The 72089-nt window shown below is 41.4% G+C and overlaps 1 protein-coding gene and 1 long non-coding RNA gene across 2 annotated transcripts; both read right to left on the bottom strand.

The window, feature by feature from the left end:
* Positions 1-16417: 16417 nt before the first annotated feature.
* GJA8 (gap junction protein alpha 8) lies at positions 16418-18413 on the bottom strand. Its single transcript, XM_089691874.1, has one exon. The coding sequence runs from the start codon at positions 18411-18413 to the stop codon at positions 16626-16628; it is 1788 nt and encodes a 595-aa protein (XP_089548000.1). The 3' UTR covers positions 16418-16625.
* Positions 18414-47581: 29168 nt separating this feature from the next.
* LOC149450458 (uncharacterized) lies at positions 47582-52914 on the bottom strand. Its single transcript, XR_016315242.1, has 2 exons — positions 52801-52914; positions 47582-47897 (listed from the first exon to the last, which is right to left on the bottom strand). It is a non-coding gene; the product is annotated as an uncharacterized LOC149450458 (long non-coding RNA).
* Positions 52915-72089: the final 19175 nt, after the last annotated feature.

Genomic DNA, 72089 nt, shown 5'->3' with positions numbered 1-72089 from the left:
CTCCTCTCCTCTTCTTTTCTCCATCACGGTCTGTACTTGGACCTCTCTTATCCCCTATCTGCACCTCCTCCCTGTGTCAGTTTATAGCCTCCCATGGCTTCCAGTACCATTTCTACTCTGATGACACCCAAATCTATCTCTCTACCACTCTGTTCACTCCATCAGCCTCCTCACACATTACTAATTTACTAACTAGCATATCAATATGCTAGTTAGTAAATATCAATAAGGTTGTCACACCCTATCTCAAACTCAATTCATCCAAAACCGAGGTCATATTTCCTCCCCCACGTGCCCCATCCCCTGACTTCTCTGTCAAGATCGAAGGCACAGCTATGAACCCGTCCCTGTGTGCCAAGTTACTAGGTGTTATCCTGGACTCTGAACTATCCTTTCAGGCCCAAATCTAAATCATTGTCCAAAGCTTGCTGCCTCAACCTTTGCAACATCTCCAAAATACGCCCCTTTCTAACCAATAACACCACAAAGCTTCTAATTCACTCCCTGGTTATCTCTCACCTCGACTACTGCAACTCCCTCCTCATTAGCTTAACTTTACATAGGCTATCCCCCCTCCAGTCCATCATGAACGCTGCTGCCAGGCTCATCCGCCTTACCATCCGTTCAGTGTCTGCTACCCCTCTCTTCCAATCCTTCCACTGGTCCCCACTTAGTGTCCTCCACCCCTCTCTTTCAATCCTTCCACTGGCCTGCACTCAGTGTCCTCCACCCCTCTCTTCCAATCCTTCCACAGGCCTGCACTTAGTGTCCTCCACCCCTCTCTTCCAATCCTTCCACTGGCCTCCACGCAGTGTCCTCCACCCCTCTCTTCCAATCCTTCCACTGGCCTCCACTTAGTGTCCTCCACCCCTCTCTTCCAATCCTTCCACTGGCCTCCACGCAGTGTCCTCCACACCTCTCTTCCAATCCTTCCACTGGCCTCCATGCAGTGTCCTTCACACCTCTCTTCCAATCCTTCCACTGGCCTCCACTTAGTGTCCTCCACCCCTCTCTTCCAATCCTTCCACTGGCCACCACTCAGTGTCCTCCACCCCTCTCTTCCAATCCTTCCACTGGCCACCACTCAGTGTCCTCCACCCCTCTCTTCCAATCCTTCCACTGGCCACCACTCAGTGTCCTCCACACCTCTCTTCCAATCCTTCCACTGGCCACCACTCAGTGTCCTCCACCCCTCTCTTCCAATCCTTCCACTGGCTTCCGCTCACCCAACAAGTTAAAATCAAAATACTAACAACAACTTACAAAGCCATCCACAACTCTGCCCCCAGCTACATCACTAATCTAGTCTTAAAATGCCAACCAAATTGTTCTCTTCATTCCTCCCAAGACCTCATGCTCTCTAGCTCACTTATCACCTCCTTCCATGCTCATCTCCCGGGCTTCTCCCTAGCCTCTCCCATCCTCTGGAACGCTCTACCCCAATTTGTCCGACTATCTCCAACTCTGTCCAATATGGCCACTCGGAGGCGTTCTGTACACAGTTGGTGTACAACATGTCTCCAGAAATATAATTTTATGCTTGTGTGAAGAACTTTGCCTTAATAAAAGTCACATTTTAGTCATCCTCTGTAAATTTCGGGTGAGATAATTCCTAAAGTTTAATCACTATTAAAAAGGACGCCGATCCTGCAACTTTTTTCATCAGAACACAAGAAGTGCACCAGCTAAATAAAATGAGTTTACCTCTGGTGGTTTCCAATTATTCTATTTATTTCTTATTTGATATGAACAATCAACTGCACAATATTAGCCTGATAAATTTTTGTCTATCATGCCAAAGTTTGTTTACCAAGCTTGTTTCTGAGATTATGCATATTTTGAATCATTCCACATTTATTACGAACTGTGATGTAATTTGCATATTTTACAATCTGATTCCTCATTGGTTCTTCCTTGCAAATTTGGGGTTCACTCTTGCTGCAGTAGTTGCCCGTATGATTTTTATATATTTTTTCTAGTGTATATATAATTACTAATTTAATGAATGTCCTGAAGAACTTAAACAGTTGTTTTTGTGGCTTCAATCCATGGCAAAATGGCGTCCGTACGATGCGCATGTGCACTTCATGCGATTCGGCAAAATGGCGCTATCGTAGTGCACATGCGCCATTTCTCCTATATAAGGAATCGGTGTTTGTCATGGCGGTGTTGGTCTCAACTCTGAGGATGTGCGTGGCACGAAAAGCTTTAGGAGGAGTCAACACGCCGTGACGTCACGCCGCCGGAGCCTCCTGAAGGTCCGGCGGCCATCTTTACCCTTGGTCAGTGCTGCGTTCACTCTGCAACACTGTTATCCTTTTTAACCTTTTTAAAAATTCGTCATGGAATAAAAAGTATATACTTTACTACACTATGGGCACTTTTTTGTGGCTCCTTAATGGAGCTATTAAATTATAGAGCATTCTCATCAGGGGCGGACTGACAAATCATGGGGCCCCGGGCAATAGGGGATCATGGGGCCCCTGTGTACTTGCCCAAACTCAAAAAAGCCTATGAAAAAGGTACCAGGGGCATCTCATGGGGCCCCCTACTGACCCCGGGCCCTCAGGCAGTGCCCGAGTTTCCAAATGGTCAGTCCGCCCCTGCTTCTCATGATCCTGACTCATCCAAGAACCCAGTGGAGGGAATCCCTGTAACACAGGCTGCAGACCCATCCATCCTTAAAGGGGACCTCTGGATGAGCAGACCTTTTATCCAGCCCAAGAAATTTTTGCTGTGCTGTTCCATACCTGGAAGGAAGTTTACCATACGCCTGGCATATCCCGCTCCCATAAGTGGCCCGAGGTAGATTTATTTATATGCGCATATGCAATGCGCATCTGGTGAGTGTGCAATTTTACTATTACTTCCAAGCACAAGCATCTGAGTTCTGCTGCAGCTGGGATCTTATATTAATATCAACATTTAATATCTATGAACTTTTATCCGTCACTTTTATTTACTAACTTTTATTAGCGCTGCACTTCTTATTTACTGAATAAAATGAATTGGTCACTCCATTCAGAATCAGTATCCAAAGACAAAAAAGCGGAACAAACAGTGTTTTCATCAAACATGTAGGAATCCGCAACAACCAGGCGCGGACTGACCAATTGGAAACTAGGGCACTGCCCGAGGGCCTGGGGTCAGTAGGGGGCTCCATGAGATGCCCCTGGTACCTTTTTCATAGGCTTTTTTTAGTTTGGGCAAGAACACAGGGGCCCCATGATCCCCTATTGCCCGGGGGCCCCATGAGTTGTCAGTCCGCCCCTGGCAACAACATTTGTTAAAATCCTTGCAAAGTACTTTGATCACCCAGAGGGGATTGCTTTTTTTCTCAGCAAACGTGGAGTCGCTCTTGAAGTTTCACTTTATCTAAAATGCCTCTTTATCAGAAAGTTTCAGTAACATTTTTCTGACATTTTTAAAATGATATGGGCCCAAAGCTGGCTTATCTATAATTTGCTGCTGCTCTCTTACTATGCTTTATATGCCCCAAATGTGTCTCTGGTCAGAGCTCCTGTAAAAACATTGCAGTTTAGTCCCTCTGATACGCTGACCAAAGCAAATGTTTCCATTGTTCATGAAGCGCCCAGTGGGTATGCATTAAAATCCTAGAGACAGTCAGACTACAAAAGCACCCTAATGTATAATTGGACTTATGAAAGGCTCAGAGCTATGCGCTCTTTTCTCTTCCCAGTGAATAGTTTGCTCTAAAAATTCACATACAGGATAAAGCTTTAATCTACTGGATTGATATGTGGCAAAGACTGACTTATTCAATTAAAAAACAAAACAAAGAAAAAAAATGTAAAAAAAAAGTAAAGAAAAAAATCCTTTTTTTTCGTTTTATCTCTAATTTTTTTTATATTAGAGTCATCTAATAAAAAAGTTGGGTATAACTTGCTCATCCAGTGCCTAATAAAATGTTTTTTCTTAGCTCTACTTGCCCCCTCCACGTTCATATATATTTTATTATTGTAAGTGTAATAAAATATTGTAAGTGTAATAAAATATACATACTTTTGAAACACTCTACTTGCCCCCTCCACATTCATCGCTCATCAAACTTCTACTCATCACTGCCCACTCCCAGGATGAATGACAGCCAGCTTCATTCAAACATTTTAATGCAAATATATAAGTATTAGCAACAAAAGAAACTGAAAGACTTCTAAATCTAACATTTGCAGAAAAAAAAAACAACTGCAATAAAAATATAAATTCTCACCATTTTCGCTAAATAAAAAATGAAACAGAATCTATCCAAAAGTTTCATTTTTTATTTTACTGCAAATATATAAGTATCTTTTTTTAATAACAAAAATAATAAATGTCCTATTTATTTTGCTGGAATATGGTGATGATTACTGTTGTAATAATTATCTTTTTTTTAATTTTAGATTTATTTTATTATTGTAAGTGTAATAAAATATACATACTTTTGAAACACTCTACTTGCCCCCTCCACATTCATCGCTCATCAAACTGCTACTCTTTGCTGCCCACTCCCAGGATGAATGACAGCCAGCTTAATTCCAACATTTTAATGCAAATATAGAAGTATTAGCAACAAAAGAAACTGAAGGACTTCTAAATCTAAAATGTGCAGAAAAAAAAACAACTGCAATAAAAATATAAATTCTCACCATTTTAGCTAAAAAAAATGAAACAGAATCTATCCAAAACTTTCATTTTTTATTTTACTGTAAATATATAAGTATCTTTTTTTAATAACAAAAAAAATAGATGTCCTATTTATTTTGCTGGAATATGGTGATGATTACTGTTGTAATAATTATCTTTTTTTTAACTTTAGATTTATTTTATTATTGTAAGTGTAATAAAATATACATACTTTTGAAACACTCTACTTGCCCCCTCCACATTTATCGCTCATCAAACTGCTACTCATCACTGCCCACTCCCAGGACGAATGACAGCCAGCATCATTCATACATTTTAATGCAAATATAGAAGTATTAGCAACAAAAGAAACTGAAAGACTTCTAAATCTAAAATTTGCAAAAAAAAAAAAACAACTGCAATAAAAATATAAATTCTCACCATTTTAGCTAAAAAAAATGAAACAGAATCTATCCAAAAGTTTCATTTTTTTATTTTACTGCAAATATATAAGTATCTTTTTTTAATAACAAAAAAAATAGATGTCCTATTTATTTTGACAGAATATGGTGATGATTACTGTTGAAATAATTATCTTTTATTAAATTTTAGATTTATTTTATTATTGTAAGTGTAATAAAATATATATACTTTTGAAACACTCTACTTGCCCCCTCCACATTCATCGCTCATCAAACTGCTACTCATCACTGCCCACTCCCAGGATGAATGACAGCCAGCTTCATTCAACAATTTTAATGCAAATATATAAGTATTAGCAAAAAAAAAAACTAATACTGCTTGGACCTTGAAGAGGACACTTCCCGAAAGCTTGTCCTCAAAATTGTATGTTAGTGCAAATAAAAAAAGTATCACGGACAGTACTGAATTGTTTCTGTCGCAAATGCACTAATACGGCTACAATCACCTCAAGCAACAAAAAAACTGAAAGACTTATAAATACAAAAATACCAAAAAAAACCAACTGAAATACAAATATTAATTTCCCACCATTTTAGCTAAAAAAAATAAAAAGAATCTATCCAAAAGTTTCATTTTTTATTTTACTGCAAATATATAAGCATCTTTTTTTAATTAAAAAAAAAAATAGATATCCTATTTATTTTGAGGGAATATGGTGATGATTACTGTTGAAATAATTATCTTTTATTTAATTTTAAATTTATTTTATTATTGTACAGTAAGTGTAATAAAATATACATACTTTTGAAACACTCTACTTGCCCCCTCCACATTCATCGCTCATCAAACTGCTACTCATCACTGCCCACTCCCAGGATGAATGACAGCCAGCTTCATTCAAACATTTTAATGCAAATATATAAGTATTAGCAACAAAAAAACTAATACTGCTTGGACCTTGAAGAGGACACTCCCCGAAAGCTTGTCCTCAAAATTGTATGTTAGTGCAAATAAAAAAAGTATCACGGACAGTACTGAATTGTTTCTGTCGCAAATGCACTAATACGGCTACAATCACCTCAAGCAACAAAAAAACTGAAAGACTTATAAATAAAAAAATACCAAAAAAACCAACTGCAATAAAAATATAAATTCTCATCATTTTAGCTAAAAAAAATAAAAAGAATCTATCCAAAAAGTTTAATTTTTTATTTTAATGCAAATATAAAAGTATCTTTTATAATTAAAAAAAAATAGATGTCCTATTTATTTTGATGGAATATGGTGATGATTACTGTTGAAATAATTATCTTTTATATTTATTTTATTATTAGAAGTGTAATAAAATATACATACTTTTAAAACACTTATTCAAATATAAAACAGTAAGCCTAAGACCTATCAAAAAGACACAAAGACACATTAGAATATGAAATAAAATTTAAAAAATAATAAAAAAGAACATGACTGATTACAGACAGCAGAAATAGATATATAATTTATATAATATATAAATATATAATTTGTAAAGGCTCACGAACATTCATCGCTCATCAAACTGCTACTCATCACTGTCCACTCCCAGGATGAATGACAGCCAGCTTCATTCAGCCATTTCCTAGGAGTCCAGACTGTCATTGAGACAACCCTTGGGGGGCGCCATCATGAAAGATGGGCTCACAGCACTGCTGCAGCCAATGGCACATTATTATATAAGGGCTGTTTTGTGATGCAGTAAGGACCTCCCACTGCTGATGTTGGGCAAGAAGAGGAAGGACCTGTGATGTCACTACACCAGCCAAAGATAGGTGGATTTAAGGTATGTATTTAGGACATTTAAAAAAAAATGCTGGAGAGGGGATTTTTAGGAACGGGAGTGGGGAATTGGGGGGGGGCAGGAGGCTAGAGATAGAGATGTGCATTAGGCATCTCATTTTTCCTATGTGAAGATGACAATATTTTTAGTATTATCAGTTTCCTTAAATTCTGAATGTTTTGGAGGACCACTCTACATTAGTTTATTACCATTGCAAATATACTAAATTGATTTAATGTACAGGTTCACCTTTATACAAGATATAATAAATGCTATTTTTTTTGCAGGTAAAAAAATGTACATCTATTATTTTTTGTAGGTAAAAAAAATGTGCATTTATTATTTTTTGTAGGTAAAAAAGATGTGCATTTATTATTTTTTGTAGGTAAAAAAATGTACATTTATTATTTTTTGTAGGTTAAAAAAATGTGCATTTATTATTTTTTGTAGGTAAAAAAATGTGCATTTATTATTTTTTGTAGCTAAAAAATTTGCATTTATTATTTTTTGTAGCTAAAAAAATGTGCATTTATTATTTTTTGTAGGTAAAAAAATGTGCATTTATTATTTTGTTGCAGGAGCCTGTAAGGCATTATACCAGCCATCGGCAGATGGCTGGTGCAATGCAGGTCTCCTGCAAATCTGTCAGTATGCAGTATCTGCTTGTCAATTCAATGAACTACCATGACCAGGGGCGGACTGACCATTTGGAAACCCGGGCACTGCCTGAGGGCTCGGGGTCAGTAGGGGGCCCCATGAGATGCCCCTGGTACCTTTTTCGTAGGCTTTTTTGAGTTTGGGCAAGGACACAGGGGCCCCATGAACTCCTATTGCCCGGGGGCCCCATGAGTTGTCAGTCCGCCCCTGACCATGATGCTTCACAACACCGTGGTAGTTCATTGAGAACTACAAGCCACAGTTGCTCCGGCTGTTGGTACTTGTAGTTTTTCATTCACAGAATACTGTGAATGAGTGCGCAGCCAAGTTTTTTCAAAGTTTGACAGCTAGCTAGGGGGGAGAAGATCCTCCACTAGCTGTCAAAGTGAAGGAAGGGAGCAGGGGCCAGTCTGATCATGGCATCTTACATGTGACAGCCTGAAGAACACTCTTCTCTATGCTCTGCTCTATCCTAACTGGAATAAAATGTTTTGGCTGGAATTAGGCTTCCCACATAGAAGAAAAATATATTTGAAATGCTACAATTTTGTCCGTATTCAATATATCTCAAAATATATGTATGTGTGAGTGTGTATATGTGTGTATGTATGTATGTATATATGTGTGCATGTATGTATATATGTATGTATATGTATATATACACATACTGCATGTTGATATGAGTTTTTAATTACAAAATATCTGAAAAATATTTTTAAAAATACTTTTCAAATATACTGTATGTCTTTAAAAATACAAATACAAATATATGTATAAAATATAAAATATTTAAAATGACTTTTTTATATGTTAAAATAAATCTGAAGAATATATTTAAAAAATATATATTTTTCTAAATATCTATTTTTTTTAAATATGTTCTTCAGATTTCTTTTAACATATAAAAAAGACATTTTGACATATAGTTTTACATATATTTTTAAATGCATTCCAAAAATGTAGATTTGTATTTTTAAAGACATACAGTATAATTGAAAAGTATTTTTCATATATTTTGTAATAAAAACGCATTTCAACATGAGGTGTGTGTGTCTGTATATGTATGTATGTATGTATGTATATATGTGTGTGTGTGTATATGTGTGTGTGTGTATGTACATATATGTATGTATGTATATATATATATATATATATATATATATATATATATACACACACACACGTATACATACATACCTGCATATACACACACGCCTCATGTTGAAATGCATTTTTTGTGCGTTGTAAATGCATTTTTGGAATGCATTTACAAATATATGTAAAACTATATGTCAAAATTACTTTTTTATATGTAAAAATAAATCTGAAGAATATATTTTAAAAAAATATTTAGAAAAATATTTTTTTTAAATATATTCGGCAGATTTTTTTTTTAACATATAAAAAAGTCATTTTAAATATTTTATATTTTTAAATATATTTGTAACTGCACTTCAAAAATGTAGATTTGTATTTTTAAAGACATACAGTATATTTTAAAAGTATTTTTAAAAATATTTTTCATATATTTTATAATAAAAACGCATATCAACATGCTGTGTGTGTGTGTGTATATATGTGTGTGTATATATATATATATATATATATATAATACGGTCAAAATTGTAGCATTTCAAATAACCAGATTACCAGACAACCAGATTACGTTTAACCATAAAATAAGAAAAAATTAAATATATTAAAAGAACATCTTGCATCCTCAAACCCTTGATAAGGTGAAGGCAAATATTCAAATAGCAACTAGCATTTTCTAAAAGAGCAATGGCCACCTCAATGTTCTCAGTTTAGCTCCTCTGATGAAGATCATCTATGCTTAAACCAGACCTTGCACCAAAATGTAAGGTCCAAATATGTGTCCGCCTCCACCTCCTGTTAACAAAACACTATATAATGGAAATTTAATTTTAAAAAATTGAAAAAAAATGCATTAAAAATACTCACCATTTTCTCGGGTTCTGGCCATTTTTTGACGAAGATGTCACTGGGCCTCACATAGGGATCTTGAGAAAGCATAGGATCCCAATTCTCACGCGAGGTCCCAACTGCTCTGTACAGAGGCATGTTCTCGTGGTATTTGAGATCCTCAACTTTCCCAGGATCCTGCAAGAAGAGCCACTGACGTCACTTCACCTAGATGAGCCCACCTGAAGCCTGAGAGTAAGGTAAGTATTTTTTAGGATTTTGACCTAAAGTTTTTTCTTTTTCATAATATTTAATTTTGACAGCAGGATGTAGGGGACACCCACATAAGTAGACCTTGCATTTTATTTTTTTACGTCTGCTTTAAACACACATCTAGCCTTATATAGTTTTTTGAACTGTGTTGGAAATAAATATAATTTATTTTTTGTGTATTTTATTGGTTTGCTTTCTAGAAGCTGCGTTGTTGTTTTTTTTAAATAGCACCTTTGAATATCATGGTACTGAACTGTCCATGTCCTGTAGATGCAGTTTTAGGTGAGAAAAATTAAAAATGAAATAGTATATACTTAACCACATGCCGCCCAGCCACTGTAGAAATCCGTTGGCAGGGCGGCACGGCTAGGCAAAACCACGTTTTAAAACGTGTGCACGAGGCGCCCCGCCGCCCTACCTGTCCCGCCGCTCACGGCCGCGGATGTCAGTCGCCGGGTCACAGCCGGTCGTTACCGGCTATGTCCCGGCGATTAGCGGCAATCGCTGACAGAGAGCACAGCTGCAGTAGCTCTGCTCTCTGTCAGTTCCCTGACAGCTCCTGACACGCTGATCGGGACAGAAGAGTTTATCTGTCCGGATCAGTGTGTCTCCGTGCAGTACACACCCCCGCCCCCTGGTAAAACACTCCCCCTCACACAGTTAACCCTTTCAGTGAATAATAAAGTTAACCCCTTCCTCCCCAGTGCCATTAGTACAGTGTCAGTGTTTTTTTTTTGCACTGATCACTGTATTGGTGTCACTGGGGATGTCAGTGACCCTAGTCAGTTCCCCCCCAGTGTCAGAATGTCCGCCGTAGTCCTGCAGTCCCGCCATAAGTCGCTGATTGCCGCCATAAGTCGCTGATCGCCGCCATTATTAGTATAAAAAAAAACTAAAAATCTCAGTATCTTTCCCGCCATTTGTAAACGCTATAACTTTCACGTAAACCAATTAATTTTCACGTATTGGGGTTTTTTTTAGCAAAGACATGTCGCAGAATACATTTTGGCAGAAATTTATGACTAAATATGGTTTTTACATTTTTTTTTACTGGACATGTTTTATAGCAAAAAGTCCAAAATATTGTTTTTTTTCCTCAAAATTGTCAGCCTTTTTTTTTATAGCGCAAAAAATAAAAAACGCACATGCGATCAAATACCACCGAAAGAAAGCTCAATTTGTGGGAAAAAAAAGGATGTAAATTTCATTTATGTACCGTATTGCATGACCACGCAATTGTCCGATAAACTAGCGCAGCGCTGTATAGCAGAAAAATGGCGTAAATTGCAGTATCTATACCATAGTTTGTAGACGCTATAACTTCCACACAAAGCAATCAATATACACTTATTGGGATTTTGTTTACCAAAAACATGGAGCAGAATACATTTTGGCCTAAATTTATAACTAACTTTGAGTTTACTATATATTTTTTATAGCTGAAAGTAAAAAATATCGTTTTTCTTCAAAATTTTTGGTCTTTTTTTGTTTATAGCGTGAAAAATAAAAAGCGCACAGGTGATCAAATACCACCGAAAGAAAGCTCTATTTGTGTGAAACAAAGGACGTAAATTTCTTTTGGGTGCAGCATTGCATGACCGTGCAATTATTAGTTGAATTAGTGCAGCGCCGAGTAGCAAAAAGAGGCCTGGTCATTAAGGGGGGTAAATCCTCAGGTGGGCAAGTGGTTAGAGCAAGTTACTTGCAAGGCCATACATGGCAAAATCTGTATAAAGAGAAGCATAAGGAAAAACTTGAAAAATGAAATAAAAAAAAATCATGAAGCATGTACAGTTAGTAATTTACATGATAATACAGTAATATTTCTGCACAAGACCCAAACAGCAGTATGGGGAAGTCTTTAAATGACGCGTCTTTCAATCTACCAGTAGTTATTTAATGTTCACCTAATAAAGTGCAGCGCTGCGCTTTATTTATTTGGTTATATTTTAAGGTTTACTGCGATTACCTTTTAGTGTTTCAGCTGCTGATATAAGAGCGCTCGCTTTTATATATTATACCGATTTAATGTTCACCTGCCCAGCATAGAGACACCTTACTTTTTTATCATATCAACAGCTTAAACATTTTTACCTTGTTGCCATTTTGCAGTATTACAACAAAAAAAAACCTGAAAGAGTTATAAAATTTGCAAACAAAAACCAACAGCAATAAAAATATAAATTCTCACCATTTTAGCTAAAAAGAAATTAAAAAGAATCTATCCAAAAGTTAAATTTTTTATTTTAATGCAAATATATAAATATTTTTTTTAATTAAAAAAATAGACGTCCTGTTTATTTTAACTGAATATGGTGATGATTACTGTTGAAATAATTATCTTTTATATAATTGTTTTTAATTTATTTTATTAATGGAAGTGTAATAAAATATACATACGTTTGAAACACTTATTCAAATATAGAACAGTAAGCCTAAGACCTATCAAAAAGGCATAAAGACACATTAGGTTATGAAATAAAATAAAATAAAAAAAAAACACAACTGATTACAGACAGCAGAAATAGAGTACTATATAATTTGTAAAGGCTCACGAACAATATTCTAAAACTCAAACATAGAACAGTAAGCCAAGACCTATCAAAAAGGCATAAAGACACAGGATATAAAAAAAGGCTCACAAACAATATTCTAAAACTCAAACATAATAGTAAGCCTAAGACTTATCTTAAAGGCATAAAGACACAGGATATAAAAAAAAAGTTAAAAAAATTAACATGACTGATTAAAGACAGCAACTCAAACATAGAACAGTAAGCCTAAGACCTATCAAAAAGACATAAAAACACAGGATATAAAAAAAAAAAGGCTCACAAACAATATTCTACAACTCAAACATAGAACAGTAAGCCAAGACCTATCAAAAAGGCATAAAGACACAGGATATAAAAAAAGGCTCACAAACAATATTCTAAAACTCAAATATAGAACAGTAAGCCTAAGACCTATCAAAAAGGCATAAAGACACAGGATATAAAAAAAGGCTCACAAACAATATTCTAAAACTCAAATATAGAACAGTAAGCCTAAGACCTATCAAAAAGGCATAAAGACACAGGATATAAAAAAAGGCTCATAAACAATATTCTAAAACTCAAACATAACAGTAAGCCTAAGACTTATCTTAAAGGCATAAAGACACAGGATATAAAAAAAAAGTTAAAAAAATTAACATGACTGATTAAAGACAGCAACTCAAACATAGAACAGTAAGCCTAAGACCTATCAAAAAGACATAAAAACACAGGATATAAAAAAAAAAAGGCTCACAAACAATATTCTACAACTCAAACATAGAACAGTAAGCCTAAGACCTATCAAAAAGGCATAAAGACACAGGATATAAAAAAAGGCTCACAAACAATATTCTAAAACTCAAATATAGAACAGTAAGCCTAAGACCTATCAAAAAGGCATAAAGACACAGGATATAAAAAAAGGCTCATAAACAATATTCTAAAACTCAAACATAACAGTAAGCCTAAGACTTATCTTAAAGGCATAAAGACACAGGATATAAAAAAAAAGTTAAAAAAATTAACATGACTGATTAAAGACAGCAACTCAAACATAGAACAGTAAGCCTAAGACCTATCAAAAAGGCATAAAGACACAGGATATAAAAAAAAGGCTCACAAACAATATTCTAAAACTCAAACATAGAACAGTAAGTCTAAGACCTATCAAAAAGGCAAAAAGACACAGGATATAAAAAAAAGGCTCACAAACAATATTCTAAAACTCAAACATAACAGTAAGCCTAAGACTTATCTTAAAGGCATAAAGATATATAAAAAAAAAGTTAAAAAAATTAACATGACTGATTAAAGACAGCAACTCAAACATAGAACAGTAAGCCTAAGACCTATCAAAAAGGCATAAAGACACAGGACATAAAAAAAAAGGCTCACAAACAATATTCTACAACTCAAATATAGAACAGTAAGCCTAAGACCTATCAAAAAGGCATAAAGACACAGGATATAAAAAAAAGGCTCACAAACAATATTCTACAACTCAAACATAGAACAGTAAGCCTAAGACCTATCAAAATGGCATAAAAACACAGGATATAAAAAAAAAGGCTCACAAACAATATTCGAAAACTCAAACATAGAACAGTAAGCCTAAGACTTATCTAAAAGGCATAAAGACACAGGATATAAAAAAAAAGTAAAAAAAATTAACATGACTGATTAAAGACAGCAACTCAAACATAGAACAGTAAGCCTAAGACCTATCAAAAAAGCATAAAAACACAGGATACAAAAAAAAAAAGCTCACAAACAATATTCTACAACTCAAACATAGAACAGTAAGCCTAAGACCTATCAAAAAGGCATAAAGACAGAGGATATAAAAAAAAGGCTCACAAACAATATTCTAAAACTCAAACATAGAACAGTAAGCCTAAGACCTATCAAAAAGGCATAAAAACACAGGATATAAAAAAAAAAGTTAAAAAAATTAACATGACTGATTAAAGACAGCAGAAATAGAGAACTATATTAATATGGTTCATCAACAATATTCTAAATCTTTTTTTTCTAAATAAAATTGTATTCTGTAGAATAAAGTAGGTTTAAAAGAGTAATATAAAAACTGCAATGAAGCAGACTAATATAAAACATATTTTTTTAATTTGCTAATTTAAAATGTTAGCAAAATCTAGTGCTTTGAAATTGACTAATCAGCAATCAAAATGTGTAAAAAATGCATTTATCTTAAATAAAAAAAAAAAAAAGATGGCAGTTTCTAAAGGGATTCACTCTTCCCAGCTAAGGATTTTAATTATTTAATTTAAATGTAATAAATACAAATACGTTGTTGCAAAAATAAGTGACAATATGGACTAGTGAAACAAATAATAGTAATTATATATAAATTGGAAAGGGTATGTGAATATTGTACTGAATAAATATAAAAGTCTAAAATTAAATAAAATGTCCAATTTACTCACCTAAGGAAAAAGCTCACAGCCATTCACAGGAAAGGATGAGATATTTCACCAGTAGAGGAATTGAGACAATAGAAAACAAAGAATTTTTCATTGATTAGACAGTGGTTATAAATTATTATATGTAACAAGATCTCTATTGTAGAGTGAAAGTACCAAGAATTTTCATCCCGAACTACAGCTGATTATATGGTCAACACTAGGCTTTTCAAATATTTATATTAGCAGGGCCCTACCAGCCGGTAGGATTCTACCCTGTCATCCATCCTCATCATTTCCCTAAATTTGTACTGCAGTTTTTTCAGCCTATGCCATGTAGTACTCAATGTATTTCCACCTAGTTGTTAAACCTAGGCAAACATAGACTGGGAACTGAACTTGGTGACCTAACAAGACCTCTAATATAGAGCTAGAGTCTTATTTTCAACTTATTGTAAGAAAATAAAGTCATATGCAGCAATTTCAGGATGGTGTGTTGGGACCATTCTAATTATTCCTTCCCAGTGAGGCTCATATAGCAATAATTATTTTTTTTTACCTTGTTGTCTACAGAAGAAAGTACAGACAAAGCAAAGTTTAAAAGAAGGGATACCACTTGTTAGGTTCTAATGGTATATTTTGACATTTTTAAATAAAACTTTTCTGTCCAATAGTGGATGTTTATTTTATTATTAAAAGTAAGAGAAAAAATTTGAAATATTTGCTTTAAATGTCCCAGTTTTCTACATTTGGATATCAAACAGCTTTATTTCTTTCGATCTCTTTCTTTCACTTAAATAACCTACTTCCCCATTTTTTCCTCAAATAAGTTTTACCATCAGACTTATTTTTTTTTTTTTAATACTTTTCATTTACCAGGTTGGGAAAAAACATGCCTGGGGCAAAATATTGTCAAATAAATGTATATATTAAATACAAAGGAAAATGACAAAGGAAAAGTAAATAGAAATAGTTTCAGAGTTAAGCTGTATCCATTTCTTGTAATTCCCTGACTGCTGTGCAGAAAAAAGTAAAATTAAATTTTGCTGAGATTTCTTTCAAGATGGAAAATATTGAATGCATCTGCCTCTACCTTTTCTATTTGTTTTCTTCCTTTTTGTGCTGCATAACATTGACATTGAACACAACTGGAAGTTACATCAGGAATCCGGTGGAAAGTTACAGCCACTGAGAAGAAAAAAATGTTGTGGTGACTATAAAATTATGAAAAAAACACAGTGAACCATCTAATAACAGAAGACCTTCGGGGGTGAAAAATTAGCATTTTAAAATGAAGGGGAATGGGATTGCATATTTTGGGAAGCATGAAAGTTCTTAATAAGCAGTTTTATGGTTTAGCAAATATATATATTTTTTAACTTTTAGTTTAAGTTACATTTCTGCAGTTTTTTTTATTTCAATTTTGTTACCTTTTCTTCCTGTGCTTTAATCCAGGTTCCTGTTTAATTCCTGAGGTAAATGTCATGTTTCTGTTGGCTCGGTAGACCTTCAGCCTAGTATATACCTGACTGGCAATATTTGACTATTTTAAATGAAAGTTTTTTGTTTATTATTGTCACTGCCAAAAAAGCAATGCAAATACCCTGACATTATAGTACCAGAAAAGAAAAACTAATTTGGAATAATAAAATATTTTAAAAAAATAATAAAAAGGGATAGCATGATTGTCTAATCCTACAAAATGCATCAGTTAAAACTAATGCTATTTGTTTGCCTTATTCTGAAATACAGGTTTTGCATCCTTAAAAACAGACATGTCTTTGCAAGGGTTTAAAAAACACCTCAAATATGGTCACCTGGGAAGCACTTTTCTCGAAAACCTTCTGCATGTTCCTCTAAAACATCCTTTGGTAACTGAATATCCAAATCACTTAGACTGTTTTCTGTACTGAGACCCTTCCTTTGCTCCTTTTTATTATCACTTTCTCTTCATACCATTAAATCATCTGATCGGGCCCTGCTGCTTGCTTTACTTAATCTACTGAGGGACCGGGAATCTGGAATTAATTCAAAACTCAATAAAGGCAACTCAAGGCCTGTAGGTTCTGGTTCAAAAACTTCTTCTGGTTCTGGAGGCACAGGTTGAGGAAACCCATGATCTGATGGGGCGGGATCAGAACCAATGTGGTCTGAGAGAGCTCTCGAGGGAGTACTCTCGTTTTCTGAAGGTGAGGTAACAGTTTCTTGGGGGCTTTCTACAGGAGCATCATCTAAATGGACATTAGAAGCTGCTCGAGAAGGCTCAGGAGCTGCATGTTCAGATGGAGCATGCTCTGATGCTGCTTGTGAGGGAGCTCGGTCTGAGAGAGCATGCTCAGAAATAGCTTGAGATGGAGCTCTCTCAGAAGGGGCATGTTCAGAATTTGTCCGAGAAGGAGCTCGCTCTAAGGGTGCATGCTCAGATGCTGCCCGAGAGGGAACTCGCTCAGAAGCGGCATGCTCAGAACCAGCATGGGAGATGGCTCTCTCTGAGGGTGCTCTTTCAGAGAGTGCATTGTTAGAAGGTACTCTTGCAAAGGATGCACGTTCAGAAGGAGAATGCTCTGAAACTGCATGGTCAGAAACTGCACGTGATGGTGCTCTTTCAGAAAGGGCACGCTCAGAGGGAACACGGTCAGAGAGGGCACGCACCGAAGGAGCCCTCACTGATGAAGCTCGCTCAGATGGAGTTTGTTCTAAGGTCTCAGCCACTTGCACTTTCACCACCTCTTGCTCTTCAGCTTGGCTGTAGGAGGGCAGAGTTTCATCATATGCCTTTGAGATGTCTTCCAGGAGTCCTGTGCTGCTTTTTTCATAGCTGTTAAATTGTGTAGGAAGTGGACTAGCTTCTAATCCCACTTCAGTCATTGGGTAGAAATGGGAGACAACCTTTTCTTCCTCCAACAATTTGTAACCCTTAGACTTTGGCATGGAAGAGATGGCTATGGAGTGCAGGGGCTTCTGTGAAACTTCTCCCAGCTGTTGGGGTTGATGATCTGCCGACCTTCGGAATGCAAGACGGATCTTTTTCCATCCCAAGTGGCTGATCTCTACCACATTTAGAAAAAGCGACACTGCTGCCACAGCCAACATGAACATTATGAACACAGTCTTTTCTGTAGGCCTGGAGACAAAACAATCTACTGTGTTCGGGCAAGGCCAACGGCTGCAACGGTACAGTGGGAGGATCCGGAAACCATACAGGAAATATTGGCCAACCACAAAGCCCACCTCAAAAAGTGTCTTGAAAATAATATGACAAATGTAGGTTCTTAAGAGGGTTCCTTCTAGTCGAAACTTCTTAGTACCCTTAGTACTTGTTTCCTTATTGGTTCGAATGCTCCCTTGATCAGGAGCCAGCGGCAGCCTCTCTTCATTCATTTCCTGCTGCCTACTCATTTCTGCCTCTTCTCGCTCCTTTCTTTTCTCTTCCATCCGCACGTGGTGTACAGCATGCCCCACATACACCAGGGATGGTGTGGAGACAAAGATGATCTGCAGGACCCACAATCTGATGTGGGACAGAGGAAAGGCCTCATCATAGCAGACATTCTCGCAACCAGGCTGCTGGGTGTTGCATACGAAATCAGACTGTTCATCTCCCCACACAAACTCGGCAGCTGTTCCCAAAATGAGGATCCGGAAAATAAACAGGACGGTGAGCCAAACTCTACCGATTACAGTGGAGTGTTCATTCACCTCCTCCAAAATGTTCCCCAAAAAGCTCCAGTCTCCCATTGTCTACAAGCTGCAAATAAATATACAGAGAAGAAAAAATAATTAGTTCTTCCATTAGGAACCATGAGATACTTTCTAAAATTGTAACACTAAACACAAGTATGGTATTTATCTTGTTTTACCAGTTAATGTGTGAAAATGAATATTTTGCAACATATTCCCTATTATATTTACAAAGATCTACTCAACAGCTGCCAATCTCTTGAAGGGTAACCTTTCAAAACCATGGGAGAAATGTGCTTGTATATTGTAAGTAATAACCCACTTTTCATATTTCAAACAATAAATAATTTCTTCAAGTAAACAGAAGATGAAAATAACCAACCAAGATGTACCAACATGAGTTATCATTAAGCAATACTTTTATCCCTTCTGTAGTATCTGTGTCTATATGGTCTGCAGATATCTGGATACTACAATGAACAGCTTATTAACATCAACAATACATTTGCAAAACAAACGTTTAATTATTTTTTTCCTCAAAACATATTATTAAAATGTTTAAATTAAAATGAGCAGTTTTCTTAAAATATACGCTTCATAAAACGTTAAACAATGGTTTAACAAATAGCAGTTTTAAATGATTGTTAAAAATATAAAATTAATAGTATTATTAATTTTACAAATCTCTCCACACAAAAATATAAATGAAATTGCATATATAAAAAAAAACACCAACCAACCAACCAAAAAAAACCCAAACTAGATCAGGATATATTTTTATAACTTGTGTACATTTCTCAATCATAAACTAAGCTCTTTCGAAATAATTGTTTTATTAAAAGAAAACAGTCAATCCATTTAATTAGAGTAACATAAAGTATCTAACACGCTAAATTAATCAGATAAAAGTATCTGTGTGACATATAATCTGAATCCTTTCCATTAAATCCTGAAAAACAAAATGTTGGTCCGTCTTCATAGAAAACAATATAGCAAACTAAAAATCCTAAAAGTTAGTAGGAAAAGACAGAGATGAGAAAAGCTAGGTAAACGGTATATAGTGGGCAACTTGCCACAGTGACAGCTCCACGGGAAGAATACGTTCCCTCTCTTGGCACTCTGCTATCAAAAGTGAACTTATGTTTCTGTCCTTTCCTACCTAAAGTCCCAAACTTATCGCACGACTGAGCAGATGTGACTCAATTGACCCTGATGGGAGGGTTTTAGTGTTCGCCAATATTTAAGCTCCCAGCTAGACAGCCTTTATGAGAGAATGACAATTGGTTACATTAGGAACAATAGGCAAGACCGGGGTACAGACAGCACTGAAGTAGAAATATATGGATTATAAAGTGGGCAGAAAATGTGTGCCTAGGTATATATTTTACAGTGGTATAGCTTGATCATATACAAGGTGTTCAAAAAAAATGTTTACAACTTCAGTTCTCTATATAATACTTTCTACCACACCATAGATTACTACACGAGGTTATTTAGTCAATGCAGCTCATAAAGGTTTAAATACAAAGTGTTGACAAGTTTTCTAATTTTTTTTTAATTACCACCTCTACTGTCTTCTATTTTTGTGTGTGTGTTCTTTGTACTTGGAATTGGTATTTTACTGAATTTTCATCCCATTTACTAAACTAGTTCAAAGTTCTCGTGCGAGTCAAAATTCACTTTAAAAAGTGAAAATGCTCTTTTCCTTAGTAAATCAACCCTACTGCTGAATGGTTTATTGAAACAAAATCAAAAGGCAAATCCAAATTCCTTATCGTTGACCTTATCTTCAACCATAAGGAACATCTTTTATACCAAGTTTAAGAGATATTCCTTATGTAATATCTTTTTTTTTTTTAGCAAGCTCTATGGTTGGTCTTGATGGAGGCGATCCCTTATAATGATTTCTAAACCATTGTTGGACTTGCAGATTTATTTCTGTTATAATAAAGCATTCAGCACACAGTGCTTTGTGAATGAAGGGTGGAATTATCTGGGAAAAAAGTTTAGACGCCATGAGGTTGATTTACTAAAGGCAAATACGCTGTTCACTTTGGAAAGTTGCACATTGCAAGCGAAGTTGTCGTACTGCTTAGTGAATGAGGTGAAACTCTGTTGACTTCCATTGTCTCATTGGGGTTTATTTACTAAAGCTGGAGAGTCCAAAATCAGACTCCCTTCTGCATAGAAACCAATCAGCTTCTAACCTCAGCTTGTTCAATGAAGCTTTGGCAATGAAACCTGGAAGCTGATTGGTTTCTATGCAGAAGGGAGTCTGATTTTGGAATCTCCAGCTTTAGTAAATAAACCCCATTATGTCCAAGCAAATTGCTGTTTTTTAATTTTCATTGCAAGTGATTTGGTATTTTTTGTACAGTGAAACTTCACTACATTCACTCCACTCTGAGACAAATTCTCTTGCAGAGTATAACTTCCCTTGCAAAGTGAACAGGCTATTTACCTTTAGTAAATCAACCTCCATATTGTAAAGTGCTGCACAAACTGTTGGCGCTATATAAATCCTGTATAATAATAATAATATATAGATATGATTCACAATTTTAGGGGTAAAGTGCTACCAATTGTGTAATGTTTATATGCTGTATGCCAGTTAATACCTTCCAACCTGCAATCTGTTTATCAATGTTTCACATTGCAATGCCTCATACTTGGGGTTATGTTAAAAAAAACTCCCTGCTCACTGAGGACAGCTGGGATCCCCACTGAGAATCGGGAACCAATCAGAGTGGTTCTCGATTATGTGATCACTTTGTCACCTGTGACAGTGATCACATGAAGGCTTGAGATGTCATTGATAAAAATAAAAGCCTTTAGCTTGCAGATGAACAATGCCACCCTCTGGCTACAGTGTTCATCTATAGTTCCATACTTTTTAATAGTGTAACTGTCAGATACAGTTGCATTATTGAAAATTTAAATATATGTGCGTTTTTGTTCTTGTGAATTTGTATTCCTATATTAGAAATAGATCAGGGTATTTTGTGACCAAATAAAAACCTTATATGTCCTTAGAAAAATGAAAAAGAAAATAATTTAGGTATGAAAAATAGTCATACAGCAAGGTAACTGAAGCAGGCTGATGCTGTTAAATGTGGCCTTGGCATTTAAAATGGGTTAACCCATAATCAAACAATAGAAAAGACCCCCCCCCCAAAAACATTTTTTATGGCTATAAGTTTAAAAAATGTGCCACAGTTATTAATAATTACCATAAGGCATATTTTATTAATCACTGCTAAATGTTTACACTACATCACAAAACCCTGCAGATAATGAGTTTATTCATAAAGAATGGGCATACCTATGTAAAAAATATGTAAAAAATACCATTCCCCCTATCCTCAGCAATACCATATATACCATATATACTGTATGTTAATGATTAAATGGCTACATTAATCTTCCAGTTAGAAGTTACTAATGCATCCCTTCTTTTTCAAGCATCATTTACCATATATATATATATATATATACTGTATATAGTGTGTATAGAAAAGAATCTCTTTAACATAATCACATTTTGTTGCTTCGCAGCCTGAAATGAAGACAGACACAGTTTTGTTTTATCCAGCTGTATTTACTTATAACATCCAAGTAAAATATATCACACCAACATGTCAGAAAAAAAATTCAAAAACAGAATAATTTGAGTTGGGAAAAAGGATCATCCCCCCTTTGTGTAAATATTTTATTTTGTTGAACCAACATTTGCTTTATTTCCAGCCTTTCGTCTGTTGGGATATGTCTCAGCTAACTTTGCACATCTAGACTTTGCAATATTTGCCCGTTCTTCTTTGCAGGACTGCTCAAGTTCAGTTAAATTTGATGGTTTGTGGACAGAAGTGTTCAAGTTATTCCACAGATTTTCAATGGGGTTTAAGTCTGGCCTCTGACTAGGCCATGCAAGGACATTCACCTTTTTCTCCTCCAACCACTTTGTGCTCATTGTTGCTGTGTGCTTGGAGTCATTGTCATATTGGAAGGTAAACTTTCTTCCCATTGACAACTTTCTGGCAGAGGGCAGCAGATTTTCCTCAAGCGTTTGATGGTATTTGGCCCCATCCAGTTTTCCTTCTATCCTGACAAGTGATCCAGTCCCTGTTGCAGAAAACCCTTCATAACAGGATATTCCATCCTTCATGCTGTATTGTAGGAATGGTGGTATTTGGACGGTGAGCTGCACTGGATTTATTGTTCACATATTGTTTAGCTTTGAGGCCAAATCATTCAATTTTAGCCTCGTCTGACCAGAAATACTTTTTCCATGTGGCCTCAGAAACTTGAAGGTGCATTTTGGCAAAGCTCAGTCATGACTTCATGTGGCCCTTCTTGAGGAGCGGCTTTTTTCTTGCAACCCTTCCGTACAAGCCACATTTGTGGAGGATTTGTGATATTGTTGTCACGTGCACACAATGACCACTCTGTCACAAATTCCTGCAACTGCTTCAGAATTGCTGTAGGCCTTTTTGTAGCCTCTCTGATCAGTTTCCTCCTGGATCTTTTATCCAATTTGGAGCAACGTCCTGATCCAGGGAGGGTCTGTGTTGTATCAAATACTTTTCATTTCTTAATAATAGACTTCACTCTGCTTCTAGGCATTGATAAAGCCATTGCCATTTTTTTGGATCCATCTCCTGACTTGTGCCTGTCCACAACTTTATTCCAGAGATCTTTTGATGCCTTGCCAGACATAGTTGACTGGTTGCTTCAGCTGCACGATCAGGGACTGAAATGCTGCAGGAAAGCTCTTTTCAGGCTGAGCTAATCAAAATGACCACAGCTGATCACAGCTGAAAGTCAAATGGCTTTGTGTGTCATTGAGAAGGTAATTAGCTACACCTGATTGAGTTTTAAGTCATTTTTAATATGAGGGTGATCCTTTTTTTTAACTCAGTGATTCTGTTTTTGAATTTTTCTGACATGTTGGTGTTATATCTTTCACTTGGATGTTATATGTTGTGCTGAGTACATACAGCTGGATAAAACAAAAACTGTGTCTGTCTTCATTTCAGGCTGCAAAGCAACAAAATGTTATTATTATAAAGGGGGTTATTCTTTTCTATACCCATTATATACAGTATATATATATATATATATATAGTCATGGCCAAAAATATCCTGTTGCAATTACAAATATTTAGGCATTCTCAAGTTTACTTCTTTTGTTTGTATCGGTATGACACAAAAATATGGAAAAACTAAGCCAAATTGGACACATTCCACACAAAACTCTAAAAATGGACTGGACAGAATTATTGGCACACTCAATTTAATATTTGGTAACACCCCCTTGGAAAAAATACCTGAAATCAATGGCTTCCTGTGACCATCAATGAGTTTCTTACACCTCTCTACTGGAATTTTGGAGCACTCTTATTTCGGCAACTGCTCCAGGTCTCTCAGATTGGAAGGGTTCCTTTTTCCCATCTGCTGTTTTGCGATCTCTCCACAGGTGCTCTGTGGAATTGAGATCTGGACTCACTGCTGGCCAGTTCAGTACACTCCAGCGCTTTGTCTGAAACCATTAAAACTCACTAATGATTTACTAACTGCTAAAAAAAATGGCCACTACTCCATACTCTTACTACTTGACCTCTCTGCAGCTTTTGATACTGTTGACCATCCCCTCCTCCTCAAAAACACTCCACTCTCTTGGCCTCCGAGACTCTGCTCTCTCCTGGTTCTCCTCCTAACTATCGAACTACCTATAACTCTGTCTCCTCCTCTCTACTCCCTCTTTCTGTAGGGGTCCCTCAAGGGACCTCCTCGCTTGGTCACTTGATAAACTCCCATGGCTTTAAGTACCATCTCTATGCTGATGACACACAAATCTATCTTTCTACTCCTCACCTCACCCCTTCATTCTCCTCTCGCATTACTAACCTACTAAGTGACATATCAGCATAGATGTCACTTCACTTCCTCAAACTAAATCTTTCTAGAACAGAGCTCATACTATTCCCTCCAGCCCGTGCCCCCTCCCCTGACTTCTCCATCAAGATCAATTATTATTATTATACAGTGTTTATATAGTGCCAAAAAGTTTGCTCAGCACTTTAAAATATAGTGAGGGACAGTACATGAGACAATTCAGTAACAAAACAATATAAGAGGGGTTCGAGGGCCCTGCTCTTTCGAGCTTACAATCTAGGAGGGAGGGGATAGTGGTACAGGAGGAAGTGGTTGTGGGGGATGGAGTGATAGGAGGAGTGGAGATCAGCTGTTAGGTGAGGGTGGAGTAGGCTTCCCTGAAGGGATGGGTTTTCAGGGTGCGCCAATAATACAACCATCAGTCTCTCCCCTCATACCAGGGTACTAGGTGTAATCCTGTATAATAATAATTTCTGGGTGCTTTTTGACATCTGCTTTGGGTCATTCTCCTGCTGTAAGACCCATGACCTCTGACGGAGACCCAACTTTCTGACACTGGGCCCCACACTGCACCCCAGAATTCTTTGATATTTTTTAGATTGCATAATGCCATGCACACGGTCAAGACATCAAGTGCCTGAAGCAGCAAAGCAACCCCAAAACATCAGTGACCCTCCACCATTGTTGACTGGAGGGACTGCATTCTTTTATTAAAAGGCCTCATTGCTTTTCCTGAAAACAGTAAAATGATGGGCTTTACCAAAAAGCTGTAATTTTGTTTCATCTGTCCACAGCACATTCTCCCAAAAGGATTTTGGCATTGGGGTCCTTCTGGGTCTCCCTTTCATTGAGATGGTGACACATAGTGTGAGCTGACACAGTTGTACCCTGTTCCTGAAGGTCTGCTTGAATTTGTCTGGAAGTTGTTCAAGGTTCTTTATCCATCACTCCGACAATCCTTCGTTGCAATCTTTGATCAAGATTTTTCTTTCATCCACATCCATGGAGATTAGCTACAGTACCATGGGCTGTAAACTTCTGGACAATGTTGCGCACAATGGACACATGAACATTAAGATATGTTCATTGATACAGGTGAGTTTAATTACAAACTACAGGAGCATCAAAAACATGGAATCAATTATTTCTTACAAGTTTGAGAAGGTACCAATAATTTTGTCCAGTCCATTTTAAGGGGGTTTTGCATGGAATGTGTCAGATTTGGCTTTTTGGTTTTCCACTTTCTTATGTCGTACCAATACAAACAAAAGAAACATGACTATGCCCAGGGGCGGACTGACAACTCATGGGGCCCCCGGGCAATAGGGGATCATGGGGGCCCTGTGTCCTTGCCCAAACTCAAAAAATCCTATGAAAAAGGTACCATGGGCATCTCATGGGGCCCCTTACTGACCCCAGGCCCTCGGGCAGTGGCCGAGTTTCCAAATGGTCAGTCCGCCCCTGACTATGCCTAAACATACATTTGTAATTGCAACAAGTTTCTGGGCAAAGGGGTGCATTATCTAACAGAAATGCGGGGTGCCAATATTTTCAATTCTAAATTTCTGTGAAAATCAGATTTTGATGATAATTTATCATTTTGCTTTTGGAGTAAGTAGGAAGGTGAAATTAAAGAGGAACTTTAGTTTTTTTTACAAATACTGCAGCTGCTGACTTTTAAAAATCAGATACATCAGTTCAGCACATGAATGTAGGAGGATGTAGAAGGATAAATGATTTTTATCAGATATCTGAAAAATGTACTTAGCTTTATAAAGGAAAACTTATACAGCCACCACATCTAAGCACTAGTAATCTGCAATATATTCCATTTTTGTTCTTGGGTTTGGATGTACTTTAACTTTACAGCAGAGAATTATTACTGTTCAACTCTGTGTGTTCCTAGTTTTCAGGCTTGATGTCGAAAATTGGGCACAAAAAGAAAGATGAGTGTTGACAATGGACAGCGTTCTTCACAATTCCATGATCCACGTATCATCATTTTGGCATCACTCCTTCAGTCTCTAAAATAATGCTTTCTATTTGCTTTAGTGTGAAATGTGTGCAAACCAGAAATATGTATTTTTTCTATCAAAATACTATAATTATTTGGTTTAGTTATGTTATGTGACATGGGCATTTCATCATACTTCTACCGCTGCCCAGCTGTCCTTTGTCCCGGCTGCTTTAGGCTGATTGTGTTAGTAATAGATTTTGCTGAGCCAGCTTATAGAGAGCTTTAGAAAAGACTGTTCCTAGCTGGTTAACATGTTTTATTGGAATGTTAGAGCAACTGATCAGAACAATAGTCATGGGCAGAAATCAAAGAAAATAGAAATAGATCAATATGAGAGAGAGAGAGAGAGAGAGAGAGAGAGAGAGAGAGAGAGAGAGAGAGAGAGATTGATTACGAACCTTAGATGGATTAAGATGAGCTAAACAAAATAGAGAGAGAGAAAAATGATAGATAGATATATAGATAGATAGATAGATAGATAGAATACATATAGATAGATAGATAGATATAGATAGATAGATAGATAGATAGATAGATAGATAGATAGATAGATAAAATCTGTATGGAAATGGTGAATTTCAGTTGCCAATTTGGCAGAGCAAATAAATAGATAGACAGACAAATAGAAGATACAAGGCAATTATAATTTTGCTCAATACTCAACAGTGCTACAGATAATAACACTTCCAGATAAGGAAATCTTATTCCATGTCACACAAATTTGCTATCATTTGATTATTTTATACTGCTCATGGGCAGAGAACAGAGGGAAAGAATAGATAGATAGATAGATAGATAGATAGATAGATAGATAGACTATATTGCCAAAAGTATTGGGCCGCCTGCCTTTCCACGCACATGAACTTTAATGGCCTCCCAGTCTTAGTCTGTAGGGTTCAATATTGAGTTGGCCCCGCCCTTTGCAGCTATAACAGCTTCAACTCTTCTGGGAAGGCCATCCACAAGGTTTAGGAGGGTGTCTATGGGAAGGTTTGACCATTCTTCCAGAAGGACATCTGTGAGGTCAGGCACGAGACGAGATGAAGGTGTTCTATGGGATTGAGGTCAGGACTCTGTGCAGGACAATCAAGTTCCTCCACCCCAAACTCGCTCCTCCATGTCTTTATGCACCTTGCTTTGTGCACTGGTGGGCAGTCATGTTGGAACAGGAAGGGGCCATCCCCAAACTCTTCCCTTCAAAGTTGGGAGCATGAATTTGTCCAAATTGTTTTGGTATGCTGACGCCTTAAGAGTTCCCTTCACTGGAACTAGGGGGCCAAGCCTCTTCAGAAAGTAAAGCGTTACCAAAGGCAGAATTTTTTTTAAAAATGAAAATAACAAACATTTTATACTCACCTTTTCTGTGCACCAGTATTGCACAGAGTGGCCCCGATCCTCCTCTTCTCTGGTCCCCCACCAGCACTCCTGGCTCCTCCTCTTCTTTGCGTGTCCCCATATCAAGCCATTTACTATGGGGACAAGCGCTGAGTGCTCAATTCCGATCTGTGTGTCTACAGAGCTGCACTCCATAGACACACACGGAGGGACTTAGCCCCGCCTCTAACTTCCTCTTTACCACACTTGATTGACAGCAGCAAGAGCCAATGGCTCCTGCTGCTGTTTGAGTCCCTGTGTGAAAAGGAAATGAGGGGAGAAGAGATGCACCCGTGCACAGCGCTGATCTCTTCTCCCCTCTCTTCCCCTAGTCACAGGGAGGGGGGAGCACAGGGAAACTAAAAATGTTTTTTTACCCTATTGCAAGCAATGCATTAGGGTAAAAATGTTTTTTGTTTACTATCACTTTAAAGCAAGGATAGACTAGAAAGATAGTTAAAAGATAGATACTATAGATTAGAAAGATAGATAGATAGATAGATAGATAGATAGATAGATAGATAGATAGATAGAATACATATAGATAGATAGATAGATAGATAGATAGAATACATATAGATAGATAGATAGATAGATAGATAGATAGAATACATATAGATAGATAGATAGATAGATAGATAGATAGATAGATAGATAGAAAGATAGTTGATAGATAGATAGATAGATAGATAGATAGATAGATAGATAGATAGAATACATATAGATAGATAGATAGATAGATAGAATACATATAGATAGATAGATAGATAGAATACATATAGATAGATAGATAGATAGATAGATAGATAGATAGATAGATAGATAGATAGATAGATAGGGAATCTTGAAACCGCACTATTAACTTTGTAATAAATGTTGGATTGACTTTATTTTTTTATATTTCCTCTTTAAGGCAAGATCAAAGTCTAAATTAACTTTCTGTGATGGTTCTACCCATGATGTAGAGCGGAAAAATTATAGAACAATAGATTAGATATCTTTTGGTAAGATTTAGATCTGAGACAGAATACATGAAAATATATGCAAAACAAGAGAAAAATGTGTGAGAGAGATAATAGATAGATAGATAGCTAGAATACATGTAGATAGATAGATAGATAGATAGATAGATAGATAGATAGAATACATATAGATAGATAGATAGATAGATAGATAGATAGATAGATAGATAGAATACAGATAGAATACATATAGATAGATAGAATACATATAGATAGATAGATAGATGGATAGATAGATAGATAGAATACAGATAGATAGATAGATAGATAGATAGATAGATAGATAGAATATAGATAGAATACATATAGATAGATAGATAGAATACATATAGATAGATAGATAGAATACAGATAGAATACATATAGATAGATAGATAGAATACAGATAGAATACATATAGATAGATAGATAGATAGATAGATAGATAGATAGATAGATAGAATACATATAAATAGAATCTACTTGGAGAAATCAAATTTCAATTGGCAGTTCGGCAAAGTAGATAGATTGATACACACAAATAGGAGACAAAACTGTCCACGTAATATATGGTTTAACACTTACCTTAATTTAACAATAGCTGGGGCTGTCGTGCTCCGGAGGCCTTAGTGTGCTCATGTCTTTCTTAACTGGGAGGGTCTGTTCAGCTAGTTGGCAGAGAAGTGATCACCCTGCACTGTCTGTTTTTCATTAATCAGCTGATTCTTGTTGGTGTATGTTTTGCAATACAGTTTATACAATTTACCCATCAACACCTGCAGAAGAATAATCGAAACGTGTCGGGTGTCTCCAATGGTGTGTGGATTCACTGAATAGAGCCATACCAGATGATGTTACAACTGTGTTCCCCAAACTGGGATAAATGGGGATCCATGTGAAATGCACAAATACTTCTGTGTAGTATCAGCCAGGGGCGGACTGACAACTCATGGGGCCCCCGGGCAATAGGGGATCATGGGGCTCCTGTGTCCTTGCACAAACTCAAAAAAGCCTATGAAAAAGGTACCAGGGGCATCTCATGGGGCCCCCTACTGACCCCGAGCCCTCGGGCAGTGCCCGAGTTTCCAAATGGTCAGTCCGCCCTTGGTATCAGCCAACACTTTTAATTGGTCACTAATAAAAGAGACATCATTTTTATCATTAATATTGTATCATGTTCCCTAAAAAGTCCCATGGGAATAATCTAAGAAGATTATTCAAGCATCCAAGTATGTTTTATTTATTTCAGGTACTTATATAGCGCTGTCAATTTACACAGTGCTTTACATATATATTATACATTCACATCAGTCCCTAACCCTCAAGGGGCATACAATCTAAGGTCCCTAATTTACATACATACACATACTAGGGCCAATTTAGACAGGAGCCAATTAACCTACCAGCATGTCTTTGGAGTGTGGGAGGAAACCAGAGTGGGCAGAGGGAGAACATGCAAACTCCAGGCAGGTGGTGCCATGGTTGGGATTTGAACCAATGGCCCTAGTGCTGCCAGGTGGAAGTGCTAACCATTTAGCCACTGTGCTGCACACAGTCTGCAAATGCCATAAAGAATGCTTGTTATACTAACTGTGGAACTTAAGGGGTTAATCCTCTGTATTGTGTAAAAAGGCTATTTGATCCTGTCTTCTCTGATCCTCCCCTTCTTCTACTGTCCCCAATCATCTGCTGATAGTACAGAGCCTTGGGGGCAAGCTGCACATGCTCAGTTTGATGTGTACTGCTAGAGAGTTTTTTCTTTTTCAGTGTCAGTAGGGGTTTTTAGTTAAGGTCGTAGAGGGTGTCCAAATTGGGGGGAGAGAAAAATGCTTAGGTCTTTAAGGGCTGTGTGCTTCAACAAAAAGGAAAACTTCTATTGGAGATCTTCTATATGGAGACACATTAAGAGCTTCAGTTTTATCAGTATTAATCCTAAAATAACTGTGTTTGGCAAATCATGAGAATTTCTGTAATAAAATGCGGAAAGCAACCTTATAGTTTGTAATATACAGTAACAGATTATCAGCAGATGAGTTTACTTTGTATTTCCAGTGATTCTGGAGTACTCCCTTTAGGGGGTTTATGTGGATTGATATTGCCAGGTGTTTCATAGTCAGTATATATAGAGACGGAACAGCTTTGTTGTACCCCACTTTGTATGAGATTGGGGGCTGAAAGTATGCCTATGCTATCCTACTAACAGCCGACACTAGCTAATACAACTGACAGAAGCAGCGTTGTGATTAATTCCAAAACTGAATTTATTTCTGTGAATAGTTCTGTAAAACTGCAATACAATCATATAAATTGAAATTACAATATGTGTGTATACATGTCTCTCACAAATGCTTACAATGAACACATTTCTTGCAAACAGCTACCTACCATGCCACCTAGCTATATGGCTTTAAAGTGTTACTAAACCCACAACAGTAAATCAGTCTGTATACGCAGTAGAGCATGCTTGTTATACTCACTGTGGAACCTAAGGGGTTAATCCTCTGCATTGTGTAAAAAGGCTGTTTGATCCTGTCTTCTCTGTCCCTCCTCTTGTTGAAATGATACAGTATATAGTATATATTCACTCTTGTTGAAATTATATCAGTATGTATCACCTGATACAGAGTGAATCCGTAGTCACATGCACATGCTCAGTTTGGTGTGTATTGCTAGAAAGGATTTTTTTCTTGGGAGAGTGCATGTGATCAGACAGGGCCAATCAGCACTGTCCGGACAGAGCGTCTGGACTTTCACATCCTCCTAGAGCAGAAACAAAACTCATCCTACAAGCTTTAACCAGTGCTCTGCTGAAGTCACAAGACTGCTCTAACTGCTGTGTACATTGTGTAAATAGGCTGTCTGATCCTGTCTTCTCTTATCCTTCTTTTCTTCTACTGCCCCAATCCATCTGCTGATAGTACAGAGCTCAAGAAGTCACTCTGCACATGATCAGTTTTGTGTGTATTGTTATAAAGTTATTTCATTTTCTTTGGGAGGGTGCATGTGATCAGCACAGGGCCAATCAGCACTGTCCAGACAGAGGGTCAGGGGTTATGCAGCTTCATAAGACAGTGAGATTAGAATAAAAACACCTCCTACAAGCTTTAACCAGTGCTCTGCTGGACACTGATAGAAGTCACAAGACTGCTCTAACTGCTGATGGGAAAAGGTATTTAGCAGTTTATATTTACTAAAATAATTGCACTTCCATGTACTGTGTACTGTGGGAGACCAGATATAGTGAATGCAGGGTCCGAGGAGACCGGATATAGTGAATGCAGGGTCCGGGGAGACCAGATATAGTGAATGCAGGGTTTGGGGAGATCAGATAGAGTGAATGCAGGGTCCGGGGAGACCGCATAGAGTGAATGCAGGGTGCTGGGTTTAGTATCATTTTAAGAAACACAATGAAAGACCTTACAGGCATCTGTGTATCAAAAGGAGAATGGAGGAAATCTTCACTGGTGTTCTGCTAGAAGCTGAAATGGCTGCAGTGGTTTATGGAAATCTTTATTCTTAACAAACATGACACACTTCCTGTTCTTTTTGAAAGGGAATAATAAAAACAGGTGCATTTGCAGTGAATACCCACCAAATGGCTCCCTACTCAACACAATGATCATTTACCATATACAGAAAAATGCCATTATTTTAACTCTGGCTGAGAGGGGCTTGGTATAGCACCAGGATTTTAGTCCTGAGACAAAGGGAAGTCTATTTGGGCAAGGGTTTCAGAAATAAATTTCCATTTGAGACAATATCTACTGAAAGGTGTCACAGGGGTAGTTGTGTTTTTATTTTGTTTTCTCTTAAAGAAGCTGGGCCCTTTTCTACTCTCACTGACCATAGTCTGAAACCATAGTTTGAAGGACAATAAACTGGCCCTTTGATTGGAAAGTTTGGAGACCCCTGCTCTAATGGTATGGGCTAGTAATCTTTTGTTCCTAAACTCACGTATAGATCTCAATCTTGTGGTGCCTCTCAGATAATCATAGGTTTGGTCTCAGAGTTTGTGGAGTTCCATGCAATTGTTTAAAAGATCCTGGTAAACTAGGAATCAGGGCAGAATGTTTACTGGGACTCCAGAATTTGGATGTCTGTGAGTAGATTCATTCAGGATGATTTAGCTTTTGCTAGATGGGCGCCATTTTGTATACGTGTGCTCAGGGGCGGACTGACAACTCATGGGGCCCCCGGGCAATAGGGGATCATGGGGCCCCTGTGTCCTTGCCCAAACTCAAAAAAGCCTATGAAAAAGGTACCAGGGGCATCTCATGGGGCCCCCTACTGACCAGTGCCCGAGTTTCCAAATGGTCAGTCCGCCCCTGCGTGTGCTATGCAGGGCACAGGGAACACTGGACACTGGAAGTTCAGGCAATCCCTAACTAAGGCTAAACCTACTACCACCCCATTCTAAGGATAGTCTGTCTAACCCTTTAAAGGAAAGATCTGTATACATACCTGTCCAGTCTGGTCAGCTTCTATGTACAGCAGAGATCGCCGGCAAGAGCTGGCAATGCCTAGGAGATGAGGTCACCCATAGGCTTACTATGGGGCATCTGTTGTCGGCTGCCCCTCCTCTACAGCTGATCCTGGGACCAGACCAGAGAAGCTTCAGAATAGGTAAGTATACAGATCTTTTTTTTTTTTTTTTTTACAGGGTTAGATAGAATAGCCTTAGGCTGGCCATACACTATACAATTTTCTGTCCAATTTCTGCCCAATTTCCTTTAGATTTATCTTTAACTATGTAGTGCAAAGGCCTGCCTAATTGGATACAATTGAAAGTGTTATTTTGGTTTAACCTCATATTATATGGTTTTTGGTAAATCTAAAGCAAAAATCTCAAGAAAATTGTATAATGTATGGTCAGCCTTAGGCTCCATGTACACTGCAGCTGATAAACTCACGTTTAGGAGCTTTTCTGCATTTTTTTCAGCAGCCCCTGAACTCTTCCTAATGTTTTCTATGTTTCCATGTACACTATGTCGTTTACAGGCTGTTGAGTTTACAGTCATTTTTTTGAACGCAGAAAACTTGCGTTCAGGAGTAGATTTTATCAGTGGTTCAAACGCCAAGTGCATGTAAATGTGCGTAAACGTGGTTAGCAGCATTTATAAGCGTTTGCATTTGGACATTTTTTTAAAATCTTCCATTTCCAGATGCTGTCCAGAACCTTTTTTCATCATGAAAAATGCATGCAATTTTCCCGGTACTCAAATGGACCCGGTACACCATACTTGAAAGAAAATATGTTAGACATTGCTGCAATAATTTCTGCACAGAAATGAGCCGGAACACATCCAAACACCACAAAAAAAAAAGACAGCTAATCTCAATAAATACTGCTCTCTCTGCTTCTGCTGTCTCTATTTCTCTCAAAAGGTCTGAAATAGTTAATTTTTTACTATTTTTCAGTGCATTCTGGGCATTTTGGAAGGTCTCCTGAGGTTATCTTTAACCGCATGCCGCCCAGCCACTGTACATATACGGCGGCAGGGCGGCACTCGCAGGCAAAACCACGTTTTAAAACGTGTGTTTTGTAAACAAATAGGGGGCGCGAGCGAGGTGCGCCCTATCTGTCCCGCCGATCACCGCCGCAGATGTGAGTCACCGGGTCACAGCCGTTCCTTAGCGGCTGTTTCCCGGCGATCGGCGGCAAACAGTGACAGACAGCACAGCTGCAGTAGCTGTGCTGTCTGTCACTTCCCTGTCAGCTCGAGGATGAGCTGATTGAGAAAGAACAGTTTCTTTTTCTCGATCAGCCTTGTCCCGTCCAGTACAGGCCCCCGCCCCCTAGTAAAACACTCCCCTCACTCCTATAACCCTTCACTGCAAAATAAAGTTAACCCCTTCCTCCCCATTGCCATTAGTACAGCGTCAGTGTTTTTTTTTTGCACTGATCACTGTATTAGTGTTTTTGGGGATGTCAGTGACCCCAAGTCAGTACCCCCCAATGTCAGAATGTCCCCCGCAGTCCCGCCATAAGTTGCTGGTCGCTGCCATAAGTCCCTGATCGCCGCCATAATTCGCTGATCGCCGCCATTATTAGTATAAAAAAAACCCTAAAAATCCCAGTATCTTTCCCGCCATTTGTAAACGCTATAACTTTCACGTAAACCAATTAATTTACACGTGTTGGGTTTTTTTTTTAGCAAAGACATGTCGCAGAATGCATTTTGGCAGAAATTTATGACTAAATTAGATTTTTGCATTTTTTTTTTACTGGACATGTTTTATAGCAAAAAGTCCAAAATATTGTTTTTTTTTCCTCAAAATGGTCAGCCTTTTTTTTTATAGCACAAAAAATAAAAACCGCACAGGCGATCAAATACCACCAAAAGAAAGCTCAATTTGTGGGGAAAAAGAGGATGTAAATTTCATTTATGTACCGTATTGCATGACCGCGCAATTGTCCGTTAAACTAGCGCAGCGCTGTTTAGCAGAAAAATGGCGTAAATTGCAGTATTTATACCATAGTTTGTAGACGCTATAACTTCCACACAAAGCAATCAATATACACTTATTGGGATTTTTTTTTTTTTTTGGCCTAAATTTATAACCAACTTTGAGTTTACTATATATTTTTTATAGCTGAAAATAAAAAATATTGTTTTTCTTCAAAATGTTTGGCCTTTTTTTGTTTATAGCGTGAAATATAAAAAGCGCACAGGTGATCAAATTACACCGAGAGAAAGCTGTATTTGTGTGAAAAAAAGGACAAAATTTCGTTTGGGTGCAGCATTGCATGACCGCGCAATAATCAGTTGAATTAGTGCAGCGCCGAGTAGCAAAAAGAGGCCTGGTCATTAAGGGGGGGGTAAATCCTCTGGAGCTCAAGTGGTTAAAAAACACTTCTAAACGCAAACGCTCATAAAAGCGCATGAACGCGCATAAACTCGGTATGCAAACGCAGCTAAACAGACGTTTTTTTCCAGCAGTCAGTTTCCATCAGAAGTGTCCCGTGTACATGGAGCCTTAGAAAGGAGGTGGGATTAGGTGTAGCCTTAGTTAGGTTTTGCCTGAACTTCCACGTTAAGCCTTGAAGTAGAGACTCATTGAGCTTCCAGGTGGAAGAGTGTTTAGAGCGGTCCGGTGATATCATCTTAAAAAAAAAGACCAAATCTGTGTACCAGGTAAGAAGTGAATGAGAGAGGAATAGATAGTCAATCCTACTGTAAGCGAAGAAGACCATGGAAGGATCTAACATTAGGTTACAATCACCTCCCACAACTGTGTTATCCTCCATATCAGTGTTTCTCAACCTTTTTTCAGTCAAGGCACCCTTTAAAATTACTGACAGTCCCGAGGCACCCTTTAAAACTATGGACAGTCTTGAGGCACCCCATTCTAAAATGTGAAACTATTCTAATAGTTTTATATAACGCAGCAACATCCACACATGGAGGACACCCAACATTAGAGGTGATTTATTCTTCCAAAGAAAATACACTTTTGTACACTGGTACTGACTAGTATTCCAGTGTTTCTCTTTTTTCTCCATCACTGAGCTAATGTGACCCCAACACTGATGGAGAGGGGCAGGGGAGGGTCAAACTAGGATGATATAACAACTAAATACCTCAATGTCTTAAGCACCACACACAAAAGTCAATTTTCTTCTTTCAAATAAATATCTTTCTTATTCCATGAAGTTTCCAGTGACCATAAACCTCAAAGAAAAACAAACTCACAATAGTGTTATATCCTTTAACATATAATAATATGTGCCACACACTGTGCAACATGCAAAAAAACTGCTAAGTGAAAAAAAAAAAAAAGTATTACTTTCATTACTTTTTTTTTTTTTTTTTTTTTTACTTAGCAGTTTTTTTGCATGTTGCACAGTGTGTGGCACATATTATTATATGTTAAAGGATATAACACTATTGTGAGTTTGTTTTTCTTTGAGGTTTATGGTCACTGGAAACTTCATGGAATAAGAAAGATATTTATTTGAAAGAAGAAAATTGACTTTTGTGTGTGGTGCTTAAGACATTGAGGTATTTAGTTGTTATATTGGACACTTGTATGTTTTTTGTATTTGAAAAATAAAAGTCTTTTTGATATATTTTGATTAACTTTCAAGGGTGGAAGTGAATTACTTTTCTTTAAGATTGGGATTTATGTAGTGGTGCTGATTGATAAATACAAACTAGGATGATGTCATTGGTTGTCAGGATGCCGGCGGCTAGAAGGTCGTAATGGTGCACAATGAAAACCTGTGGCTTTGTGTAACTAAAAGGCAGGTTTGTTCCACCTGCAGGCTTGTATACAAGTTTTGGGCAATTATTAGACATTTTGCCAAGGCACCCCTGAAGAAACCTCAGGGCACCCCAAGGTGCCTGGGCACCCTGGTTGAGAAAGGCTGCTCCATAAAATGTGGGACTGCCAATTTCTGGCCTTGGTTTGATAAGTAAAAGTATGCTAAGGTGCTAGGGTGAAAGTATTGTTTTTTTGTACAGTGTAGAAAAAAAATTCTCATCTGAATCCCTCAGTTTGAAATTTACATTAATCGGGAGGAGAAATGAAATCCAATCGCAACACCTTTAGTTTCTTCGCAGGATTCCTATTAATGTACCAGGTACTCTAATATCTAGTAGGTAGGGTGAATGCTGAGGACATCCAAAGGTGGGTTCTTGTAAGCATGCTATTTGAACCTTATGCTTATGCATATTATGAAGTAATTGGGATCTCTCGTTAAACCCTTAGATGTTTAGAATTCTTGAAGTCACTGATACCATCATTTCAAGCAAGGAATAAGCAGATGATGGTGGATGAACCCCAGTGGCCAGACCAACTTCAGTGGTGGAGGGGACAAAAAAATGAGTAGGAGGGACAGACTAGAAAAAGCGGGTGGCTATTTTGGGGGACAAAGACCCCCGAACACCAGAAATTCAATCTGGCTGCTGGGAATAAAGCCAATTTGATGACAGTGCCTGAAATCACATCAAGGGAGTTCCATCTTTTGGGAATTGAGGATAGTGATTCTATGGAGGTCCCTTGTGAATTGGGTTATAGGCTATTGATCATTGGCCTGCTGGCAAGTGCATGGTGGTGGAGGACCTTGCACTGTGGATTGAGCACACTGGGAAGATTATTGGACATCTTTATAGGCCTTTTCTTCCTTTTTTTCTAAGATAATTTTTTATGGACTTTGATTCTGCATAATCACTGGCCCTTTATGCGCACTATCAAATTGTTTATTTATATGTGTTTATTTATTCAAATATCCACTTTTGTGTTTATGGACACTTTGTGCATTATGCAGATATTTTTAGGGTCATTGTCACACATATATATATTTTTTTTTCTTTTGTATATTTGTTTATGCGCTGCACAGGGGCGGACTGACCATTTGGAAACTCAGGCACTGCCCAAGGGCCCGGGGTCAGTAGGGGGCCCCATGAGATGCCCCTGGTACCTTTATCATAGGCTTTTTTGAGTTTGGGCAAGGACACAGGGGCCCCATGATCCCCTATTGCCCGGGGGCCCCATGAGTTGTCAGTCCGCCCCTGGCGCTGCACTATTTTATACTATATATAGCATTGTGTTCAGTTCCCAATGAATAGGAGAGAAATGTCCCACTATGACCAGCCACCACTCCTCCATTCACTTAGCTTAGTGAATGAGGTGAAGTTGTGCTGATGTCAATATCCTGTCATATGCACTTTGTTTAACACCTTCTTGACTGTGCTATAGCTGAATGGCGGCTACAGTCGTCCAGTTTTGTTCTATGACGTCCTCTAGGAACGTGCCCTTCGCATGTCCCCAGCAGCGCGCACCTGGCACTCTTAGTGTCATTTGGACACAGCTGATCACATGACATGGTAAAAGGCCAATCATAGCGGCCTTTTTCCACATGATCAGCTGTGTCCAGGCCAGGGGTGGACTGACAACTTATGGGGCCCCTGGGCAATAAGGGATCATGGGGCCCCTGTGTCCTTACCCACACTCAAAGCACACCCAAAAAAAACCCTATAAAAGGTACCAGGGGCATTTTATGGGGCCCCCAACTGACCCTGGGCCCTCGGGCAGTGCCCGAGTGCTCGAATGGTCAGTCCGCCCCTGGTCCAGTCACAGCTGATCACCATGTACAGTTGCAAGAAAAAGTATGTGAACCCCTTGGGATTACGTGGAGTTTTGCATGAATTGGGCATAAAATGTGCTCTGAACGTCATCTAAGTCACACCAATAGAAGAACACAGTCTGCTGAACATAATACTACACAAACATTAGATGTTGCCATGGTTTAATTGCACATAACATGTAAACATTCACAGTGCAGGGAGGAAAAAGTATGTGAACCTTTGGACTTAATAACTGGTTGACCCTCCTTTGGCAGCAATAACCTCAACCAAACGTTTCCTGTAGTTGCAGATCAGACTTGCACAATGATCTGGAGTAATTTTGGACCACTCCTCTTCACAAAACTGTTTCAGTGTAGCAATATTCTTGGGATGTCTGGTGTGAATCGCTCTCTTAAGGTCATGCCACAGCATTTCAATTGGGTTGAGGTCAGATCTCTGACAGGGCCACTCCAGAAGGCGTATTCTGTGCTGTTGCAGCCATTGTTTTGTTGAATTACTTGTATGCTTTGGGTCATTGTCCTGTTGCATCACCCATCCTCTGCGGAGCTTCAGTTGGCAGACAGATGGTCGTACGTTTTCCTGCAAAATGTCTTAATAAACTCTGGAATTCATTTTCCCATCAATGACAACAATCCGTCCAGGCCTTGAGGCAGCAAAGCAGCCCCAAACCATGATGCTCCCTCCGCCATGATTTACAGTGGGGATGAGGTTTTGATGTTGGTGTGCTGTGCCTTTTTTTCTCTACACATAGTGTTGTGTGTTCTTCCCAAACAACTCAATCTTGGTTTCATCTGTCCACAGTATATTTTGCCAGTAGTGCTGTGGAACATCCAGGTGCTCTTTTGCAAACTTCAAACGTGCTGCAATATTCTTTTTGGACAGCAATGGCTTCCTCCATGGTGTCCTCCCATGTACTCCATTCTTGTTTAATGTTTTCCTTATTGTAGATGTGTCAACAAAAATGTTAGCATGTGCCAGAGATTTCTGTAGGTCTTTAGCTGACACTCTGGGATTCTTCTTTACCTCATGCAGCATTCTGCGCTGTGCTCTTGCAGTCATTTTTACAGGACGACCACGCCTAGGGAGAGTAGCAACAGTGCTAAACTTTCTCCATTTGTAGACAGTCTGTCTTATCGTGGACACATGAACATCAAGGCTTTTGGAGATACTTTTGTAACCCTTTCCAGCTTCATGCAAGTCAACAATTCTTGATTGTAGGTCTTCTGGGAATTTTTTTCTGCGAGGCATGGTTCACATCAGACAGTGCTTCTTGAAACCAGTAAACCCAAAACAGGTGTGTGTTTTTTAAGGGCAGGACAGCTGTCAGCAACACATCCAATATCATCACACTGATTGGAGTCAAGGTTGGCTCACTCCTGGCTCCAATTAGCTCTGGGAGAAGACATTAAGCTAGGGCCTCACATACTTTTTCCTCCCTGCACTGTGAATGTTTACATGTTATGTGCAATTAAACCATGGCAACATCTAATGTTTGTGTAGTATTATGTTCAGCAGACTGTGTTCTTCTATTGTTGTGACTTAGATGACTTTCAGAGCACATTTTATGCCCAATTCATGCAAAACTCCACATAATCCCAAGGGGTTCACATACTTTTTCTTGCAACTGTAAATACAATTGCTGGTTATTGGCAGTACTTTCCTCACGCTGTCACAGCAGGAGGAAAGTACTGCTGATAACTGGCAACTGTCAAAAGGAGACATCTGCACTGATAATCAGTGCTCTGATTATCAGTGCAACCCCAAAAGTGCCCATCAGTGCCCAACAGTGATGCCAGTCTGTGCCTGTCAATGCTGCCAATCTGTGCCCATCAGTGTCACCTGTCACTGCCGCCAGTCAGTGCCCTTCAGTGCTGCCTATTAGCACCCATCATTGCTGCCTATCAGTGCCGCCAGCCAGTGCCCTTCAGTGCTGTCTATTAGTGCCCAGCACCGCCTATCAGTCCCCATCATTGCTGCATATCTGTCCAGCCTCATCAGTGCTTCCTCATCAATGCTCACCACTGCCACCTCATCAGGGCCTATCAGTGCCCATCAGTGCCGCCTCATCAGTGCTGCCTATCAGTGCAGCCTCATCAAAACACATCAGTGAAGGAGAAAAATTACCTGTTTGCAAAATTTTATAATAGAACACTTTTTTTCAAAATGTTCTATCTTTTTTAATTTATAGTGCAAAAAAATAAAAAAAAAGTTACATGACCGCACAATTGTCATCCGAAATGTGAGATCGCTGGAGGCTGAAAATTGTCCTGGCCAGGAAGGGGGAGGGTAAAAGTGCCAGGTAAGCAAGTGGATAACCTCATTCACTATAATAAGTGAAAAATCACTTTGAAAGTGAACACGCTCTATTATTTTAAGGCTTGTTTACATCGGGTGCGCTGAGCTGTTTCTATCTGCTTTGACCAATGCCGTCTCAAGTCAAGGCCACAGAGAGAACACAGACGTAATCATTCACTGATATTTATTTGCAGGATTTTGCTGGCAGAAAGACCCTGAGTAATGCCTTTAACCCCTCGCCTACCAGACACTTATACCCTCTTCCTGCCCAGGCCAATTTTCAGCTTTCAGCGCTGTCACACTTTGAATGACAATTACGCAGTCATGCAACACTGTACCAATATGAAAGTTTTATAATTTTTTTCACACAAATAGAGCTTTCTTTTGGTTGTATTTACTCGCTGCTGGGTGTTTTCGTTTTTGCACTATAAACAAAAATAGCAAAACATTTGAAGAAAAAAAAAGCTTTTCTTTGTTTCTATTATAAAATTTGCAAACAGGTAATTTTTTTCCTTCACTGATGTGCATTGATGAGGCTGCACTGATTGGCAGCACTGATGAGCACTGATAGGCAGCATTGATGAGCACTGATAGGCAGCACTGATGAGGTGGCATGGATAGGCAGCATTGATGGGCACCGACAGGAGGCATTGATAGGTGGCACTGATGAGCTGGCACTGATGATACAGCACTGATAGGCGGCATTGATGGGCAGCACTGTTTGACAGGCACTGCTGGGCAGCACTGATGGGTGGCACTGCTGGGTAGAACTACTGGGCACAGGTGGGTGGCACTGATGGGCACAGGCGGGTGGCACTGCAGGGCGCAGGTGGGTGGCACTGCTGGGCAGTGATCATCAGTGCCCTGATGATCAGTGCCGATCCCTTCGCTGACAATCGCCGGTTCTTGGCAATACTTTCCTCACACTGTGACAACATGAGGAAAGTGCAGCTGATAATTGGCAACTGCATTTACGGGTGATCTGCTGTGTCATTGGACATGGCTGATCAAGTGTAAAAGGCCGCCATGATTGGCCGTTTACCGTATCCCGTGATCAGCTGTGTCCGTAGGACCGGGGGCGGACTGACAACTCATGGGGCCCCCGGGCAATAGGGGATCATGGGGCCCCTGTGTCCTTGCCCAAACTCAAAAAAGCCTATGAAAAAGGTACCAGGAGCATCTCATGGGGCCCCCTACTGACCCTGGGCCCGAGTTTCCAAATGATCAGTTCGCCCCTGCGTAGGACACACTGGCAGCGCCGGGTTCTGGAATGACATCCATGGACAGTTGTGAACTGGTTAATTTACAAACATCATCAATTCAACAAAGACTAAACACGTATATTAGTTTTAAAGGCTCCCTCCCAAAAAACAAAAGAAAAAAACCCCGCAGAAGACTCTTCAGATCTTATATATATTTTAAAGCAGAAAATAATGGTTTGGGGTCCTCCTCTAATTCAAAATAGACACTTAGGCTGCATTCACACCTAAGTGTTCTGTAACGCGAAGCTCCAAAACGCTCAAAGGGAAAAAAAATCAATATTATACTATGGAGGTGGTTCACATCTCCACTCCAAGTCACCTGAAGCAGAACGCCTGAAGCTCAAAAAAGTTTTGGAGCTACTTTGGTAGCTCAATTTGGGCAGATGTGCATGTTTTTGGCGTGTTTTTATTCCCATAGAAAAGAAAAGAAACACGTGATTGGCGTGTTTGTGTGCATGTTTTGTGCAATTTTCTGCTCAAAAGAAAAAATGTTAAATAAAAATTAGTAATAATATATGAATAAATAAATGTAATATAAATACACATATAGATAAAAAAACATGAATAATAAATTATACATAATATTTAACCCCTAACCTTTAAAGAAAAGAAATAAAGTATTAATAATAGTAGTAATAATAATAATAATAATAATAATAAACACCCGAACAAAAAATAATTATTATTAATAATAATAATAACAATAATAATAACAATAAAATATCGTTTTTAGGTTTTGGGGTTAAAGTTATGGGTTAATTATTATTAATATACTATATTACTATTGCAAGTATTTATATATGATTATTTTTATTTATTTGTGTATTTATTTTACATTTATTTGTTCATTTATTATTATTATTATTATTAATAATAATAATACTTTTTTTGTTCATGTTCAGATGTTTAGGTGTTTATTTTTATTATTATTGTTATTAATAATAATACTAATATTAAGTTGTTTATTATATTTTTTAAGGGTTAGGGGGTTAGGGTTAGGTGTTAATTATTATTTATTTATTTGTTAATACCTAGTATTTATTTATTTATTTATTTATTTATTTTACTTGTGTATTTATTTTACATTTAAATATTATTAATATTATTATTATTATTATTATTATTAATTAATAAATAATGAGAAAATGATAAGTAAAATACTATAAATAAAATAATAAATAAATAATAAGAAAATAATAAATAAAATACTAATCCCAATCCTAACCCTAACCTTAACTCTAACCCAGGGGCGGACTGACAACTCATGGGGCCCCCGGGCAATAGGGGATCATGGGGCCCCTGTGTCCTCACCCACACCCAAAAAAGCCTATGAAAAAGCCAATGAAAGGTACCAGGAGCATCTCATAGGACCTCCTACTGACCCTGGGCCCTCGGACGGTGCCCGAGTGCTCGAATGGTCAGTCCGCCCCTGCTCTGACCCCTTACCCTAACAAAGAACAAAATAATAAAAAATGAATAATAATAATAAAAACTAAAGCTGATGGAGAAACTAAAAAACGCCTAAAAACGATGTATGAAAACGTGACAAAACCGCTGAAAAACGCTACACTCAGATGTGAAGATGTGAATGGAGACTTAATACAAGCATGCAGCCTGGTAGGCCAGACAATGGGGGGCACACTGAACCATATCAGGCCACCTGCCCTCAACATGGGGGGGGGAATCCATATTGATGAGCACAACGGCCTCTTCACCAACCTTGGACCAGTGGTTGTGGGGGGCATAGGGGGACTTATCGGAAAGTAGAAGCCTCCGTCAGAATAAAGGGGCCCCCAGATATCACCAACCCCCCCCATGTGAATAAGTGTTCGGACCTGAAGCTCATCCTTAATCAAAAGATAATAAAATGTTTAACCTCCCTGGTGGTATTCCCGAGTGTAGCTCGGGGTAAAATTTCTATACCAAAAGCGGTAACCCCGAGCTACACTCGGGCTTACCATGCGGCGTTGCTCCGGGGGTCCCTGCAGCACTTACCTTGTCCTTCACTCCCGCGATGTGTCCCCTGCAGTGTCCCCGTCCATCTCCTCCGGCCGATGCCGGCATCCGGCTTCCGTGTTCCGGTCCCTGTGACGTCGGGACGTACGGGCGCCGGAACCGGCAGGAAATTTGAAATTTTTACAAAATGTAATTTTTGCTGTCATTGCTGTTTCAATGCATTTCACATATATTTTGTCCCGAGTGCTTTGTCCGGCGCCCTGCCTGCATTTTTACTGTTCTTTCTGCCTGGAAACTTAGAAAAGTCCATGGCGTCCAAAAAGCGTCCCTTTAGGTCAAAAGCGGTTTTAGACCGGCTAGAGAACAGCGATAGTAAATCAGAACCACTTGCAGAATTGAGTGATAATGATTCGTGGGGGAAATTCGTCATCAGACACTGAAAACGATTTTGCGACTTTGCTCAGCGATGTGCGAATTTGTCTCTGTATTTCAAATTTCAGTGTTTTTGGTTTGATTATATTATTGAATTAAATGTATTATTATTATATTATTATTTTTTATGATTATTTATTAAATTATAATTTATGATTTCGTGTTTCAAGTTTTATCATACCCGGGATGTTTACTAGACTCTTGTTCGGACAGATTTCAGTGAGTTATTCCAAAAAATTACAGCCTACAATAAAAAAAATACATATTTCCATGCAAAAAAATGGTACCGCTTTCAGCACAAAAAATCGGAAATAATCATACCGCCGAGGAGGTTAAAGGGGGAATTCAGGAAAACAAAATTTGCTACTGACAGATTGCATTATATATGTCATGTAATCAGGGGCGGACTGACCATTTGGAAACTCAGGCACTGCCCAAGGGCCCGGGGTCAGTAGGGGGCCCCATGAGATGCCCCTGGTACCTCTTTTATAGACTTTTTTGAGTTTGGGCAAGGACACAGGGGCCCCATGATCCCCTATTGCCCGGGGGCCCCATGAGTTGTCAGTCCGCTCCTGCATGTAATATTTTGCCCATAGTTCCATGCCAGGCAGCAGTATTTGATGGAGCTCCCCCCCCCACCCCATTGATATCCTGCCATGTCATTCTTGTATTATTCACTTCCAATGTTAGAGTGCACTGTGCAAGCTCTCATGAGTTGATTTGTATAGAGACAGAAGAGAGCCCAGGTGGGACCCGGTTCCTAGCATGTGCCGTGTCACAGGTCATGTTTTTGTAGTAGGAGGCTGCGGGGGTTACTGCTGAAACGTGGAGTGATGAATGAAGAGAGGGATTTCCAGCACAGACATGATGTCAGGGCAAGGCCTGGCCTTTCAATTGACCAGAGGAACTCATGCAGAAACACAAGTTTGGGCCAATTATGTAAAGCGCCAACCTGCATAATGGAGCCTCGGCCCTCAACAAAGTTATCTTCGGTCAATCTGCTTATTCTGAAAAAAAAGATGGCTACTTCCTGTCCTTGGTGCACGTGCTGATCACACACAAAGTCAACTCTTTGTAGAAAAGATCCAGCAATAAGCAGCTGGTTAACTAAGTCTTGTTCTTTTTGTTCACTGGAGGTGAGTGCTTTTCCTGCAGGAAAAATCAGGACGAGGCTCTTTATATACATAGGCACTATATATTTATCTACAGTATATACACTATATTGCCAAAAGTATTGGTCGGCCTGCCTTTCCACGCACATGAACTTTAATGGCCCCCCAGTCTTAGTCCGTAGGGTTCAATATTGAGTTGGCCCCGCCCTTTGCAGCTATAACAGCTTCAACTCTTCTGGGAAGGCCGTCCACAAGGTTTAGGAGGGTGTCTATGGGAAGGTTTGACCATTCTTCCAGAAGCACATTTTTGAGGTCAGGCACTGATGTCGGGGGAGGAGGCCTGGCTCGCAGTCTCCACTCTAATTCATCCCAAAGGTGTTCTATGGGGTTGAGGTCAGGACTCTGTGCAGGCCAGTCAAGTTCCTCCACCCCAAACTCGCTCCTCCATGTCTTTATTGACCTTGCTTTGTGCACTGGTGTGCAGTCATGTTGGAACAGGAAGGGGCCATCCCCAAACTGTTCCCACAAAGTTGGGGGCATGAAATTGTCCAAATTGTCTTGGTATGCTGGATGCCTTAAGAGTCCCCTTCACTGGAACTAGGGGGCCAAGCCCAACCCCTGAAAAACAACCCCATACCATAATCCCCCCTCCACCAAACTTTACACTTGGCACAATGCAGTCAGGAAAGTACTGTTCTCATGGCAACCGCCAAATCCAGACACGTCCATCAGATTGCCAGACAGATTGGTCACTCCAGAGAACACGTCTCCACTGCTCTAGAGTCCAGTGGCGGCGTGCTTTACACCACTGCATCTGACACTTTGCATTGCACTTGGTGATGTAAGGCTTGGATGCAGCTGCTCGGCCATGGAAACCCATTCCATGAAGCTCTCTACACACTGTTGTTGTGCTAATCTGAAGGCCACATGAAGTTTGGAGGTCTTTAGCTATTGACTCTGCTGACAGTTGGTGACTTCTGCACACTGTGCGCTTCAGCATGCGCTGACCCCGCTCTGTCATTTTACGTGGCCTACCACTTGGTGGCTGAGTTGCTGTTGTTCCCAGTTGCTTCCACTTTGTTATAATCCCACTAAGGCTGGCCATACATTATACAATTATCTTCCAATTTTCTGCCCAATTTCCTTTAGATTTACCTTCAACTGTGTAGTGCAAGGGCCTGCCTAATTGGATACAACTGAAAGTGTTGTTTAGGTTTATCCTCCTATTATATGGTTTGTGGTAAATCTAAACCAAAAATCTCCAGATAATTGTATAATGTATGGCCAGCCTAACAGTTGACCGTGGAATATTTAGTAGCCAGGAAATGTCATTCATGGACTTATTGCAGTCAACCTATCAGTGACAACCTATCACGGGACCACGCTTGGAGTCACTGAGCTCCTGAGAGCGACCCATTCTTTCACCAATGTTTGTAGAAGCAGTCTGCATACCTAGGGACTTGATTGTATACACCTGTGTCCATGGAGGGGATTGGAACACCAGAATCCAATGATTTGAAGGGCGGGCCCAATACCTTTGGCAATATAGTGTATATCAAAAGTTTGCATACCCTGGCAGACATTATATATACATGTATTGACTGCCTTGCAGCACTGAGGTCCTTGGTTCAAATCCAACCATGGACACAACATGGAGTCTGTATGTTCTTCCAATGCTTCCAGTATATGGGCTTCATCCTATACCTCAAAGACGTGCTGGTGGGTAAATTGGCCCTAGTCAGGGTCGTGGATAAGGGGGGTACATGTAAGAAAAAAGAGGAGAAAGGCGCCTCTAAGTGTAAACTGGAAACTTAGTTTATTGCACATAATAGACAGCAACTTACAGGAGGGTAGATTAAAAAAAGCCACTTCAATATCCATCAATGGGAATCCGCCGCGGTGAACAGCATAGTGTGCAGTCCTGGATGAAGATCTGTCAGTGTCGGGCGTTTTGGCCAGCAAGATGGAGGAGGTCTTGCACTGAGGCTTGGAACGCACAGCGGAGCACAGCATGTGCGCGATGACATCACCGGGCGCCACTGGGAGCACTATGAGATTGATCAGCTGATTTTATTTGCATACTGAGTTTTCTTCGAAGTGATCCTGTAGCTAAAATAAAAGTGGTTAAAAATGTGGCCCCTGTAAAGAAGATATGTAATCCCCGAATCTCCAGTCCTGTAGTGATGCAGGGGTCAGTAGGAGCAACCACGAAGCTGGGAGGTGGTTGAATACTTTATTAAATGCATTGACCCTGAATTTGATGAAAATAACTTGACACCTGTGAGTTGCGGTAAATCATACACATTATCACGCTGCACCTGCTCTGTGTGTGGTGTGTTGCAATGCCATAAATGGCCCACGGCACCCTTAAAGCGATTCTAAAAGTTCATTTTCTTTTTTTTTTTTAAATAACAAACAAGTCTATACTTACCTGGTGTGTGCAGTGGTTTTGCACAGAGCAGCCTGGATCCTCCTCTTCTCCAGTCCCCCGCAGGTGATCCTGGCTCTTCCTGTCTGTCCGGTGCCCCCACAGCAAACATCTTGCTATGGGGGGCACCCGCTGCTCCGTGTGTCCATTCACAAAGGGTGCCAAGGCTTGACTCCGCCCCTTCTATCTCCTCATTGGCTGATCGGCCGTGATTGACAGCAACGAGAGCCCATGGCTCCCACTTGCTGTCTCAGCTAATGAAGAGGCAGAGACCCGGGACAGCTGAGGCTATCATTCACATCGCTGGATCGTGATGGGGCTCAGGTAAGTATTGAGGGGGCTGGGGGAGCTGCTGCACACAGAAGGTTTTTTTACCTTCATGCATAGAATACACAAAGGTAAAAAACTTTCAGCCTTTACAACCACTTTAAAGTGTTGCTAAACCCACAACAGTAAAATGTATTTATTTATTTCAGGTACTTCTATAGCGCCGTCAATTTACATATATATTGTACATTCACATCAGTCCCTAACCCTCAAGGGGCGTACAATCTAAGGTCCCTAACTCACATTCATACATACACATACTAGGGACAATTTAGACAGGAGCCAATTAACTTACCAGCATGTCCTTACCAGTGTGGGAGGAAACCGGAGAACTGGAGGAAATCCATGCAGGCACAGGGAGAACATGCAAACTCCAGGCAGGTGGTGCCATGGTTGGGATTTCAACCAATGACCCTAGTGCTGCCAGTTGGAAGTGCTGACCATTTAGCGACTGTGCTGCCCAAAATCAGTCTGTAAATGCCATAAGGAATGCTTGTTATGCTCACTGTGGAACTTAAGGGGTTAATCCTCTGTATTGTGTAAAAAGGCTATTTGATCCTGTCTTCCCCTTCTACTGTCCTCCAATCATCTGCTGATAGTACAGAGCCTTGGGGGCAAGCTGCACATACTCAGTTTGGTGTGTATTGCTAGAGAGTTTTTTCTTTTTCATGGAAGGGTGCCTGTGATCAACACAGGGCCAATCAGCACTGTCCAAACAGAGGGTCAGGGGTTGTGCAGCCTCATAGGACAGTGAGAGGTAAATGAAAACTCCTCTTACAAGCTTTAACCTGTGCTCAGCTGGACACTTATAGAAGTCACAAGACTGCTATATACTGCTGATGGGAAATCCATGCTCTGTGCACTGTGGGAGACCAGATATAGTGAATGCAGGGTTCGGGGAGGCCAGATATAGTGAATGCAGGGTCCGGGGAGACAGATATAGTGAATGCAGGGTCCGGGGAGACCAGATATAGTGAATGCAGGGTCCGGGGAGACCAGATATAGTGAATGCAGGGTCCGGGGAGACCAGATATAGTGAATGCAGGGTCCGGGGAGACCAGATATAGTGAATGCAGGGTCCGGGAAGACCAGATATAAGGAATGCAGGGTCCGGGGAGACCAGATATAGTGAATGCAGGGTCCGGGAAGACCAGATATAGTGAATGCAGGGTCCGGGGAAACCAGATATAGTGAATGCAGGGTCCGGGGAGACCAGATATAGTGAATGCGAGGTCAGGGGAGACTAGATATAGTGAATGCAGGGTCCGGGAAGACCAGATATAAGGAATGCAGGGTCCGGGGAGACCAGATATAGTGAATGCAGGGTCCGGGGAGACCAGATATAGTGAATGCAGGGTCCGGGGAGACCAGATATAGTGAATGCAGGGTCCGGGGTTTAGTAATACAGTACCTTAAGCCTTGTACACACAATGAGACCATTGAATAAAAATGACGCTGATAATCTGATTGTTAGTACACAGCTTTCGTGAGCTGATCACGACAGTTCATGTGAAAATATCCAAAGAGGCAAACACAAAAATGTTTCTCCTACGATAACAGAACAATTTTCATTTAATCAGCACAGTATTCGTCCGTAAAAAAAAAAAGTGACCAAGAGCATGCATGCTTGGAAACCAAAGAATGTATTGCAATACAATACATGACTTCACTTCCAAAATTGTATTCTGTCTTACAAGAATTTTTTAAACTTTAGTAATCTATTCATTTTCGATCATGCAAAAAAAAAAAAAACGGACAATCATTCGTCCGATATTCTCAGCCTGTGTACCAGGCTTACCGTAATTCAGTGTAGAGGGCAAAACGCAATGCACCACAAGGCACCGCAATGTATATACCAGATGCTGCTTAGCTACAAAGAGTCATATGCATTTTTGATCCATTGGGTGCATTAGCCTATGGTCTGCTTTAATGCACGTGCATTACTGTGCTGCAAAAGATTGGTGAGGTGTGAATGGGCCCTCAACGAGACAGTGTTACTGTACAATAAATGTATTATACTTTCCAGTACTGCCTATGGGGAGGCCTGCCGTCGCTCTCTTGCAGATCCATTTGGAACTTAAGGTGTTACTAAACCCCGGACCCGGCATTCACTATATCTGGTCTCCCCGGACCCTGCATTCACTATATCTGGTCTCCCCGGACCCTGCATTCACTATATCTGGTCTCCCCGGACCCTGCATTCACTATATCTGATCTCCCCGGACCCTGCATTCACTATATCTGGTCTCCCCGGACCCTGCAGTCACTATATCCGGTCTCCCCGGACCCTGCATTCACTATATCTGGTCTCCCCGAACCCTGTATTCACTATATCCGGTCTCCCCGGACCCTGCATTCACTAAATCCGGTCTCCCCGGACCCTGCATTCACTATATCCGGTCTCCCCGGACCCTGTAGTCACTATATCCGGTCTCCCCGGACCCCGCATTCACTATATCCGGTCTCCCCGGACCCCGCATTCACTATACCCGGTCTCCCCGGACCCCGCATTCACTATATCCGGTCTCTCCAGACCCTGCATTCACTATATCCGGTCTCTCCGGACCCTGAATTCACTATATCTGGTCTCCCCGGACCCTGCATTCACTATATCTGGTCTCCCCGGACCCTGCATTCACTATATCCGGTCTCCCCGGACCCTGCATTCACCATATCCGGTCTCCCTGGACCCTGCATTCACTATATCCAGTCTCCCTGGACCCTGCATTCACTATATCCGGTCTCCCCAGAACCCTGCATTCACTATATCTGGTCTCCCCGGACCCTGCATTCACTATATGTCTCCCCCTGCTCCTGTTTGTAAAATGGCACTTTTGGGGTGATTTTGACAGGTACCCAAACCCACTTCAGTTCCGACCGCCTAGGTGATCGAAAGCAGAAGTCCCCCCCCCCCCTCAGTCTTCTGGAACATGTCACAGGTCCCATAAGACTGCGGGACCATTCATAATGAGCGTGCCTCGCGCATGCGCAGTGGGTACCCGCTGCAAGCTGTCACAGCTGGCTGCCCACAGTTAGAATGCCGGCACCAGGGACAGACAACAGGAGGTGAAAGCGGCTGGCGAGAGGACAGCGCTGGATCCTGGGGCAGGTGAGTGGCTGTTTATTATTTGTTTTTTGTGGCTGATGACTTTTAATTTTTACAAAGGAGACTGTAACATCCTTGTCCCTCTGCTCTTATTTGCAGATTTTTTAACAACTCATGTTCATATTTTCCTGCTTTTCTTAATTTTGTTTGTTTATTTTTACAGAGAGTGCAGTAAGGCGTTCAGGGCTGCTGTTAGAAACCACTGGGCCCCATATGGCGAATGTGAGAGGGCCCCCTTCCCCACAAGAAAAAAAAACAGTTTACTATGCATCAATTATGAATGAACACACTGGGTGATTGGTACCGATCACTCATTGTGTTCATTCATGAAAGGAAGGGGCTGGTAAATGTGACATATTTACTAGCCCCTTCCTCCACTTTCCATCCTGAAGGATCCTATTGTGTGCTTGTAGCTGCCGGTGAGAAGGAGAGGAGGGAAGCCCGCAGCACTGCAGGGCACACAGAGGGCCTTGGGCAGCTCAGGCAAACGTATGGTGCACAGGGAAGGTGATAGGTGCACCAAGTGGGGCAATTACTGGAACAGATCCCCTGTATGGCTCTCTCTGCAGCTGCTGAAAGCCAGCGGGAGGGAGAGGAAGCCAGACTTCAGCGGCTGCAGAGAGAGCCATACGGGGGATTGGTTTCAATGATTTTCCCCTGCTGATCCAATCACCCTCTCAGCCCACATCCAATTCACCCAGCTGTCTGGGCCCCCCGCTGGACTGAGCCCTGTACAGGAGGACTGGCGGTACCCGCTTATCCACGGCCCTGAAGGGGAAGCAGCCCTTGCCACCCCTCTGAAAAGCTGTCTGTGCTACATCACTTTTCAGAGGGTGGTTTACAGGCTGCTGGGTGACAATGTGCCGCCTCCTCACTGCCTGTTGTAGCCTTGCGCACTGTCCAATTCACGTGATTGGGCCGTGTTCAGCAGCAGTACTGCCTGTCAAATGAAACATGGTATTTCGTAAGCCCTGAGCAGCTGCATGTCTATTTGTAGGTGTGTAGCCAGGGGGCAGTAAAACTGCAGCTCAACCACACGCTTTTACAGCCCCTCAGGTGCCAGCTTGAATGAGCTCTAAAGCTGATTTGTAAGAAAATGTGTCCTCCCATCTATTTACAATAAAAACCCTCTGACACCATTTTTTACTCACTTGAGTTTGCCGTCACGTGACCCTCCATGGCACCGCGGTAGGAACCAGTAATCCAGCACTGCAGTCTGGTCTGGTCTTGCTGTTGCTCCTTGATGTGATGTCAATCTTCAGTACCTGAAAGAACCATGCCATTAGGCAGCCAATAGAAAGTATTCAGGTCATCCAGGCAGCTACTTGATGACCCATAATAGAGACCTCTTCCCCCCAGGGGCGGACTGACCATTTGGAAACTCGGGCACTGCCTGAGGGCCCGGGGTCAGTAGGGGGCCCCATGAGATGCCCCCGGTACCTTTTTCATAGGCTTTTTTGAGTTTGGGCAAGGACACAGGGGCCCCATGATCCCCTACTGCCTGGGGGCCCCATGAGTTGTCAGTCCGTCCCTGCTTCCCCCTCTGCAGTCCAGAAGACTGAAAGCTCCCAACCCAGCGCATCACATAATAGCAAATTTGGGCAAGAAAAAGGTTTTTTGTTTTTATTTTAGGTATTTTTATATTTTAATAAGCCCAGCAAATAGTTAGAGGGGGTTAAAGAGTAGTAGAGAGCACTGGCCATAAGCTTTAAAAGACCAAATATTCTTCGTATCATTTTATTTGAAAATAACTAATCTAAATAAATTGTGAGGTGCCACACCCCTGTATTGTACATTTCTTGTAGTGTATTTTGGAAGATGGGATTTTTTGAGGAACAACTATTATAAAATATACTTTATTTATTCAATTTAAATATAAAACCTAAATGGGCCATAAAAGAGCAGCATATATGTATACCATTTTTATAAACTGTTTTGGTGAAACAGATAAATAAGATTGTATTGTGGATTGATTTTATGAAATATTGTATGTTTTATATTTAATTGAATAAATAAAGTATTTTTGAAATAGGTGTGCCTCAAAAATCCCACGTTTCACAATACACCAATGAAAATAGCTTATAAGTACCAGAAACGTAATTTTAATTTGGTTAGGAACAGAGGCGGACTGACCATTCGAGCACTCGGGCACTGCCCAAGGACCCGGGGTCAGTAGGGGGTCCCATGAGATGCCCCTGGTACCTTTCATTGGGTTTTTCATAGCCTTTTTTGGGTGTGAGTGAATACACAGGGGCCCCATGATCCCCTATTGCTCGGGGGCCCCATGAGTTGTCAGTCCACCCCTGGTTAGGAATGAGACAAAGCACAGCAAAAATATCCACACTACAGTAAGCTAGAACTTCTTTTTTTCTTTTCTGTATAAAGTTAGATTTGATGTAGTATAAAAGGTATCCACTAGATGTCACTATTCACCACCTTTATTTAAATATAATATAGATACAGTCAGGGCTGGTGACTATTTTGCACCCTATGCCAGACCAGCTGACCAGCTAACCAGCTACTTGCCCCACCCCAAAAAATAAAAATTTAAAAACAGTAGAAAATATTAAATCAATAAAAAATGAAACTGCCAAATTTCTTTTAATTTGCAAGAGTAAGTGCCATAAGATGCCACCAGCACCAATATTAACCCCTCGCCTAAAGGGCACTTATGCCCCCTTCCTGCCCAGGCCAATTTTCAGCTTTCAGCGCTGTAGCAGTTTCAATGACAATTGCACGGTCATGCAACACTGTACTCATGTGAAATTTTTATCATTTTATTGTGACAGATAGAGCTTTATTTTGGTGGTATTTATTCACCTCTGGGTTTTTTTATTTTTTGCTAAACAAACCAAAAACTGAAAATTTTGAAAAAAAAACATTTGTTTCTTAGTTTCTGTTATAAAATTTTGTAAATAAGTGATTTCTCTCCTTCACTGATGTGCGCTAATGAGGCTGCAGTGATGGGCACTGATAGGTGGAATTGATGGGCACTGATGAGGAGGCACTGGTAGGTGGCACTGATGGGCATTGACAGGCATCACTGATGGGCACTGAAAAGCAGCACTCATATATGGCACTGATAGGCAACACTGACTGGCACTGATAGGCGGCACTGACTGGCACTGTTAGGTGGCACTGGCTGGCACTGTTAGGCAGCACTGATAGGCAACACTGATGCACACTGATAGATGGCACTGATGCGCACTGATAGGTGGCACTGACTGGCACTGATAGGCGGCACTGACTGGCACTGATATGTGGCACTGAAAGGAAGCTCAGATGGGCACTGATATGTGGCATTGATATGCACTAGTAGGCACTGATATGTGGCACTGATGGGCACTGGCAGGTGAGAATGATGGGCAATGACAGGTGGCACTGCTGGGGCTACACTCATCATCAGGACACACTGATCATCAGTGCCCTGATGATCAGTGTACCTGTCCCCTCCGAGGAATGCCGATCACCGGCTCTGCTCTCCTCTCCTCTGTCAGCGTGACAGCTCATGAGGAGAGGAATGCAGATAATCGGCATTTCCTTATTTACATGCAATCAGTTGTGATTGGACGCAGTTGATCACATGACAGAGCCGCAGTCTTCGGCTCTTTCCGTTGATCGGTGATCCGCTGTGTCCCAGGGACACAGCGCACCACCAATCGCCACGCTGCGTGCATGCGCGGTTGGAGTGGGAGGATGTCATATGACATCCTCCCAGAACGAGAGAACCACTGCCCTGCCATCATTTCCTTATATGGCGGGCGGGAGGCGGTTAAAGACAAAATCAGTGTCACAGATGGACCGTATCTGTGGCTGTCAGGGTGACGGTTGCAGTGAGTGGAGGATGATGGATCCACACTCTGACAGATCCCAGGCTGGAATTCCCCAGGCAATGGGGGGTGATAAAACGCTGGGACAGCAGGCAGCTGAACTGAGCGATCCCACACAGTGACAGATCCGACACAACACACCACCACCAACACTGACACAGATCAGCAGGCACTAGAAGAGCAGGCTGTAGGATGGTGATGATGTCATCACTCACTGACACATTGCACATGTGATGGATGGCCGGCTGGGTCACAGTCACACAAACACAAGACATCAGAGTCAGACATTACCTTCCTCCGCAGACACAGCTCCACTGATGAATGGGAAGAGAAGGGCTGGAACTCAGCAGCCGCCAGCCGACTTGCAGTAAGGGACTGTGTCTGAGAGGAACACTGGAAGGAGTGGCAGCTCAGTTGCCACACTGGCCACAGACACCCAGCATCTTCCTCCATACTCTCTTCCTCCCCTGTGCCACCCCTCCCCTCGGCTGAAGGATCATTCATGATGTGGCAGTGTTCCACAGACGCCTAGGTGCCCCTAAGTGCCAGTGCACCCCAGGCAGCCGCCTAGTTTGCCTAGTGGATGCCCTGGCCCTGGATACAGTATATCTAGGCCAGGAGTCTCAAGACTTTCTAAACAAAGGGCCAGTTCACTGTCTTTCAAACTTTATAGGGGCCGGACCGTACCCAATGGAAGTAAACAACATCCCATCTTTGGTATTAGGGGAAGGAACAGTGCCCCATCGTTGGTGTCAGTGGGAGGAATAGTGTCTGATTGCTGTTGTCAGTGGAAGGAATTATGTTCCATTGTTGGTGTCAGTGGGATGAATAGTACCCTATTGTTGATGTCAGTGGAAGGAATTGTGCCCCATTGTTGGTGTCAGTGGGAGGAATTGTGCCCCATTGTTGGTGTCAGTGGGAGGAATTGTGCCCCATTGTTGGTGTCAGTGGGAGGAATTGTGTCCCATTGTTGGTGTCAGTGGGAGGAATTGTGCCCCATTGTTGGTGTCAGTGGGAGGAATTGTGCCCCATTGTTGGTGTCAGTGGCAAGAATAATGCCTCAAGGGCTGGATAATGGCAAGCAACAGGCCGCATTCGGACCCCAGGCCTCAGTTTGGAGACCCCTGACCCAGGGGAAAATGGGAAAGCAGCTACTTTCCTACTAATAAAATGTATAACCTATTATATAATTATACCTTTAATAAACACTGTCATGAAATATAAGAAGAGAATGAATGATATGTCTGTGGTATGGTTTTTGTAGGTGATTATAAATATACTGTGATTCGCTCCCAAGCATGTGCCTGTTGTGAGAGTCAATCACAGTGATCACATGATATAGAATCTACACTGCCTCCCCAGCATTAAAGCATCATGCACTCCTAGATGCCTTTCCTCCTGGCAGCACCGCAGAACAAAATGTTTGACGCTTGTAAACACATGTGACGCATTTAGGCACATCGAGCATTATCTCTTTTCATATCCCAGAATAATAATTCTGACCATTGAAATGAATGAAAGTTCAAGCGCTTAATGTACCTAGCATTAATGGACAGTGCCCTGATCAACAGTGCCACCCATCAGTGCCACCCCTCAGTGCCCATCATTGCTGCATATCAGTGCCACCCCTCAGTGCCCATCATTGCTGCATATCAGTGCCACCCTTCAGTGCCCATCATTGCTGCATATCAGTGCAGCATCATCAGTGCCTCCTCATCAATGCCCACCAGTGCCACCTCATCAGTGCTGCCTATCAGTCCCTATCAGTGCTGCTTATCAGTGCAGCCTCATCAATGCACATCAGTGAAGTAGAAATATTACCTATTACCGTATTCCTATAAATAAGGAAATGACGATTATTGGCATTTCTCTCCTCACCAGCTGTCACGCTGACAGAGGAGAGGAGAGGAGAGCCGGTAATCGGCATTACTCAGAGGGGACACCTACACTGATCATCAGGGCACTGATGATCAGTGTAGCTCCAGCAGTGCCACCTGTCATTGCCCATCAATGTCACCTGCCAGTGCCCATCAGTGCCACATATCAGTGCCTACCAGTGCACATCAGTGCCCACCTGAGCTGCCTTTCAGTGTCACCTATCAGTGCCAGTCAGTGCCAGCTATCGATGCCAGTCAGTGTTGCCTATCAGTGCTGCCAATCAGTGCCAGTCAGTGCCACCTATCACTGCGCATCAGTGCCCGTCAGTGTTGCCTATCAGTGCTGCCTAACAGTGCCAGTCAACCTAACAGTGCCAGTCAGTGCCGCCTATCAGTGCCAGTCAGTGTTGCCTATCAGTGCCGCCTATCAGTGCCATATATGAGTGCTGCTTTTCAGTGCCCATCAGTGATGCCAGTCAATGCCCATCAGTGCCACCTATCAGTGCCTCCTCATCAGTGCCCATCAGTTCCGCCTATCAGTGCCCATCAGCCTCATTAGCGCACATCAGTGAAGGAGAGAAATCACTTATTTACAAAATTTTATAATAGAAACATAGAAAAACGTTTTGTTCAAATGTGTTGCTCTTTTTTTGTTTATAATGCAAAAAATAAATCCCCCAGTGTGGAATAAATACCACCAAAAGAAATCTCTATTTGTGTGAAAAAACATAAAACTTTCATATGGGTACAGTGTTGCATGACCGCGCAATTGTCATTCAAAGTGTGACAGCACTGAAAGCTGAAAATTGGCCTGGGCAGGAATGGGGTAAAAGTGGTCGGTAGGTAGGTGGTTAAAAAAAATTCACAGGTAACCTCAGGAGAAGTACAGGCTGCTCTGGAAAAATACAATGTGGTTGTTTCAAGGACAATACAGTGATACTTGAACAAAAATGAGCTGCATGGTCGAGTTACCAGAAAGAAGCCTTTACTGTGCCAATGCCACCAAAAAGCCCAGAGAGGTGTGTAAAGGGCATACTGTAACCGGGCTTTTTGGTGGCATTGGCACAGTAAAGGCTTCTTTCTGGTAACTCGACCTCCTGTATTCACAATACAGCAGGGCAGTCGCTTAGCACAGGACACCAGAAGCTAGTGGCAATCACTGGAGTACAGGGGCGGACTGACCATTTGGAAACTCGGGCACTGCCCGAAGGCCCGGGGTCAGTAGGGGGCCCCATGAGATGCCACTGGTACCTTTTTCATAGGCTTTTTTGAGTTTTGGCAAGGACACAGGGGCCCCATGATCCCCCATGAGTTGTCAATCCGCCCCTGCTGGAGTAGCGGTGATCTCCAGCTTCCATGGGAATCCCAAAGGCGTTGCAAACAAAATAGTTACAGAACAGCTCCAATCCTCTTTTTTTTGGGTCCCCTCCGACACACCTGGCTCCTCCCCCTCAAGCAGTGCCCCCAGAGAAAGCCGTTCGCCCTAGGGGCACCGCTGCGTGCTTGTCCCTGTGCCGCTGCTCTATGCATTCATATGACACCCGCATCCCCCCATCTCTCTCCTCATTGACTCACTGGCTGTGATTGACAGCAGCGGGAGCCCATTGGCTAGGCTACAGGGGAGGAAGAGTCCCCAGACAGCAGAGACTGTCAAGAATGTCACTGGATCAGAGGGGGTTCAAGTAAGAATTGTGGGGGGCTGTGGGGGAGCTGCTGCACACAGAAGGTTTTTTTCCCTTCATGCATAGAATACATGAACGTTAAAAAACCTTGAACCACTTTAACTCTGTAAATGCCGCACTGTAATTGTGTGCGTTCCATGTGTTGCGGCACAGCCCCATCCACTTGAATGGATTGCGTCTGTCGGTAGTACTGTCCCACGGTACTCATCATATATTTATGATGGGCAGCACAGCGGCTAAATGGTTAGCACTTCCCCCTGGCAGTACTAGGGTCATTGGTTCGAATCCCAGCCACGGCACCTCCTGCCTGGAGTTTGCATGTTCTCCCTGTGCCTGTGTGGGTTTCCTCCCACAGTCCAAAGACATGCTGGTAGGTGAATTGGCTCCTGTCTAAATTGTCCCTAGTATGTGTATGTATGAATGTGAGTTAGGGACCTTACATTGTACACCCCTTGAGGGTTAGGGACTGATGTGAATGTACAATATATATGTAAAGTGCTGCGTAAATTAACGGTGCTATATAAGTACCTGAAATAAATAAATATTTACATAATTCCCAATGATCTGTAAATTACAGTGACTGAAACAGGCTAAATATACCTAAAGGACATCAGGAAACTGGCATTTGTCCTTATTTGTAATTTGTTTTTGTTTTTTTTAAAAAAAGGGCTCCTCAGTCTAAGATTCCTTGGCCTATTTTCTGTCCCAGTCCAGGCCTGCATTGCACCCACGATCTGCTGATCACGGGTGCAATGATTTACAGGCTCCCAAGAAAAAAAAAATAAATGCACATTTTTTTTTAACCTGCAAAAAAAGTGCATAATTTTTTTTATTTTTATTTAATGTGAACAAGAAAAAAAAATAAATGCACATTTTTTTAACCTGCAAAAAAAAGTGCAGAATTTTTTTTATTTTTTTTTTTTTAATGTGAACAGGCACCCTAGAAAAAAAAATAAATGCACATTTTTTTAACCTGCAAAAAAAAGTGCAGAATTTTTTTTATTTTTTTTTTTATGTGAGCAGGCTCCTAAGAAAAAAAAAATAAATGCACATTTCTTTTTAACCTGCAAAAAAAAGTGCATAATTTTTTTTATTTTTTTTTAATGTGAACAAGAAAAAAAAATAAATGCACATTTTTTTTAACCTGCAAAAAAAAGTGCATAATTTTTTTTCTTTAATGTGAACAAGAAATAAAAATGCAATTTTTTTTAACCTGCAAAAAAAAAGTGCATACTTTTTTTATTTTTTTTTTAATGTGAACAAGAAAAAAAAATAAATGCACATTTTTTTTAACCTGCAAAAAAAAGTGCATAATTTTTTTAATTTTTTTTTTAATGTGAACAGGCTCCCAAGAAAAAATAATAAATGCACATTTTTTTTACCCTGCAAAAAAAGTGCATAATTTTTTTTTTTTAATGTGAATGCATTGTCATATGAATGCATAGAGCAGCGGCACAGGGACAAGCACACAGCGGTGCCCCTAGGGCGAACGACTTTCTCTGGGGGCACTGCTTGAGGGGGAGGAGCTAGGTGTGTCGGAGGGGACCCAAAAAAAAAGAGGATTGGAGCTGTTCTGTAACTATTTTGTTTGCAACACCTTTGGGATTCCCATGGAAGCTGGAGATCACCGCTATTCCAGTGATTGCCATGGTGTCCTGTGCTAAGCGACTGCCCTGTTGTATTCTGAACACAGGAGGTCGAGTTACCAGAAAGAAGCCTTTACTGTTCTAATGCCACCAAAAAGCCCGGTTACAGTATGCCCAACAATACCTTGACACACCTCTCTGGGCTTTTGGGTGGCATTGGCACAGTAAAGGCTTCTTTCTGGTAACTCGACCATGCAGCTCATTTTTATTCAAGTATCACTGTATTGTCCTTGAAACAACCACATTGTATTTATCCTTTAACCCCCAAGCATGACTTTACAATAGCCAAAATCCTTGTTAAAACTTTACAACCCCAAACATACAGTATGTGCATCAGTACAAGTGATCTGCAGTCTTGCTTTTACTGCATCTGTAGACCTCTCATGTTGCCTTTGCCGAAAAACAAAACTATATCAATATGGCACTTCATTTACAATCAGCTGTAGATACATTGAGGAGACCTGTGAAGTTTGGTCTTGGCCTCTCTCTGACCTTATGAATTCTGCGTCTTGTTGACATCTTGTTTCTGCTACATGGTCTACCTGCCTTCTAGGCTATCAGGGAGGACAATCTGTATCTATATTAATAATCATTCTGGCACTTCCCCGTAACTTGCTGTTCCGTACATCTACAGATTTGTTGGTGCTCTATGAGCACAGGGACCTTTACCATTTCCCCTTTCCCATCAGAATTTTCTAAGGAGTCTTTAACCCCGTAGACCATTCCTGTTTTCCTCTGGGCTCAGCAATTCATCTTCCTGACTCAGATATCATTGTTCTTGGTTGGGCAAGGAGCAGATGATGCCAAGTAGCAAGGAAACACAATATATCGAAAATAAAGCCTAGTCATTGAGTTTTTAGATTGTTTTTCTTCCTTTGCCGTTCAGACCAATTCCTTCCCTGATAAGGTATATGACAAGCTATTCCCTGCATTCCTTAGCCACCCTGTAAGTGATTTAAAGTGACTTTTGTCTTTCCAGCACCTTAGGTCACAAGAGACAATATGTCTGTAGAACTGTTTTGTTGGAGAGTAGCATTCAAAAAAATCATCTGGTTGTGGAATTCTTCGTACACTTATTGTATCTAAACTATGTGAGTTATTAATGGAAGTTCAAAGAGCCAACACGCCTTTCTATAAGAAGAAAATACAGGTTTTTTGGCTCAGGGACATATGAAAAAATCTGAAATATGTCCCTGTATTGTGCCACGGGTCTACTTCATTTGGCGGAAGTGTGGGTGTCACGTACCTGATGGGAAATTCTGAGGACCCTCTGCACACTGGTATATACCCTTTCAAGCAGACTATGCAATAAATAGGGATATTTGGTTCACACATATTGCAATACATGCTCAAGCTGGCCAACTGCGTCAAAGTAATCCCTCTATGGCCAGTCCTACTCTGCTCTGCCTACGCAAGTGCTACTGTGGACACAATGCTAACATAGGGGAAAAGACACAATGGGGAGAGCTACAAGGTTCAGGTCTGGCTACTGACCCAACAATACAACAAACAAGAGATCCCTGTGCTCAAATCCCAACAGCTAGTGCATGCATTTATCCATCAGGTGCTAAAGGGGTGTAACCACATATTAACCACTTGCCGCCCAGCCAGCGTATATAAACGGCGGCAGGGCGGCACTCGTAGGCAAAAGCACGTTTTAAAACGGCTGCCTTCAAAACAGGTAGGGGGCGCGCGCGAGGCGCGCGCCCGCCCTACCTGTCCCGCGGGTGTCAGCCGCCGGGTCACGGCCGGATTTTACCGGCCGTTTTCCCACGATTGACGGTGATCGCTGACACAGAGCAGGGCTGCATTGTTTACACACAGCCCTGTTCTGTGTCAGTTCTCTGACAGCTTGTGAGAAGCTGCAGAGTTTCTCTCCCTAGATCAGCTCCCCCCTCCCTCCCCCTGTCCAGTACACACCCCCGCCCCCTAGTAAAACACTCCCCTTACACATCAAATTCTAAAAATGTTAACCCCTTCCTCTCAGTGACATTAGTACAGTTTCAGTGTTTTTTTTTCACTGATCACTGTATTGGTGTCACTGGGGATGTCAGTGACCCCAAGTCAGTCCCCCCCCCAGTGTCAAAATGTCTGCCGCAGTCCCGCAGTCCTGCCATAAGTCGCTGGTCGCCGCCATATGTCGCTGATTGCCGCCATATGTCGCTGATCGGGGCCATTATTAGTATAAATAAAAATTAAAAATTCCAGTATCTTTCCCGCCATTTATAAACGCTATAACTTTCACGTAAACCAATTAATTTACACGTATTGGGATTTTTTTTAGCAAAGACATGTCGCAGAATGCATTTTGGCAGAAATTTATGACTAAATTTGATTTTTGCATTTTTTTTTTACTGGACATGTTTTATAGCAAAAAGTCCAAAATATTGTTTTTTATCCCTCAAAATTGTCAGCCATTTTTTTAAAAAATAAAAACCGCACAGGCGATCAAATACCACCGAAAGAAAGCTCAATTTGTGGGGAAAAAAAGGATGTAAATTTCATTTATGTACCATATTGCATGACCGCGCAATTGTCCGTTAAACTAGCGCAGCGCTGTATAGCAGAAAAATGGCGTAAATTGCAGTATTTATACCATAGTTTGTAGACGCTATAACGTCCACACAAAGCAATCAATATACACTCATTGGGATTTTTTTTACCAAAAACATGGAGCAGAATACATTTTGGCCTAAATTTATAACCAACTTTGAGTTTACTATATATTTTTTATAGCTGAAAGTAAAAAATATTGTTTTTCTTCAAAATTTTTGGCCTTTTTTTGTTTATAGCGTGAAAAATAAAAAGCGCACAGGTGATCAAATTACACTGAAAGAAAGCTCTATTTGTGTGAAAAAAAGGACGTAAATTTCGTTTGGGTACAGCATTGCATGACCGCGCAGTTATCAGTTGAATTAGTGCAGCGCCGAGTAGCAAAAAGAGGCCTGGTCATTAAGGGGGGTAAATCCTCAGGAGCTCAAGTGGTTAACACTAGAAATTCTGAGGACCCCTTTAGCACCTGATGGATAAATGCATGCACTAGCTGTTGGGATTTGAGCACAGGGATCTCTTGTTTGTTGTATTGTTGGGTCAGTAGCCAGACCTGAACCTTGTAGCTCTCCCCATTGTGTCTTTTCCCCTATGTTAGCATTGTGTCCACAGTAGCATTTGCGTAGGCAGGGCAGAGTAGGACTGGCCATAGAGGGATTACTTTGACGCAGTTGACCAGCTTAAGCATGTATTGCAATATGTGTGAACCAAATATCCCTATTTATTGCATAGTCTGCTTGAAAGGGTATATACCAGTGTGCAGAGGGTCCTCAGAATTTCTAGTGTTAATATGTGGTTAGACCCCTTTAGCACCTGATGGATAAATGCATGCACTAGCTGTTGGGATTTGAGCACAGGGATCTCTTGTTTGACGTACCTGATGGGAGACTGAATTGACGAGGTCGGCCTCACTTGTGTCACTAGCCCTGACCCCGCTGATGTTGGAACAGAGGGAGCCTAGGGACCAGGGGGACGAGAACGCCAGTGGTTGTTGCCTGCAGCTCTTGCAGATGATGACCTTGGAAGGCAGATGATCCCCTGATTTGGACACCGTGATAATAGACAGAGCAGGTTCTGTGGATTGTTAGACGTGCACAGGGGCGGACTGACCATTTTGAAACTCGGGCACAGCCCGAGGGTCCGGGGTCAGTAGGGGGCCCCATGAGATGCCCCTGGTACCTTTTTCATAGGCTTTTTTGAGTTTGGGGAAGGACACAGGGGCCCCATGATCCCCTATTGCTCGGGGGCCCCATGAGTTGTCAGTCCGCCCCTGGATGTGCAGCAGAGCAAGGTAGGTAGTGAGCAGGGGCGGACTGACAAGTCATGGGGCCCCCGGGCAATAGGGGATCATGGGGCCCCTGTGTCCTCGCCCACATCCACAAAAGCCTATGAAAAAGCCAATGAAAGGTACCAGGGGCATCTCATAGGGCCCCCTACTGACCCCGGGCCCTCGGGAAGTGCCCGAGTGCTCAAATGGTCAGTCCGTCCCTGGTAGTGAGGACAAGAGACTGGAGCAGAGTCATGGGATAGCCAGGGTCATCAACAGTCGGGCAGCGCGGTACAGAATCAGAAGGAAAAGCCAAGGTCAGGAGCAGAGCCGAAGTCAGGAACCAGTAGCAGAAGAATAATCGAAGTCGGGTCAGGAACAAGCCGGGTTGGTAATGGAGGAATTGTACAGGAACAAGCAGGACACGGGGGGAGATGAAGACCAGTCAGCACTGAACCTGAGCAGAGGCACTCCTTAAATGGGCCGTCTGGCGCCAATCTTCGCCGTGCGTGTGCATGTGCATGTGCACGATCGCGCGTTCCTGCACGCATGTGCACAACCGGCAATTCTCCTGCGGGAATTCCTATGCGCATGCGCGTTCCCAATCGCTATTCTTCTTGCCGGAAATCCCTTACAGTGGGGCATAGAGTTCTCAAGTCACTACTAATGATGGTCTAATGATGGTCTATATATTGCATACAAAATCAAATATACGTATCAATAATATCCAACAGAAAAGGAAGGTGAGGTACAATAGGTGAGGGAACATGGCCAACTACTTCATGTGAGCAAAGTACAAACAGCAGAGGGCGTGATCTGAGTGTAGTAAATCGTACATAGTTATTTGGAGAAAAAAATGAATTCTCAAAATAAATGTGTACTATTTATTACACTTAGATTATACCCTCTGTTATTTGTATTACTACTCTTAGAAATTCTTCAGTCACCTAGAGGTGCTGCAGAGAGTGTTTGGAGATCAGCAAGAATGCCCCTGGATATTCCACTAGGACTTTTTGCTGAACTCTGCACATATCCACTAGTCCACTCTACACTTGTGTGCCGTATCCACCACCTACTTCATGTGAGCAGATGCATCTTGGTGCTCTGGCATCCCATACTGATCTAATCTTGAAATAGACCTCACTGCTGTGCCCTTTGGGCTTCCTTTTCTGCTGTTGCTCTGCTGGACCAGCCACCATCCAGCATGACAAGGAAAAAAAAGACAGTGCGGCCTCCACAGATCTCAGTATCCAAGATGTTAGTGACAATTCTCAGACTCTGGATGGGAGAAAGGAGCAAACACCAGAATTTGTGGCTGCCAAACTAGGAAAGTTTGCCCAGCTGCCTGCTGCACTTGAAATAGATGGCCACATGTTCTCTCCTGCTCCTGATGACCGACTGGACATCCTGCTCTGTGGAGACAGACCTGAGGAGGCCTCTCTAGCTGCAAGCAACACGTGGCAAGATTTTTCTTCTCCACTCATGAATACGTAGTCCTAGCCCCTAAACCCCCTAGAAAAAAAACACAGATTCCGGATCATACATATTGAACTATGTACTCTCTGCCAGGGGCGGACTGACCATTTGGAAACTCGGGCACTGGTCCAGTAGGGGGCCCCATGAGATGCCCCTGGTACCTTTTTCATAGGCTTTTTTGAGTTTGGGCAAGGACACAGGGGCCCCATGATCCCCTATTGCCAGGGGCCCCATGAGTTGTCAGTCTGCCCCTGCTCTCTGCTTTGCAGCAGTGCAATGCTTCTCTACACCATCTTGCGGGCCAACTGAAGGAGGCTAGGGAGGATCTACTGCTGCTCCGACCATGACCTCCTAAAGGTGCAGCACACCACAGCCCTGGAGGGCCATGTGGGAGAGATGGAGGATGATTTGTACCCTCTTAAAACCAATTTGAAATTTTCCCTACATAAGGCTGATGCCATCACTCCAAAAGTTGAGGACATTAAGAATGGACACAGTAACATATGGCTGGGGCCTTCCAGAACCTCTCCATCTGACTTTGCTGAGAAATGGCTATTAGAAATCTTTCCCAAGGTACAGGAGGTACAGAATGATCTAGTCCTTCTATACGTGACACTTCATCAAGGTCATCCAAACAGACCCCAAACTCCCACCAATTTTAAAGGTGGACCATAGTGGTTTGAAGCCTATCTCCAGCTTGTAGTGGGTGCCCACTACTGTCTAAAAGTAGTCAGTTACAACAACAAAGCATTCTTCTTCTTTGTCACTTGCGAAGCACAAGGAACATATACAGTAATGGCAACACTATGATACAAGGATTACATACAGGAGTCTGCGTGAGCCTGAGTGATTCCTAAGTGAATGAAAAACGTAAATTCAAACAGAATCAGCTGAGACTCTCCCAGCTAGGAGTGCTATACTGGTCTCAGCCACTGTGCAGTACGACCTCCACCAGTCCAGAACACTGGCTATGTGATCTAAAACTTCTCCCACACCACCAGCTTTTCTCCCAGGTAAGGAGCGTAACTGTTTCTCCTTGTCTGGAACCAGGGGCGGACTGACAACTCATGGGGCCTCCGGGCAATAGGGGATCATGGGGCCCCTGTGTCCTTGCCCAAACTCAAAAAAGCCTATGAAAAAGGTACCAGGGGCATCTCATGGGGCCCCCTACTGACCCTGGGCCCTCAGGCAGTGCCCGAGTTTCCAAATGGTCAGTCCGCCCCTGTCTGGAACCTTCCCCTGGCTATGGGCCAACCTTCCCTAACATCTCAAAGATAACTGCTAAAATATCAGGAGAATTTAATGTCATAGCTAGACACAGGCTCTCCCAATATGGCGCCCGGCACCCATTGAAGTGGTCTGGTCCTATTCCAGGCTTCCTTAGGGGTTTATTTACTAAAGCTGGTCCACTTAGAATCTTGTGCACCTGTGCATGATAGCCAATCAGCTTCTAACCTGAGCTTGTTCAGTCAAGCTTTAGCAATAAAACCTGGAAGCTGATTGGTTTTTGAGTGAACCAGCTTTAGTAAATAAACCCCCTAGTGTCAGCAGTAAACGGCAGTCACATGAATACTTTGTTTACTACTGGGAAAAAAGTAAAATTAAGGTAATTAATTAATTAAAGTAATTTGGTGGTCACTAGACTGTAGTGTTAATTTTGACGTCTAATTTCGATTTAGTGTTAGTCGTATTTTAGTCATCTGAACTGTTTCAGTTTTAGTCATATTTAGTCTATTAAAATCTAATGGGTTTATTTAAATTGTAATCACTTATTTACCGTATTTTTCGCTCCATAAGACGCACTTTCCCCCCAAAAAATGGGAGAAAATGTCAGTGCGTCTTATGGAGTGAATATGGAGTTGCCGGTCTGGTATTCCCGCCGCCGTCACCGTGTCAGAATACAGGGCCGGCCGCTTGGCTCTTCTTTGCAGCAGGACCTTACCTGTTCCTCGGTCCAGCGCTGTACAGTCTTCTCTCCCGGCGCCGGCATCTTTAGTGTGGGCACCCAGCTGTGACAGCCGAGTGCCCACTGCGCTTTGTGAATGGTCCGGCAGTCTTCACGTGTCCCAGAAGATGAGGAGGGAGGACAACTCCGCGGAAGTGGGAGCGGGTACCTGTCAAATTCGGGTACCCACTCCCCCCCTCCCCAAAAGTCCACAGTCTCTGGTAATCCCCTGTACTATGTCCGCAGTCTCTGGTCATCTCCTGTACTATGTCCGCAGTCTCTGGTCATCTCCTGTACTATGTCCGCAGTCTCTGGTCATCTCCTGTACTGTGTCCGCAGTCTCTGGTCATCCCCTGTACTGTGTCTGCAGTCTCTGGTCATCTCCTGTACTGTGTCCGCAGTCTATGGTCATCCCCTGTACTGTGTCCGCAGTCTCTGGTCATCCCCTGTACTGTGTCCGCAGTCTCTGGTCATCTCCTGTACTATGTCTGCAGTCTCTGGTCATCTCCTGTGCTATGTCCGCAGTCTCCGATCATCTCCTGTACTGTGTCAGCAGTCTCTGGTCATTTCCTGTGCTATGTCTCCTTTAGTATGTCTGCAGTCTCTGGTCATCTCCCTGTACTATGTCCGCAGTCTCTGGTCATCCCCTCTACTGTGTCCGCAATCTCTGGTCATTCCCTGTACTGTGTCCGCAGTCTCTGGTCATCTCCTGTACTGTGTCCGCAGTCTCTGGTCATCTCCTGTACTGTGTCCGCAGTCTCTGGTCATCCCCTGTACTGTGTCCGGAGTCTCAGGTCACCTCCTGTACTGTGTCCGCAGTCTCTGGTCATTCCCTGTACTGTGTCTGCAGTCTCTGGTCATCTCCTGTACTGTGTCCGCAGTCTCTGGTCATCTCCTGTACTGTGTCTGCAGTTTCTGGTCATCTTCTGTACTGTGTCCGCAGTCTCTGGTCATCTCCTGTACTATGTCCGCAGTCTCTGGTCATCTCCTGTATTATGTCCGCAGTCTCTGGTCATTCCCTGTACTGTGTCCGCAGTCTCTGGTCATCTCCTGTACTGTGTCAGCAGTCTCTGGTCATCTCCTGTACTATGTCCGCAGTCTCTGGTCATCTCCTGTACTGTGTCCGCAGTCTCTGGTCATCCCCTGTACTATGTCCGCAGTCTCTGGTCATCTTCTGTACTATGTCCGCAGTCTCTGGTCATCTCCTGTACTATGTCCGCAGTCTCTGGTCATCTTCTGTACTATGTCCGCAGTCTCTGGTCATCTCCTGTACTATGTCCGCAGTCTCTGGTCATCTCCTGTACTGTGTCCGCAGCCTCTGGTCATCTCCTGTACTATGTCTGCAGTCTCTGGTCATCTCCTGTACTATATTCGCAGTCTCTGGCCATCTCCTGTACTGTGTCCGCAGTCTCTGGTCATCTCCTGTAGTATGTCCGCAGTCTCTGGTCATCTCCTGTAGTATGCCTGCAGTCTCTGGTCATCTCCTGTAGTATGTCCGCAGTCTCTGATCATCTCCTGTACTGTGTCCGCAGTCTCTGGTCATCTCTTGTACTATGTCTGCAGTCTCTGGTCATCTCCTGTAGTATGTCCGCAGTCTATGGTCATCTCCTGTAGTATGTCTGCAGTCTCTGGTCACCCCCTGTACTGTCCGCAGTCTCTGGTCATCTCCTGTACTATGTCCGCAGTCTCTGGTCATCTCCTGTACTATGTCCGCAGTCTCTGGTCATCTCCTGTACCATGTCTGCAGTCTCTGGTCATCTCCTGTAGTATGTCCGCAGTCTCTGGTCATCTCCTGTAGTACAGTATGTCCGCAGTCTCTGGTCATCTCCTGTACTATGTCCGCAGTCTCTGATTATCTCCCTGTACTGTGTCCGCAGTCTCTGGTCATCTCCTGTACTGTGTCCGCAGTCTCTGGTCATCTCCTGTAGTATGTCCGCAGTCTCTGGTCATCTCCTGTACTGTGTCCGCAGTCTCTGGTCATCTCCTGTATTGTGTCCGCAGTCTCTGGTCATTCCCTGTACTGTGTCCGCAGTCTCTGGTCATCTCCTGTACCATGTCTGCAGTCTCTGGTCATCTCCTGTAGTATGTCCGCAGTCTCTGGTCATCTCCTGTAGTATGTCTGCAGTCTCTGGTCATCTCCTGTACTGTGTCCGCAGTCTCTGGTCATCTCCTGTAGTATGTCTGCAGTCTCTGGTCATCTCCTGTAGTACAGCCGCAGTCTCTGGTCATTTCCTGTACTATGTCTGCAGTTCATTGGTTCAGAATATTTTTTTTCTTCTTTTCCTCCTTTAAAACCTAGGTGCGTCTTATGGTCAGGTGTGTCTTATGGAGCAAAAAATACAGTATTTTTCTAGAATTGCAAAACTCATTATATACTCCTGGAGTAAAAATCTAATAGCATGTTATTATTTATGGTATTAAGATTTGAACATGCACAGATTTAGCCATTGTGATATGTAATGTCTTTATAAATAAAACCAAATGTTATAACCAAACAAAAATATCGTTTTTTTGACAAACAGAAGTGCAACTTTAAAATATAAAAAAAAAAAAAAAATTCTAAACACTATTGGCTGTAATGCCATTGGACATAATACCTAAATAAATTACCGACATTAACATTAGGGAAAAAAATAGGAAAGGCCTTTTTTCTAATTTTTTTGTTTCTTTCAGCAGCTTAGTAGATGCCCCCTACTTCTTATGTAGTAGTGCAGTGTTACCGTATTTTTCGCCGTATAAGACGCACTTTTTCTTCCCCAAAACTGGGGGGGAAATGTCAGTGCGTCTTATAAGGCGAATATGGAGCGACCGGTCCGGTATTTCCACCGCGGCCGTGTCAGAATACCGCTCAGCTCTGCAGTGGGACCTTACCTGTTCCTCTATCCAGCGGCGTGCTGTCTTCCCGGCTTCTGTAGTGCGGGCACTGGGCATGACAGCCGGGTGCCCAGTGCGCATGCGCGAGAAGCGGTGCGCTTTGTGAATGGTAAGGCGGTACCTGGGACACATGACAGATCCCAGAAGCCGCCGGACCAATCACAAAGCGCAAGTGCTTCTCGCTCATGCGCACTGGGCACCCTGCTGTCATGCCGAGCGCCATTACAGAAGCCGGGAAGACAGCGCGCGGCTGGATCAAGGAACAGGTAAGATCAAAAACTCTGCGGAAGTAAGAGCGGGTACCTGTCAAATTCAGGTACCCGCTCCCCACTTCCCCAAAGGTTCGCAGTCTCTGGTCATCCCTGTGCTGTCCGCAGTCTCTGGTCATCCCCTGTACTGTCTGCAGTCTCTGGTCATCCCTGTGCTGTCCGCAGTCTCTGATCATCTCCTGTACTGTGTCTGCAGTCTCTGGTCATCCCCTGTACTGTGTCTGCAGTCCATTAGTTCAGAATTTTTTTTTCCCTGTTTTCTGCCTCTAAAACCTAGGTGCGTCTTATGGGCAGGTGCGTCTTATACGGCGAAAAATACGGTCATTTTGATGTCAAATGTAGATTTTTAGTCAGTCTTTTGACTAAAGTGCCATTTCAGTTGTATTTTAGTGATCTGAATTGTTTTAGTTGTATTTTAGTCAACTACAATAATGTTAATTTAGTCAACGAAAATATTTTCATCATGAAACTAACACTGCTAGACTGCTGTATCACCTCCTGAGTCCTGACCCATCCATCTGATGGATTAGCAGCAGCTACAACTACTACAAACTAAAGTGTTTTTAATTGTATTTTGGATTGCGTGGGGAAGTGCTTAAGTCTCTGCCAGGTATTGAATGACTTTTGTGTCCCTATTGCAGAGATTGACCCCTACTTCAAATTAAAGCGGAGTTGCACCCAAAAGGGGAAGCTGCTCTTGTCTGCCTCCCCCCCCCCCCTTCCACTGCCACATATGTCACTTTTTTGGAGGAGAGGAGTGGATACCTGGTTTTGACAGGTATCCGTTCCGACTTCTAGCTCAGTTCGACACGGCAAACAGTCTTAAGTGGTGGCTGCCAGTCGGAAGAGGAAGAGCGTGACTATGGCAGGAGATGGTGACCCTGTTCCATGGTAGGACAGGTGAACTTTATGTCTCTCACCTCACGGCGTGGTACTCATATCAGAACCCATTGTGGTGCAGGGTCAGCCTGGAGAGTCACGAGAGCAAGGCCTTGCATGAATAATAAAGCGATGGTTTCCTGTG

Source organism: Staurois parvus, unplaced genomic scaffold (assembly GCF_062004578.1).
Source record: "Staurois parvus isolate SC_StPar_1 unplaced genomic scaffold, SC_StPar_1.0 ptg000574l, whole genome shotgun sequence".
Classification (NCBI taxonomy): domain Eukaryota; kingdom Metazoa; phylum Chordata; class Amphibia; order Anura; family Ranidae; genus Staurois; species Staurois parvus.
This window is presented reverse-complemented; position numbering and strand designations above follow the sequence as displayed.

Bases quoted from the DNA above. Each gene is read 5' to 3' on its own strand.
- GJA8 (XM_089691874.1), bottom strand. From the start codon at position 18,413: ATGGGAGACTGGAGCTTTTTGGGGAACATTTTGGAGGAGGTGAATGAA.